The 72,089-nt window shown below is 35.3% G+C and overlaps 1 protein-coding gene across 4 annotated transcripts; it reads right to left on the bottom strand.

Moving 5' to 3' along the window:
- Positions 1–42,218: 42,218 nt before the first annotated feature.
- On the bottom strand, positions 42,219–67,434 carry LOC149549499 (ferritin-3, chloroplastic-like). Of its 4 annotated transcripts, none has more exons than XM_089792874.1 (9): positions 67,299–67,434; positions 65,171–65,483; positions 64,986–65,069; positions 43,666–43,726; positions 43,449–43,536; positions 43,150–43,211; positions 42,956–43,021; positions 42,772–42,835; positions 42,219–42,425 (listed from the first exon to the last, which is right to left on the bottom strand). In XM_089792874.1, the coding sequence occupies exons 2-9, from the start codon at positions 65,476–65,478 to the stop codon at positions 42,367–42,369; spliced, it is 792 nt and encodes a 263-aa protein (XP_089649000.1). In that variant the 5' UTR covers positions 65,479–65,483; positions 67,299–67,434; the 3' UTR covers positions 42,219–42,366. The 4 variants fall into 4 exon arrangements, with proteins under 4 accessions (XP_089649000.1, XP_089649002.1, XP_089649003.1 ...); XM_089792876.1 differs by lacking the exon at positions 67,299–67,434 and adding an exon at positions 65,679–65,877; XM_089792877.1 differs by lacking the exon at positions 67,299–67,434 and adding an exon at positions 65,688–65,877.
- Positions 67,435–72,089: the final 4,655 nt, after the last annotated feature.

The raw sequence follows: 72,089 nt of genomic DNA, 5'->3' as shown, positions 1-72,089 counted from the left end.
TTAATTGTTAATGATCATATTTATATTTCTAATATTAACTCCAATTTGATCAAAGACCAAATATATTTTTGGTATTTTTGTAAACGAACTTGCTTAACACTTCCCTATTTCAAAGTTAATAAAATATCATTTCTATTGTCTTAGATTTGAGAGTAAGTATATTAAATAAGTAATATTAAATGAACATTATGATTAATATATTTCTAAAATAAAAATATATTACTTAAAAACTTGTTTACTTTAAATGAATAAAGTACTCATTTACTTATAAATTTTAAAAATAGAAATTAATCTACATATATATAAAATATTTATTCTTTTTCCTATTTGCATACAAACTAATTAAAATCTAAACTTTAAACTACATAAATATTTTTAAAATATATATCCATCAATAAATAGTTTAGAATAAAGTAAAATCTAAAAATTAGACACATATAGAATCTTTTTAATTTCTATATAAATGTTTTTCTAATTTATTTCTACAAACATGCAACTGATATTTCTATTATCCATTTTTTTCCATTCTAAAAAAATCTAGATGTAAATAGAATTTTTTTAGATGCATGCAATCTTTCTAATTTTTTCTACATACATATATTAACATTTCTATTTTATATTTTGTTTTTACATTATGTTTATTTCAATCAAAATATCTAGATGTAAATAGAATTCTTTTCAAAAAATTTATTTAAATTTAAATAATATTATTGTTTTGAACTGAATTTAGCTTAATTGTTAATGATCATATTTATATTTCTAATATTAACTCCAATTTGATCAAAGACCAAATATATTTTTGGTATTTTTGTAAACGAACTTGCTTAACACTTTCCTATTTCAAAGTTAATAAAATATCATTTCTATTGTCTTAGATTTGAGAGTAAGTATATTAAATAAGTAATAATAAATGAAAATTATGATTAATATATTTCTAAAATAAAAATATATTACTTAAAAACTTGTTTACTTTAAATGAATAAAGTACTCATTTACTTGTAAATTTTAAAAATAGAAATTAATCTACATATATATAAAATATTTATTCTTTTTCCTATTTGCATACAAATTAATTAAAATATAAAATTTAAACTACATAAATATTTTAAAAATATATATCCATCAATAATTAGTTTAGAATAAAGTAAAATCTAAAAATTAGACACATATAGAATCTTTTTAATTTCTAGATACATTTTTTTCTAATTTATTTCTACAAACATGCAACTGATATTTCTATTATCCATTTTTTTCCATTCTAAAAAAATCTAGATGTAAATAGAATTTTTTTAGATGCATGCAATTTTTCTAATTTTTTCTACATACATATATTAACATTTCTATTTTATATTTTATTTTTACATTATGGTTATTTCAATCAAAATATCTAGATGTAAATAGAATTCTTTTCAAAAAATCTAGATGTATATAGAATTCTTTTAATTTTTTACATACATAAAATCTTTCTAATTTTTTTCTACATACATAAAAGAATAATTTCTATTTTCCCCATTTTATCTAAGGAACCGAGTAATGTCACCAGTTCCTTGCTCAATGACCTCTGAGCCTCCCTTACCAATAGCTCCGAACCCTACATCCCAAAAACAATTATTTCCACGAATGTGAGAACGATTACTCTCGGCGTAATATATAGACGTCTCTTCACATTCCACGAAATTCCATGAATATTTTCAGGAAACTGGAGATTGGCCATTAGGCTGATAATCTGCATTCCAATGCACCCATTAAATACACAATACACTGTTTGTTGTGGAGGAGAGCCAACCAAATTGAAATTAATTAAAATTGAAATCTAAATCAAAGTAGAATATTATAATTAATTTTGAATTTCAATTTACATCTACATCTAAATCTAAATGAAAATGTAAATAAAAAATAGAAATCTCACCTACAAAAATGTTACTCCAAAACTTCAATTTACTCCTATTCAAAAACTCCAATCTAATCCTCCAATAACCTCCACCTCTTCCTTCCTGCAAAAACATAAAATGAAAATGAAATGAGGAGCTTTGGTTTTATAACTTCTGAGAGGCTCCTCATATCCCCCAACAGACGTCTCTTCACATTCCACGAATTTGTTTCAAATTCCCCCACTCCCCACAAAAAATAAGCATAAATGTGCATGCAAAATTATATTTAACAAAAAAAAAATCATATTGAAATTATTTCGCCCCTATTTTTTCGGGCCCTATTTTTTCGGGTCCTACTTTTTCGGGCCCTACTTTTTCGGGCCTATTATTTCGGCCTCCATTTGGCTTCCTATTATTTTGGCCAGCTATTATTTTGAGAATTCTTTTTTAATATTTAATTTGGAAGTTTGTAACTGCTCCCAAATCTTTTTTATTGACAAGGAATCTTGGCATATTCCCGTGCTGCCATTGTATAGAACGCCTCTCGGCTTAATAAGGGAAAGAATGATATTGTGTACCCTTTTACACTATAGTGATAGTTTCTGCAATTGGGACTCTTCCTTTTGCCTAATAATTGTATGTGGATTTGTTTTTATAGATTGCATATCGATAAAAGGAGAATGGTGGTTCTATATGAAGTTTTTCTAGTGACTTAACTCTTGATATAGCCATAAAATTCAAACCTTGTCACGTTCTATGTTACCAATATCAATTGGCATTTTCTAATGTGTTAATCCTTGAGATTTATGTATGGTGAGTGCCCATGCCATGGATAGTGGTATTTTCCTACGATATCCCAAAGATATAGGTTTGATAGGTAAAAAATTTGGGTTATCTTGGTTTCAAGGTGGGTCTAAAAATATAATACTAGCACTTGCATCCGAAGGAGCAAGGGGTACGCCGATGGTGATAGAAGGTGAAAGTATATATAAGATAATTTCAGGCATTTAATATGGTATGAAAGGCATGTAAGAAAAAAAAAAAAACATTACTTACATTCATATTTTTAAATTCATATAACAAACATAGAAGAGGAACACAAAAATTGAAGATAGCTACATCCATACAATTATATTCTAATAAGAACCACTTAATACAAAATATGTAAAAAGTCAAGAAAGGAATTATTTATCTTATTTTAAAACTTTACATGTTCACAAGTGTTTGTTTAATAACATACAAATCATAACAAAATAGAATAGAAGTATATCTTTTTTTTTTTTTTTAATTATTAATATTGTACAAACCAAAATAAATTAGAATACAATTATTTTTATATATTTTTTATCAACTAAAAATTATGATGAATAATAACATGTGTATAGACATTGCATAAAGATCATTCTTTTTAGTTTGATATTCTTTTTTTTTTCCCATCAATTAGATTGTTAGACACGTGCATACCAAAAAATGTACATGTGAAGATAAAATACTAAAGTGTAACATTTTTTAAATCACATAAATAAACTACAATATTTGTAATTACAAAGTGAGTTATGATTAGGAGATACAAGTAAAAGAATGATACAAATAGTTTCTCCACAAAGAACACATATTTATTATTCAATTTCATCACAAAGAAACATAATAGATGTCGACAATGTAATACACATGAAGCTTATAGAATTGCGGTGTTCTTGCACTTATTGACAACAATGGGCTTCGAGGTGCATCTGCTAGAATAACATATGTGATCAATGATATATTCAACAAGGACACATTTTCCCAACCGTCACAGACAAAATCCCTCCTTGGTCTTCATGGTGCAATTGGAAACATGGACATTGTGCATCCTTTGGAGTTTGTAGGAAATCGCATAAATAAACTACAATATTTGAAATTACAAAGTGAGTTATGAGTAGAGGATTCAACTAACAATATATGGTATCTTTTCATCATAACTATAACAAAATAACTTGTTACATTAGCAAACAATGATATTTAAATGCATAAATGTAACCAATGTCAAGATTGATGAAGTATACATAAACATAGTCAATTAAATTAGAGGAAAGTACTACATTTGTTACCTGTCCACTCTATATGGAGAGTTGTTGCAATCGAGACTCTTCCTTTTTTTCGATAATGGTATATGGATTATCTTTCATTCTTGCATATCAATCAAAGGAGAATGGTGGCTCTATATGTAGGTTGTCACGTGTTTTAACTCTTGATATAGTTGTAAAAGTTAGACCTTGTCATTCTATTGTACCAATATCAATTATTGTTTTTTGAAGTGTCAATCCTTGGGATTTGTGTATGGTGAGTGCCCATGACATAGATAGTGGGACCTGTTTATAATTACCTAAGGTTATAGGTGTTATAGGTAAACTATTTGGATCACCTTGGTCCCAAGGTGGGCCATTATAATTATCAAATCAAACAACCACATATAGAGGTAGGTCAGGGGACTTACAAGCGGGTGTGTACACAATATCTACCACCTCCCCCAGTGATCCATTTACAAGGCACATCTAAATCCAAAAGTTTTTCATTAACATTGTTCATTGGCCTTTACATAACAATAGTTCTTTTGGAAGTCGATCGACATCGCTATCAAGGTTTGGTTGTAAGTGTGTTTTTACTACAATACTAAGTGCAACTGGAAGATTGAGTAATTTAAGAATTTTTCAATTGTGTAGCCCAACTAAATTGTTTGTAGAGTAAAGGTGCATTGACTGATCAAATGATCTTTGTTCAGAAATAGATATTGTTTTGTTTTTTACATTGCATATAACTAATTCTCAATCTTGTTCAGTTGGATCTCCATTTCGCATATTGTACAACACATGACGAAAGTCGATTTGAGTTTGAGTGTCACCTTGTTGGCGAAATATGGTTGTCAATGTGGCAACCTTTGTAAATTTATCCCAAAGGTATTTGGCATGTGAGTGGGTTGCATATATTGGTTTATCCATGACAAGGGGTAGTTGTGCTAAGTCACCAACAAGAATTATAGATGTACCACCAAAGAGTTTTTTTTTGTTGATGCGGGAAAGCCTCACGCAATCTACTATCTATTTTCAAAAGAAATTTCAGCCCTACAAAGCTAAATTCATCAATAAGGAGGTATTGCACATGTCTCATTTCTTCCTAAAAGACTAGCAGTGATTGTCCACACAGTGGGTACATTTCTCTTATTGGTATTCTAAGAGTAGCATGTATAGTTGAGGCGCGTATGTTGAATGTCGCAACTCCTATAGGGGCAATAGTAAGAAATGGACTATTATCTTTAGATGCGAAAACCTAAAGTGCATGTCAGATGCAATGTATCAACTATGATTTGCCTGTGCTTGTCATTCCTTGTATGATCATGCAGAGGGGTTGTTGTGAGGAACTATCATTATAATGTTCTTTTATAGTCGCAAATGCTAGTTCTTGTTTGGGAGTTAATGGATATAGTGGAGCATGCTCTTGTAATACTGAGTAGTCACCCATTTGGGATGTCTTGTTTGTACTGATGAAATGCTCTGCAGTATTTTGCAAGTGGGGAGGTAAAGAACATTCATCCCAATTGTTGATATTATCAAAGTCATGTCGACCAAGTATTTCAAGGGCATTCAAGTTCTCACCACTATTAAATCTCATCTGTGACAACAACTCTCATTCATTTAGGGCACTTGTATTTCTTGGATCCATCTCACTTGTATCATTTAAATCCTCTTCAGGGTTAGGCTCCATAATTATCAAGCAATCCACATGCCAGACATGGTATTTTTTTTATTGCAGTTGTTTCTAATTTGTAACAATGGCATCTTTAATGAGACCTATATTTATAGAGATGCTATCATAATGCTTGTACAAAAGTAGCTCACGCCAAAAAAAAGTTTCAAAGTATTCAGATTCCTCGTCAAGGGTACTATAGAAACGAGGAAAAATGTTGACAATTGCTTTTTTCTTTCTAACCTTCCACTTGCACCCTTCACGAGTAGATGAAAATGAGAATGATCTAGAAATTTCAATCAATGATACTAGCTCCATCTTAGTGGGTCATTCTATGTAAGAGTGTAGATAACTCACTAGTAAGGTATTATCACCTGGATTTTTGTTAATTCGATGTAAAACTTTACTTCCAACATTTAGTGTTATAAAAGAGTGACTACTAACAACAAGTGGTAGCTTTTGTAGCATATGGCATGTCTCTTGCACTCCAATATCATGATTTGCAATGATCTCAGACATAAATTTACGATATGTTGATAGTGCATGGTCTGCACCCACTTGTTGCTTGCATATGTGTGATAGCATATCAATACAACTCTCTAACTTCCTTTCTACCTTTGCTGCATATTTTGCTATATATTTAAGAACAAGAAACTTTGATACAACTGGCTGGCAATCCATACTGGCCCTCCATATTGAAATCATATCTCGATTGTGTATATTCAATCAATCATCATTACGAGCTAGAGCATATGTTTTTTTTCCAGACTCATCACAAGCCAACGATGAACTAGCACTTTCTAACCAAGGGGCTTTGTCATGACACTCTAAATTATTACCTCGTTTCTGTAGGCATGTTGCTTCAGTACATTGTGTATGTCATTGAACACGGTTGATTAATTCCTCATGGTCAATATGCATGTCTCTAGAGAAAATGGTATTTGTTTCCAACAAGCAAGGATCTTCTTGTAATGATCGATGTTGTGTGTTGTTTCTACAAGATGGAGTGCAAGGATTCCATGCACTCACATATTTGTCAAAGAATTTCCTTGCTTTCTCTGCTTCCCCATGATTATGTCAATCAAGTTTGTCCATGTTAGGTGCTCCAGGAATCCAAATGAATCCATGTATATGTCCCGATCCTCAATGTTGCCATTCATATCTATACTAGTAATTTATCACATGAAAGAGTTTTTCTATTACTTCTTCATGAAATATTGTGAACCTTTCATGCAAGAATAGAGAAGTTGTATGTGGGTTATTAATAATGTTGTTTGTACATTCTTTGTTGGTTCAAAACATCAATGGAACGCTAGTTGGAAAAAGTCGTTGGAATTCAGGCCATTTAGTATTTGTGGCACTAAATGTGAAGAAAAAAGTAGGGGTTCCTAACTGGTTGATCATATTCATAAATTCACCACGATGTTTACTCCAATATGCACGTGTTCCCATCAAGGAAGATCCAAAGTGCATCAATTCTTCAGCCAATTGAGTGTTGGGCATTTTTTGTATGTGCAAACAAAGGTTTTATATGGTTGTTGGGATGGAGTCCTCTAGATTTTTCTTGACAAAGAAAGAAGAGATTCCTTGATTTCAATGTCACATCATTAGATTTAGTACAAAATAACAGAACCTTGGATGGATGCCAAATCTATTATCATGGTATCTCATTAAGTGCAACACATATTCATGCATCTTAACTTGTATAGTGAGGTTGCATTGGTAATGCAACACCATTCGGGAAAAGTGTGGGAAAAGCCATATCCAAAAGTCCTTTAGTATTGTATTCATTTACTGGAGAAGGATCAAGCTTAAGCCAAGAAATAAGAGTGTCATTTGCATTTGGAATTTGCATTGTTTCTTTGATGATATCTAGCTCATGTCGTTTGTTTGGTCAGTTAGCCATGAATGATGATGAGTATGTTATGTCATGTTCATTTTCATCCTCACAACATGGAAATCCAAATTCAGTTGAGAGCTCATGTTCATTGCCTATATCAACAGTATGAAGCGTGCTTGAAATGTCTATACTTGTATTTGGGAGTTGTTGTAGACATCCATTAGATATTAAAACATCCTTATAGTATGGATCATAGTCAATCTTATATTTTAATGCAGCCCAAACATGACCCTTACTTACATAGCAATCATAGTAAGTTCCATGGGTTTGGAGTCTTTGAACTATTAACACATCCAAATCTAAAATTCTGCGTGGGAGGTATGTCGCTAGTGATCTAATGTCTTGTGGAAAGCTAATTGTATGACCATAATATTTGTACTGCCCACCACGAGCATGGGTTACTTGCACTATTGGATTTACCTGTGCTATGAGCATCTCTTCAACTTGGGTTAGTTTTTCTAATGCATCTGGTTGTTTTCCTAGACTCATATTATTAGATATTGCAAAGCGATGTCTCCCTTTTTCATGAGAACATCTAGTGCAAATTATGAAATAATTTTCTAAAGACATGTGCATGCCAACGTAACATTCATTGCATACTTCACATGTTTGCATGTTTTCCAATGCATCTATCCTAGTGTGGAAGTTTTTTGAAGATTTTTCAAAGTCTATATCACTTTGGGGTACAAGATTGACTAAGTTAATAGTTGGTATCTGATTATTCTGCCCTAGATCTACATCACATGTTTTCTTTTTGTGTTTGCATTGCATATGACGACGAATATTAATTTCTTCTTTGTGGTGAGCATAGTACTCGTGATCTCTTTTACAAAACTGATTCTTTTTATTTTCAATTGCTGATAGTAGTAGCTCACAATTTTGAGAGGAGGAGCTCATCATCTGAAAAAAACATTAGACACTTTACGATAAATATTATATTGAAAATAATTCTCAAAAAAAGATGTGAATAATATCAATGTCAAAAAAAAGAATTAATATTTTCAAGTATGTATTGTAAATAGTGGATGTTGCAATTTGGTGGAAGCATCATTTTTAGTTTCAAACACCAAACATTTAATTCATAAAGAGTATATATATCATTAAGAAACAAGTTGTTGCTAAAGTTATCATTAGATTGAACTAAATACAAGCACGAACTTTTGAAATCAACCACCAATATTCTCATTGGCTAAAGATACAAAAAGATTGCTAACTTTGAAAAATATTTGTGCGGAGGTAATCACTCATTAATATTTATTCCCTTATAATGAACTTAATGCAATCATAAGCAGTTAAATTTACCAAATATATGTCAGTTTCATATCTTGGTACATAGCATGAATGTTGGCAGTACTAAATACAATGAGAAACATTTAAATGCACCAAGATAATGTAGTTCTAATATGGATGGAAAAATAAAAAGCATTAATATTTTCAAGTATGTATTGTAAATAGTGGATGTTGCAAGTTAGTACAAGCATCATTTTTAGTTTCAAACACCAAATATTTAATTCAAAAAGAGTATATCATTAAGAAACAAGTTGTTGCTAAAGTTATCATTTGATTGAACTAAATACAAGCACAAACTTTTGAAATTGACCACCAATATTCTCATTGGCTAAATATACAAAAAGATTGCTAACTTTGAAAAATATTCTCAGGAGGATGACTTGAAACTATCCTTTGTCCCGAACTCCATGGAAGAACTAAAGGAGGGGGAACCCATGTCCCAGGACCCTAACCTGGTGTGTTGTCCCCCCCCCTTCAACAGTAAACAGAATCTTAGAGAGGCTGTTTGCATCGACAATGGAATATTTGGCGAGAATTGATGCTTGGCTGGACAAAGGACTAGAGGGAGAAGAGAATCCCTGGACAGAAGTCAGGAGTAGAAAGAAGAAGAATAGCAGGGACCCTTCTCCGGTATCTCCCCCTTCTACTAGAAGCATGGCCAAGGCTGATCTCGGCCACAAATCTAACCCAGTGGGAAGGAAAAACAAGAATGAAATCAGGAAAGAGGAAGCCAGAAGAAACATAAGGATGGTACGCAGCGCACCATCCAGGAAGCATGTTCAGTAGTTAAATCATGAAGATCTTATCTTGGAATATTCGTGGACTCAATGGAATCCACAAGCAAGAAGTTATTAGAAATATGATAAGGGACCAAAGGCCTGATGTGTTTCTAATCCAGGAAACTAAAATGAAGAAGGAAATGATGGAAAATATTAAGTTCAACAATAGCATGAAGGGCATAGCCTCTAACTCTGAAGGAGCGTCTGGAGGACTGCTGTTACTTTTCAATGATAAGTATTTCAATATAGTAGCTGAGTATGATGAAGATAACATTCTTTTCTGCAGAGTTCAACATTTGCACACCAATGATTCCTGGTTTTTAGTGAATATTTACGCCCCCAATAATAAGAGAGATAGAAAAAACTTTTGGACCAAAGTTGGTAATATGGTGCAAGATTGTGACATTAAGAAAGGTATAATCATGGGAGACTTTAACACACCACTAGAAGATAAAGAGAAAAAGGGAGGTATGCCCCCGGATTGGGAAAGTAAATAGGATCTTTCTAACTTCATAAATAATCTGGCCCTTATGGACGTAGAGCTTAAGGGCAGATCCTTTACCTGGTCAAACAAGAGAAAAGGCCATGATTGCATTCAGGTTAGGCTGGATAGAGCTCTTATATCTTCGGACTGGCTTCAATCCTTCAGCTGCAGACTATCTCTGCTTCCCAGAATTGGTTCGGACCACTCTTCCATTTCTCTTTTAGTTTCCCCTTTGGTACATAGGAGATACCATCCTTTTAGGTTTGAGAAAATGTGGACCTCTCACCCTGACCTCCTGGATAATATCAAGAAATGGTGGGGGATAGAGGTGGAGGGCTCAGCCATGTTCAGAGTCACCAGAAAACTTAGCAATGTGAAGAGGATGATTAAAATTTGGAACAAGTCTAATTTTGGTCATATCTTCCATGAAAAGAAAGAGTTATTTGATAATCTAACTATTATCCAAGATTGCATTCAGAAGGAAGGTTACACTGAGACCAACAGGGTTTCGGAGCTCAAGACCCTGTCTGAAATTCATAACATTATTAATAAGGAAGAAATATTTTGGAGGCAAAGATCAAGGATCACCTGGCTAAAGGAAGGAGATCGGAACACTAAGTTTTTTCACCTAACCACCCTCAAGCACCGTGCTAGTAACAGGATCTATGGTATCAGAAAGGGGCAGGAGCTGTTAACTGAAGAATCTGCCATCTCGAAAGAAGTTGTTTCCTTTTTCTCTAGCCTTCTCTCTGAGGACCCATTGCTTTCCAATTTGGACCAGGAGGATTTGTTACACTGTATCCCTCAGCTCATTCAACCTATCCATAATAAATAGCTCTGTGCTATTCCTAATGCTTTGGAAGTTAGAGAGGCTCTCTTTTCTCTGCCTGCTGACAAGGCTCCAGGCCCGGACGGTTTTCCCACTTTTTTCTTCCAAAGGTTCTGGCCGGTGATCACGGGAGAGGTTGTTCAGGCTGTCCAGGAATTCTTTGGAGCCAAATCTATTCTCAAGGAGCTAAACTCGTCTTTTGTGATTCTCACTCTTAAATCCCCTGGGGCGGACTCGTTGGACAACTTTAGACCTATTAGTCTGTGCAACTCACTCTACAAGATCATCTCTAAAGTTCTCACTTTAAGAATGCTCAAGATCTTGCCCATGATAATCTCGCAGCATCAATCGGGTTTTGTTCCAGGGAGACAAATTTTGGATTCTGTCCAGATGGTGCACAAAGTCATCCACTCTCTTGAGGCATCCAAACGGGAAGGTATGTTTCTCAAACTGGATCTTTCTAAAGCTTATGACAGGGTGGACTGGTCTCTCCTTGGGAAGGTCCTCTCGACTTTTGGCTTTGACAGTAAAGTTTGCAAAATTATCTCTCAATTGGTGTCCACCTCCTCCTTGGCTGTTCTGGTTAATGGAGTCCCTTCTAACTTTTTCAAACCTTCCAGAGGCCTCAGACAAGGAGACCCCCTTTCGCCCATTTTGTTCATCATTTTAGCTGAATGCTTAGGAAGGATTATAGACTGTAGAAAGCGTGAGGCTTGTATCAAAGGGATCCTTCCCTCCTCTAATTGTGTTCCCTTCACTCATCAGCAATTTGTTGACGATACTATCTTGGGGGGGGAAGCTTCTGTCAAAGAGGCCAGAGCCCTGAAGAAGATTCTTGATACTTACTCCAGTGGGACGGGTCAGCTGATTAATTGGAACAAAAGCTCGCTCTTTTTCATCAACACCTCTGAGGTTAGACAAAGAAAAATCGCCAGGATTCTGGGTTGTGGGGTAGGCTCTTTCCCCTCTACCTATCTTGGTCTCCCTTTGGGATCCTCACCCCCGGAGTCTTTTTGGAATGGTATTTTGGACAGATTCAACAGGAAGATGGCTGGTTGGAAAGGGGTCTCTCTTAGTCAAGCGAGGAAATGCCTCTTAGTCAAATCTTCTCTTCAAAATCTGCCAATCTATGCCTTGAGCCTCTTTGGAATTCTGGGGAAAATAGCTGAAAGAATGGAGAAAATCCAGAGAGACTTCCTTTGGAATGGTAATGAAGGGAAGAAAAGATACCCTCTTGTTGCTTGGGAGAAGGTTTGCCTCCCTAAGAGGTACGGAGGTCTGGGCATTAGAAAGATCACCCACCTCAATAAGGCTCTCCTAGCTAAACAAATATGGCGGATCTTCAGTAGCACCGGTGAATGGAGGGACACCCTGGTAAACAAGTACCTTAGAAGACCCACTCTTCTTTTCACCCTTTTTAATGAAGATATCCCAAAAGGATCGAACATTTGGAATGGGATCATGAAAGCCAGGGACCTGGCTAAGGCCAGGATATCATGGAAATTGGGAAGGCTAAGGCCAGGATATCATGGAAATTGGGAAATGGGAAGGACATCCAGTTCTGGTCGGATAGATGGCTTTCCTAAGATCCACTTATCAATAACCCTATTTTTGAGAGATGGATGCAAGCTTGTACTGATCAAATTGGGTCCAAAGTTTGTGATTATTGGAATGGCCAGGAATGGAGTGACCTATCCCTCATCTCTGAGGACTTGACTCCTATAATGCTTATGCTCAATTCCATGATTCCTATCAATTTGGGGGATGAGCTGGTCTGGAGGGATAATCCCAATGGAAGATACTCTGTTGCCTTAGGCTATAATTCCCTTTGGAGCTTAAAAGAGAAGGCCCCTTGGGTGGAGGCTTGGATTCCGGGTCTCACTCCAAAGATCAACATTTTTTACTGGCTGGCTCTTCAGAACAAAATCCTTACTCATGACAATCTCATGAAGCGAGGACATGTTATGCCCAGTAGATGTCCCTTGTGTAAGAATCAGGCTAAGACCGGAAATCACATTTTCATCTTATGTGACTATGCCAGGGAGGTGTGGAATGTCATCACACATGATAATGAAACCCTCTGGTGCAAACTGGATAATCTCATGGATTTTTTCCATCAGTGGAAAGGTCTTTGTAAGATTGCTGGTCGGCAGGATCACTCGGACTGGATTTTACCCCATTTTTGCTGGGGAATTTGGAAGGAAAGGAATAATAGAATATTTAGAGACAGAGAGGAGCCGGCTATAATCCTTGGCAGGAAGGTCTCGAAGAATATAAAGGAAAATCTCCAAGTGTTGAAGGAGGAAGAAGAAGAAGAAGGGGACATAAAGATAGCTAAAGAAAAAGACAGGAACCTCAAAAGGCAAGATGCTAGCTGGATTCTCCCCCCAGATGGTTGGTCAAAAGCCAACTTTGATGGGGCTTCTAAGGGTAACCCAGGCCCTTCAGGTTGCGATGGAATCATAAGAAATAGCTATGGGGAGGGAATAGCTGCCTTTGCTTCCCCGCTGGGAATCCAGACTATTCATCTGGCTGAAGCAAGAGCTGCGAGTAAGGTGGTCAAGTTGGCTTTTGAAGCCGAGATTACTAAACTCTGGCTTAAGGGGGACTCCAAAAACATTATTAATACCATTAATGGTATTTCCCCTCCCTTGTGGACGATTGCGAACATAATTGCTGAGACTTGTGCCACTCTCACAAAGTTCAATAAGGTCCACGTCACTCATGTTTACAGAGAGGCAAACCCAGTCGCTGATTGGTTTGCTAATAAAGGGGTTAACGCCACCAATAATCTGACCTGGCATGCCGGAAAAGATTTTTCGACGGAGGCAAAGTTGCTTATCGACCAAGATAAAATCTTGGGAAGGACAGCTCAAATCCAATGCAATTATGGATAATAAAGATTGCTATACATCCTCAGCCTCCTTTGGAGGAAAATGACAACTCTGGATAGATTGAGGGGGAAGTGCAAGTTAATAACAGAAGGAAGGCTTGGAAGAACTCCAATGTGAGAACGACCACTATGGGAATCTACAGAGAGGCGATGAACCCCCAACTCCTGGTGGACGACCTCGAGAAGCCTAGACTCAATGAACTAATTAACCCGACTATGGTGGCTATTTCTGATAATGCAAGAGAAACGGGCATGAATCTGTTGAACAATGCCCGTAATAGCATGATCGACAACTTCAGATCAATTTGGCTTTTCCATGAGCTTGAGGATGTTAGAGATAGGGTTTCCCAAATGGAAAAAATCAAGAGCAAGACAGGTGCAGAAAGCCAAGGCGACCGGAACAACTGGGAGACTCTGATGAAGAGGAGAGTAAAAAATATTGAGAACTACAATCACAACCTGGCTAGTCAAATGATCTCCCTCCTCGCTTCGATCAACGACAACATCCTCTCTCTCTTGGAAAATCTCAAAGACAGGAACCAGATGGAGGAAGATGATAAACAGAACAGAGACAAAGATAGGCTGGATGTGGATAAAGCCAAGGACAGCACTATGGAGCAAGATTTGACGAACGCCCAGGATCATAAGGCAGAAGAGCAACAAGAGTGCGCTGAAGCTGCCTAGACCATGCTCGAGATGGAGAAGTAGTCTGCTAGGTTGGGTCTCTGTCCTTTGGTTTTTGTTTCTCCTGGCTTTGGCTTTTTGTCTGGTCTCTGTTTTTCTGGTTGGTTCTCTGACCTTTTTAGTGGGCAGTTGTTTCGGGCTGGGCCTTTGGGCTTATTTTCAGCCGTAAGGCTTATGTTTTGGCTGGGCATTTTTTCGCTTATTTTCAGCCTTTCTTGTTGTTAAACTTATGGGTTTCAGGACCCCTTAAAACCTGTTTACCTTATCAAAAACATTTGTGCGGAGGTAATCACTCATTAACATTTATTACCTTATACTGGACTTAACTTAATGCAATCATAAGTAGTTAAATTTACCAAATATGTGTCAGTTTCATATCTTGGTACGTAGCATGAATGTTGGGAGTACTAAATACAATCAGAAACATTTAAATTCACCGAAATAGTGTAGGTCTAATACGTTGCTATATAATATCAATATTGGGAGTACAAATATGTACTTGTTTTATTGAAGAAGAAGAAAAACAGATATAGTCAAGAACTCGTGTCTTCCATATCATCAATTTTATTGATCATGGAAGCATTTTCTTCTTCAAGTTGTAGAGTGTCAACTTTGGTGATTGTCGACTTTAAATGACTATGACCAGCACTTGAGTCATATAGAACTAAGATAGTGAAGAGGAACTCTTTGAAATATCCTTGTTTGATTATCGTATCTACATCAGTCTTTGCGTCATGATCGAACTGGAGCATGTATAAGTCATCCACTGACATACCCAGAAGGTAGGTTGCAAGTTCATCAAAAGCAACAACCCAGAGTGTGTCTGTATGATCTGTTAGCTTTAGCTGAAGTATGTACCTATAAATACAATCCGCAAATGTCTCTATGCACTTTGCACAAGTCCATGTTTCATCAGCATTTCTAACGAATTTTTTCTTGCATTGTTTTCCATTCAAGCGAAGGGGGAAAGATGGATAGTAAACCGAACTCATTTTAATGAGTTGAATTGTTGCCTTTACAATGTATTGAAAAGGTTGGGAGACATTCATGGTTTTTTCCTCAATCTCAACAATTGTTTTCCTTGGAATTCGTAGAGGCACATCTATAGCTTGTGTTGTCAATGTTAAGATATCCTTCCCATTATCATTAAACCATAACGTTAGTTTTGTTGTTTTTGCTATGTTTGGGTTCATGAAGAGCTGAGTACTAGCCAAAGTGCTTATGACCTTTCCATTATATTCAGTGGCTTTTCTAGATTAATTGCAAGAACAACAACATCATGTAAATGGTACATTTCTTGGAGTCATGTCCCCTCATTGTGAGCGGTTGGTCCCCATAAAGTTACATTTATAATAGACAAAGATATATCCATCAATTGGACACTTCTTCTTAGAACTTCTGTCTCATCAAACCTTCTTATCGTGGTACATGGATCCACACAAACAACTATGGCGATAACATCAACAAGGCAGTCTTTGGTGACGTGAACAATTTCATCAAAAGGGGTGAAAGTAAAATGTTGTTTTGGAATTGACAAGTCATCGTCTAAGAGAGAAACCCTCGAGTTGTCTTCCAAACAAATTTCAAGCTAGCTATTAAGTTTTTTGTAGAGCCTATTTGATGTCTTGACGGTACCACCTGCTATTGTATATATAGAACCTACTTGGATATTTATGTAATGAAAATCTACAATTTTGTTGAAGCAAGTGATACGTACCTCAATTTTGTCACAATCTATAATATCAAAGGAGAAGACTTTACCTTCTTCATATTGGGTCTTGAATGGGTGGATATCTTTTTTGGCTATAATGTGACCCCTTATTAGCCACCTTGTTTGATATGGGTTCAAGTTTTTAATCAGAGTAATAGTAGGGATGATTTCTTTATTCTTTAATGGAGATGATATCCCAAGCACCACTCTATGGGTACATTATTGTGAATCATGACTATTTTTAGGCACATCTATTGATGTAGAACCCAAGGCCGGTGCATGTAATTCTAGGCCTTGGTCCTTGCATATGTAGATGGGTTGACCAATGATATTATGATTCAAACAAATGATGTCTATTTTAGAAACAACAATCCACTTGCATGAGCACATTGAGTTTAACTATTATGCATCGAAACATATCATGAAAGGTTGATTTAAAACATGTTGTTGTATTCATATCTAGAAATTATTGGATAAGTTTTAAAAAGTACATACCTAGATTTGTAAATAGTAGGGTAACTAAACCCTTTAAGTAACACTATAGACCCCTTTACAATTTCTCCCGCAACAACGCAATCATTATATTTCTTTGGAATGGTTTCTTTTGTTTGGAAACACCATCAGAGAGGTCCATTCTATATTTTGGTATCGCCTTCCAATTCTCATCCAACTCAACAATTTCTACGACTTGGAGGTGTGGTTGCAATTGTAGGTTCCCATCATCAATCATTGTAATTGTAGATTCAATTAAGGGAGCCATTTAATATAGTGGAAGGAGGTAATTTAGATCTATATATGAGAAACCACATTGATTAAAGTTTCCTTCTTGCAAATATATGACATTCCTTTGTACCATACAAATTAAATATTAGAGATGATACTGTATTTATTAAACATCAATTACCTATTTATCCATGACAAAATCAATCCAAAAGAGTACCAAAAAATTACATAAATATCTATCAATAAATGTCTTAATTATATGGATGTTATTTAGAATAATAGTAGCAATGTCCCCCAGTGTTATCGGATTAGTCACTGCCCTCAATCAACCAGACGGGTTTCACTATTAACAATATTCCTGAGTTTTCAACTAGAGTTGTGCTTAGTTGCATTAACATATTAGAACATGCCAAGGCATCATGCTCAACACTCCAGACTGTGCAATACACCAATGTAATGTAGATGGAGGCAAGAGTTTAAAGGTATATTGACTAATCGAATGAGCTATATTCATGCAAATTGCCATTTTGTTTGCATAGGAAAGAAGATGGGTTCATCCTGGTTTAAGCTTACAAGTTTGTGGAGTCCTTGGATGAACATGGCCACATTAAGGTGGATAGCTCTTTGTTGATAACTCTCTTATTTACACAATATTTGGATTGAATATTGCAAAATATAATTAATGTAACAAATTACATCTTGATATGTTTTTAAGCTTTCTTAAGTTTATCTTAAATTACATAGATATAATCAAAACTATGAATTTAAAATATTATTATATGATATTTTGATTACTGTAATATGTAAAAATCTAGTATTATATTTATCAAAAAATCATTTATATCTAGAAAATAAATAATTTTAAATATGAATGTGAGTATTAATTTTAAAAATAAACAAATGAAAATGCTAAATAAATTATATTTTATATTTGATTATTTTTCTAATAAGTAATAGAATTGTACTATATACAAAATAAAAATCAATTTTATAAGTCAATAGAAGTATAATGAGTCATAGTATTACATCTAATTGGTTGAGAACATAATAATACTAATATAATATGAGCTAGCCATTAAATGCTAATATACAAATTTTAGTTTGTTAAACGGAATTGCCTCTACAACTGGCCTATACCTTTCATTCATTAATAAAAATGATAAGATGAATAACAAAGACCATGTAATTGTTCCCATTTTGTGTGGTTGTTGACTATTTGACAATTTTTTAATTATTGTTTTCAAATGTTGTAATGTACTGATCACTTTTAGTTCACAGTCTTCATGCATATTAATTTGAGTTTTGGTCTTTTTTAATATTATCAAATTAGATTGCAGCCATTGCTTGACATCCACCTCATGTAATGGTTTTTATTGCTCAAGCATCATTATGCCAACAAAAGTCTAGTGATTATATTAAGTTCAAAGAAGTAGAGTATAGTTGTATTATCCAATGCAAAAGCAAAGTATTTTGCATTAACGATATGGACACAAACAGTCTCTTTAAAAAGAGATTTGGAAAATTGAAAAGAAAAAATAAATAAATTGTATTTTAATATATTGTAACAAAGGTGTAGGTATACAATTGAATACAAAACTAGTATTTCATTCAACTTTTCAAGTAAAAAATTGATGGAATCGATGCACAGTTATGCAAGAGGCTATAAGTCAAGAAAGTAGAAGTTCAGTTTTGTAGGGAAGAAGAACATTTGGCAATACCCTTAGAATTGAGGACAAAGACATAGATACAACGCTTCAACATCAAGGGAAAAAATATTAGAAAATTTGATGTCAAAAAGACAACCAAAACAACTACAAGAATGCCACAATAGAGTACTGAATTGAATAGCAAAATGCAAAATTAGTTGGACACCAAAAGAAGCTATTAAAAATAGGAGCAAGAATTTAAAAATATGGATATAAAACAAGGAAGATAAAAAGAGTACCTTTTTGTTGTTTATGAGCAAGATTATGTTTAGAAGCTTGTAAGGGTTGGCACATTGAGAATTGGTTTGGGTTTATGGTTTGGTGTCTCTTGCAAGGGAAATAAATTGATGTGAGATTCCAATGGTTAAGTAAAAAAATCTAGCAAATCAGAAAATGATGTTGGGAATATTTTAATTTTAAAATCAGATTTCCACAACCAATTTAGTTTCTATTTGGGTGTGTTTAAAATTAGGTCTATGCCAACAAATATTTATGTAGATGTGTGTGATAATCAATAGTACAAGTCTACATTTTGGTTCCATGGAGTTACACAGAAAAGAATTTGAGGACTTGAGCAAATGAAAAGCTATGCAAATCAGATCATAAGTGACAAATCCTTCGATGCATAAGCAACCCAAAAGAGGGGGAAAAGGAATCAATAGGAAGTGATGTAATAGAACCTTCACTATCACAAAATTAGTTTCCAAAAATCCAATAAAAAACTTCCAAATTGTTTACCTTGGTTTCAAAAAATAGGCGAAAGATGCGTAAAAAATCTGACGCTCTTATACTTTGTCACAACAATAAGAATAATATTACACGGGAAAATAATATCTCAAGAATTTCCAATGCAACAAAGTCACTTTTTTCTGTATTAAACAATATACAAGTACAACTGTTTGGTATACATGTAATGTAATTTGAAGTTGTATACAAAATATGCTTCATGGTCACACTCTTGTCTAATCGGATATATCTGTCCATGTCCAGTTACTCCAAGAAACACCAAAAGGTGTACACTCAATCATAGTTTCAAAGTTGTTTACAAAATAGGGTTCATGTCAACAACCTTCGTTTGCCTAGCAACATGTATAGGCAGCCATTTCAGCACAAAAGTACAAAAAGCCCAACACTCAATCAACACTATGTGTAGGTGGCCACTTAATCACAAAAGTACAAAAAAAGTGAATGCGCAATCACGCATACTAGTGTACGATATCAGTTAAGCTATATTCGTAGGTACAAATTCTATACATTGCACATTATTGAGGTAATTTTGAAATGCAATTTTGATACTAGGAGCACAACCAAGAGCATAGTAATCATCTGTATGCATGTCACATAGGAAGTTACAATAACCAATTAACATGCCACACGTCGCATGGAACTCAAGAACTCTTGCCTCCATCATAGTTACATTGGTATCTTGCATGGACTAGATCCTTGAGCACGTTGCCTTGGCATGTTCTAGTATATTAATGCAACTAAGCGCAACTCCAATTGAAAAATCTAAAATATTGTTTGTAGGAAAACATGTGTGGTTGATTGAGGGCGGTGACTGATTTGGTAACATAGGGGGTTGGGGGTGGGGGGGCATTGCTACTATTAATCTCAATAACATCCACGAAAGTGAGTGCATTTTCCATAACTGACTGAAAACATTCAATAAAATATTAGAGTTCATGAATGTGTATTTAACATGATGCAAAAAAGAGAGTAAAAACATTCACTGATGATAGCATAATCAACAGAGACCTAATTTAATTGAATGTTTTCTCATGGTAGGCAATTATATGATAACCATTACTCATGGCAGACCACCCAAGCTTTGAATTCATGACCAAGACAAGAATTCCTTGGTTCTTTGGAGATTTGGTAGGAAAAATACCCTCATTTCCTTCAAGAGTGTCCTCACACAAGGGTTGCATTGGAGTTAATTTCAAGAGCTCACATCAAGCTTTCCAGTTGTTATAGATGTAATGCTAGTTGCCTAGTTTTTGAATTATCCCTAATTTTGATGTAATGAAGTTTAGATCAAAACAAAGAGACTCTTTGAAATTTGTTGAAAATTTGGGGAGCTTGATTTTCAGTTTACAGTTGTTTTCTTTCTTATTTCCAAATAGCTAGAAAAATTACAATATAATTGTATATTTCCACCCATTCTAGTTCTATGACATTATAGAGGGAGATGTAAATGCACCTAAGGACGATTAACAACTCAAGTTACCACAATTAGAATTGTGGAAGTAGCAAACAAGGTAGTTTTCCAAATTTTTGGATTCAAATTTTTGAAATAGACACACTTTTGCATGTCTTGATCTACATTGTCTTATTTATGTATGAAGTTTGCAGGGGTTCCCAAGAAGTCATTTCCTAGACTCCTAAATTAGCCAACCAATTGGCAAGCTTCATGAAATCTATTTTTACCAACACTGCATGGTGCCAATAAAGTTGTGTGTGTGTATATATATATATATCAAAGAACTGTGAAATTCTCTACGCAATCAACTAAATAAATGAAGTTCAAAAGATCCACCCCAAACCCAGAAGATGTTGAAATAGTTAAACTCTTTAATGCGTCATTATCATGTGGGAATGTTCTATTTTATCTACCGTTAATATCAAATAGTAACAAAACCACATTGTTTGAAATTGGATATCCCAAGCAACATTATGTCATTTTCATTTATCCAGCTATACCTACAATTTAAACAGCTGCATTTTATAATGTATTAATTTAAAATAATTGTTTTAACAAATGTATTTATTCAAATAATGGAAAAGAAAGCATTGCTAGGAAAACAAAAAGCACTTTTGAAATTGAAACTAAAATTCAATTTCATTCCAAGGAATGTAATTGGCAGAAGGAGACAAAAACCTATAACCATGTTCATACAATTACTATGGAGACAGAAACCCTCAGGGAGCAAATTCTTGTACAGAGAGTGAGCAATATCCTACAGATCCTTATCAAAATCATCAAGACGTTCAGATTTGCAGTGACAATGGAATATTAAAAGAAGTTTTGTAGGTTGTGTAAGGAAAGGGCAACAGGTAGAATATGTAATTCGGACCCACAAAAAATAAAGAGGATAAGCCAAAGAAAGGATCTTTAAGAATAATGTTCATATAGGCATATTCTTGTTAAAATCTTATATGTTCAGTTTGGGATATTTATAGGCTGACTCAGAAATTTAGTGGGTCTACTTCTTTGAATTTTGTAGTAGTCCTTGCTAGCCTATGGGAACCCAGCTCTATAGAGTGTATGAAGGCTATAAATTTGATGGTTGACCCTAGCTGCTAAGCAAAAACAATTCCGATGCCTTTCATTCAAAGTTAGTTTTCAAATGACAAGGTCTTTGTTTTCCTAAGTATCATATAGTCTGGATACATGTACAACTATAATGTTTTAGAATTTTTCAAAGATCTTTTTAAGGTAAATACCTAATTCTTAATTTTGGGACTCATCTACAGTAATTTTGAGGGAATTAAAATTTACATAAAATCTCTCCTCAGTCAAATTTTAACAAGTGCAACTATGCAAGCCACACAGAACAAATCTTAAATAATTGAATTCATTCCAACCTTTGTACTCTGCATATTTAGCAATTTCTTAAAATGAATTCAACTTCCAAATCGTTCAAACAAGCACAACATGTTGAGAAAAAACATATTTAAGAGCTAAAAACTTTCAAAACCATGCAAAACAAACATCTATTATGTTTGAACTTAGAAATTTGAAGTTACCTAGATGACAAAGATAGCTCACAAACTGCTCTAATTCACAAGATTCCAGCTCCTATTTAAATTGTTCATAGATACTTCCACCACCGTTCTTGGAGGTTATTTATAGAAGGGTTAAACAGTCGATGAAGTGCATAGATTCTACAGATCATCAAAAGATAAGTTAAGATATTTAAATATTTACAGATATCAAATCTCCAAATTAATATGGTCGGTAAACAAGATTTAGCAAGAGATGTGCAGTTATTGATTACCAACCAGACTGCTAGCTACGCTGGTTTACACAAACCACTAATGGTATCTCTGAACGGACAGGCTTTCCTTGAGATGTCCGCTTATAATAGCCTATCGGCTAATAATGTTACATAAATTATTTGTGAGATTCATTTTTGTAGTTGGAGAATCCCTAGACACAATCACACACTTCATTGGGATAACACCCTCATAAGCCCCATAGATATCATATAATCAATTAAATAACTTTTCAAAAAATCACCCTTTGGACATGATATTATGAAAATTTTCAAGTTAATCATTTGTTCCTAATTATTTTTTAACAAGTATTTTACATAAGGAAAAAAATAACTTTGAACGTGTTAATTCAATACTTATGCTTAGTGTTAGTCCAATTTGGAATCAAGGTTAACTCTAATGGTTGTAATATTCACCAAATCAATAAAATTGTGATATTTTGCCTTGAAAGAATATTCAACATATTTATTTATTACTTTTAATTTTAAATTTTTTTAAATTACTCTCTTTTAGTATTGTTCTAAATTATTCATTTTCCTTGATTTCATTCTCCTTCAGCTACTCTTCCTCTCCTTTGTCCCTTGATCTCAAAGTCTTACATGTTGCTTCTTTCTAGACCATGTCTACAATCTGATTCTTCACTCACTTCCTATTGATGGATTGTTTGTGATAGAATATATGGTTGGTTCAGTGATCATGGTGGAAAAGATATGTACTCCCCTGTGTGTAGACAAATAAAGTCTACTTAGATATGATCTACAACACAATCTAGTTGATCAAGTCAATACCTGTCAATGGGTCACTCAAACCTGAATTGTATAAATTTACAGTAGTTTGTTATGGTATTCAAAAGGGGGTGATTAGACTATGAAACATGTGCTCTTTTACACACACACACACACACAAATAATATAATAATTAGGGGACATATCACATATTGTAAGGTTTGCCCATCTCATGCTTGGAAAAACTCCAAGAAGCTTGGGTGGGCCCCACTAAGGTGAGTGAAACATGATTGGTCCGTGCCCTTTTGGTGGGTCCCAGAGTATATTAACAATATTATTTGCATGTACGATGGAGCAATAACACATTTATTAAATTTGACCTCCTTACCAAGATGTTGTCCTTTTGGGGTGCATATCTCCTCCTTGTTCATTTCACCTTCCCCCTAAAGTTGAGTACTAAAGTTGTAGAAGTGTCTACCTCATATTTGTAGGTTTTGTTTTGAGTACCTATGGATGAAACTAGGTAGAATGTTTATATCATATTTTATTTACTTCACAAGAATCTTTTAATATAATATAATAATATGTATGTTTTTTAATAAGTATAGTTTGAATTTCACTTTTTACTTTGTTTGTATTAAGTTTTACATTGCTAATTCAATTTTAAACTACTTTTATTGATATTGTTACAAAGTATCTAAATTATTGTATCAAATTTGATAGTGAGTTCACTACAACATGATCATATTAGTCAAAATTTGGTGCTCATGTTCATTACAATATCATAATGTTAGTCTTGATGTATACTTAATGTTATATTTTGTTTCATCCCCTAATGTAAGTTCCATGAGTATGTGTTCTCTTTTATTCATTTTGTGACAATATCTTGTGAGCTTGCCTCACAAAGAATGGAGAAATACACTACTGAAAATAATATTTCAATACAAGAATTGTCATCACAAGTTATAGCATTGTACAAACAGAAAGGATAAGTGCAGCCTAGGTATCCTAAAATTTCTACTAGGAAGGTGACCAACCATCTAGAAAATCTATTCCAAAAGCCCTAGTAGATCGATGTAGATGTGGTAATTGGACTTGTACCAAAAATTTTGATTTCTAGGAAATGAGGAAGAATCTGGCAAGTCAAAGACCTCTACAGATCTTTATGAAATGGATGCAGATGAAATATTTATCAAAATGTGCAATAAAGAGCATCTCATTGAAGAATATCAAAGTGATGATGACCGTGAAGATAATGAGTATGAGAGTGCTGCTGTGGATCCCACGTCCATTGATTCCACTCCCAAAACTAACATAGTCTATTAAGATTTTAGTGGAGTTGATCAGTGCATGAAGGAAAAATATAGCAAAGGGGCAGATATTATATAAAAAATGGGTTACTCGGAAGAAGGTGGCTTGGGACCAACAGGGGATCAAGGATAACTTTAAGAAACACCCCCCCAAAAAAATATATAAATTTGTGGCGAATCTAACACTTGTTTCAGGGGGGAATGCTCTACAAGTCTTTTTGAAATCTATTTAATAACAATTTTACACGGTGCCTTGGGGAAGACAAAACTAAAAGAATATCTCACTTTATTACAAAAGATTGCAATCCGATCAGAAATTTGATTTTATTTGATATTATGTTGACTGGGAGAAAGCCAAAGCGTGTGCGCGCTTTTGAAAATCTTAACTTTTTATATATGGGCTACAAGCCCGTGACCCATTTCATTTTATTTTGTTGTTGCATTCTTTCTTCTCAATAGCACGCATGCAGGTTGCAAAACTTAATTTAACAAATTCATTTTGTCTGTCATGTTTTTGGCACAACTTGGTGCACTTACTCTACAAGTGGTATAGGGTGGAAGGAAACGTGTCACCATTCTGGAGACTTGAACAAGGTCAAGGATTCATTCGAAATGTTTGGCTTGAATAAAACATTTAACAATTGATATATTATCATCGGACGATAGCATGTAGATGGATGTTACCAGTAACACACGTATGTTGGAGATATGACATGTTATTAGAAATATTTCCCAAAAAGCCATTACTTCAAACATCAATTCCTGCTCACATGCGACATGTGTAGTATATATTGTGTTCTACTACTAACTAGTAAGTACTTACTAGAAAATAAAATTGTGATTTTCACACAAATTTGGAGAGTAATAATTATATACATCATCTAATTACTGTAAAATAACTAGACCCCAAAAGAAAACACTAAGCCACATAAACATCATATATCAAGAAAAAGGGGTTTACGTTGCATTATATTCTCTATATCTTCTTTTCATTTCATCTTCATATATATGTATATAGTATACCAAAAATGGTTGTGTTTTCCCTCGAAAAGGGAAGCGACAAGCTTAAAACCATTACATTTCAAATTCATACAACATCAGTGATTTCTTAAGATGTATCACAATGAATACTCCTTTGAGAGATAACCTTTTTTTAATTTGTTTTAGAAATCAAATAGATACATAGATATTAACATCTTTGCTCTCTAAGATTGCAGCACAAGGTAAAACCATTTTTTATTCTAAAAATCAAAATATGTGACATCAAAACACACATAATGTGCTATGTGATGACTCAATCTTTCATGTAGCCTATTTGAGTGTTTTAATAAAGATTAGTGAGCAACTTCTACCTGGGAAAAAAATATATACCAAGTGGAAGAAATTGCATACAAATATTACTTCTATCATCCATATTTAAACTCATGTTAGACATATCTTGTTCTTTTATGCTAAAATATTAAATTTGATTCAAACTCATATAATTTATATGGACAATTTAGGGACCAAGCAGCCTCCTTATCATTTAATAGTGTGTGATCTGAGTGTAGAAGGCCCTTCTGTTCCATTAGATCTTTGAAGTACTTATTGTCAAATACATCAGGGCTAACAACACCGAAAGGGGAAAGGTTCGAATCCCCAATGCCCTCGTTTCTAGGACACATTGTCTGGAGAGTCTGGGCAAACACAGGATTGATTATTGTAGGGAATCTGACACGGGTTTTAAATCGCAACAACAACACAACCATCAACCTAAATCAATCAGATAAAGAGAATAAAACTGAAACGGCATGCATAGGAAGAATTTAGGAGTTCATATCTGAAGATAAATGCCGGTTTATGGGTTTCAAAAACATTAACAATCTTAAACCCCCATTCTCTGCAGAGCACGTTTCTATATTCTGATGAATGATCATGTCAGAACAAACATAAACATTTTCAATTATTTGAAAGCGCTGTTCGGGGAAAAATAATTGGTTTTAGAGAGCAAAAACCAGACAAAGACACGAAGCAGACTGAATCCTTTTGAAACCAATAAACTTTAGATCCTGAATTTGGAATTCGTTTCATTTTTTAAATTGATAAACGATAGTATAGAGAACTAAAAATGCCCTGTCGCAGCAATCTCTAGTATCAAATCTGCCTAAATTTGCTATGAGTTACTCACATGCATCTGAATCAGGACACCTAAATTCGACAAAAGCAGCCCCCGGGTCTGGATACACAAAATTGAAACAAATTTATCTTTTGAGGGTCCATCTCAAGGGCTTTTGGTTGGAACAGGAGGTCTCCCTCTTTGTTAAATATATTCCTAAAATGCAATCCATCACAAGATTTCAGTGATCATGCATAGATTTATTGATATCTTTAGCTTTAGTGTGGTCGGTTTTATATGAGATTGCAAAAGATCTTCAATATGTTTGATAAGTTGTTTTAGCTGAGACTAAAACAATCAATGGTATCTATTTGAATAGACAAGTTTTCCTGAAATGCTCATCTATAATAGGCTATCGGCTAATTAATGGCTTAATATTAATGAGTTAGACTTAATTGACAATTATGGCGGGGTGGATAAGGGTACAAAATCGTTTCATTAGTACCATATGCTCCTTCATTAGCTTATTTGTCCACATAACTATTCCATTCCCTATTAATATGATTGCTAGATATTTTTTAAGATTTTGTGGATGTCTCCAAATCTTAAGTTAGCAAGGTAGTCAACTTCAATTAGGCATCATTTGGTTTTTAAGAGCATTAATCACTATGCTTGAGTCACCCTCAATTTCTACTTGACCAAGGTTTAATTTTGAGTAAATTCATAGACCCTCGATAAGGTCCCTAAGTACAACCTCATTGCTTGTAGCCATACCTATTGATTTTGAGCATTTTTCCAGAAGTTCCCCAAGATGATTACTAATACAAAAACCAATACCATTCATCCATGGGTTGCCCTTGGAGGCCCCATCAAAGTTTAATTTGACCTAATTCTTAGCATGAGGGAACCAAACACACTCCACCCTTTTCTCTTTGCTTCCCTTTCCCCCTCTTTCGTAAAATGGGGGGAGTTTTAATCCTAGCCCCCTGATTCTTGTCTTACCATCCCACTAATTCTTAATTCATTCTTATCATAAGTCACTCTTAAGTTCTTAAAGATTCTTCTATTTCTTTCCTTCCATAGTTCCTAGAGAATAATGGATGAGGATATAATCCATAAACCATAAAAAATGCTTCTTGAGTTCAGGTTATGCCATGACTGGAGAAAAGACAAAATTGAGTTAGGCAGAGCCATCTTGTAATTCATCTAATTAGAAAACCAATACTATATAGATGAAGCAAAAGAACAATTCAAAAGGATGTGATCCACATCTTTCTCATCCATTTCACATAAGGGTCATCAAGAAGGTCCCTCATAGCCAATTTTCTTAGTTTTATCCATAGTCAAAATTATGCTTTGCATAGCTAGCCAAGAGGAGGGTCCAACTTTAGGAAGACATAATAAATTCTAACACAAGTATTGAGACATCACCATCTCGGGGTGATGCCTCTGGCTATAAATGTAGTTGTGACCATCTTTGTAATTATATTCTCCATCTTTAGACCCATCCCAAACCAAAATATCCTCCTATTGAGTGAGGTGATTTTTCTATCTTTCGGTATATCATTAAGATAGTTTATATCATTTGGAGGAATATTGAAAGAAGAAAATGATTTATTTTTCCAACCTTTCGAAGTATTGTTATCTTGTTCCACATAATTGATTAGATAAGGACCAAGAATGCCTTCTAGAATCTGTCTAGCTTTCTAAAGATTTTCCATAGTAATTATTTGATATCCACCCCTAGAGTCCATCCAGAACCTCACTTGATTACCCTTGCCAATTTTCCATGTAACTTTATTAAGGATAGTGGATTGACAACCGAGCATGAAGTTCCACAAGTTGGAGCCCCTTGGTGGGTTCCTAATTTTGAGGATGCTAGGTGGATCATTTAGATTTAGATATTTACTAAAACAAATTCTAGCCCATTTTAAATGGGGGAATCTTATCATTCTCCAAATTATCTCTGCACCAAGAGCCATGACTTGAGCTTTGAGATTCATGATCCCAAAGCCTCCCTCAGCCATAGGCCTACAGACCTTGTCCCAAGCTAGTAGGGAAATTTTTTTCTTTCTTTCTGAACCTTGCTAAATGAAATCCTTTAGTGATTTATTAATGATATCCCTATTTTGAGTAGTTAAATCTAGAACTAACAATTGATAGATCGACGTACTAGATAATATTTCCTTTAGTAAAGTAATCTTGTCTGCTAAAGACACCCATTTTCTCTTCCAAGACTGAAGGCTTGCAAACATTTGCAAAGGAATATCTATGCAGCTGTTTTTCTGGGTTAGATTGTGTAGAAAGCTTTTAAACATCAACGTTTTGGATCATACTCCATGATCCATCATGGAGTGTGGAAATCTCCTAACTACAAGGAATATCTAATCGACCTTGTCATAAGCCTTACTAATACCCAATTTGATTAACATACTCAGAGAACCATTGTACTGAAGAGAGTGAATAACTTCATGAGTAATTATAATCCTATCATAGATGGATCTACTTGGAACAAAACTTGTTTGTTCCTCGCTAATGAGATGAGGAAGAAGCTTAAGCATTTGATTGGATGATGTTTTGGATAGCAATTTATACAGAGTATTACACAGGGCAATTTTTTGGTAGTCCTTGAAGCTTTCCACAAAATTCTACTTAGGAATAAGTACTAGAAAGGTGTGAACTTCTTTGAGTAGACTTCCAAAATCTCTCACACCCTCCACAGCTTCTATGATCTCATCTCCCAAAAAAATGCTAACATTTTTGAAAATAAATAGGCTAGGAAACCATCAGGCCCTGGAGATCTGTTAGGATTCATTTGGGAGAGGGCAACTGTGACCTCCGCCTTATATTTTTTTCTTAATAAGGATTTGTTATGTGCTTCTAATATCAACTTTGGAATATTATTAAGGAAGGATGATTGGAATACTAGAGATGGTCCTTCTAGTCAACCATAGTATTTTCACCATCTTTTATCTTTGAAATTTTGTTATTATCCCTTTTTAATTTGGTACTATTGTGGAAAATTTTGGTGTTTTCATCACCTTCCTTTAACCAAGTCTCGCTAGATTCTTGTTTCCAAAATATTTCCTCTTCAGCTAGGATGTCCTCCAGTGTCAAGCTGAGGTCCTTTTCCTTGAGATTACATGCTTTCATTTGTTCTTCTCTTCATGATTTCTAAGTTGGCTCTTTCTTAGTCCAACTCAATCTCAGCTTTGAGAAAAAAGATGTTCCCAAATTTAATTTTATTCCATTAGATAATGTTTTGTTTAATTAGTTTGAGTTTTTGAGCTACCTTATACATTTTGGAACCTGAAACTTCAAAGATTATTGACCATTGTTTTAGTAATTTAATCAGAGATTCATCTTTGAACCACATATGTTCAAATTTAAACAAGTTTCTAGCTGGAGTATCCCTTAAGTCTAGTTTCAAAAGAACTGAGTAGTGATCTAACCCAAAGAAGGGGAGGGTTTCAAATTTGATATGAAAAAAATTGTGGGAATATTTCCTTATATGAACAACCTATCTAGTTTCTCTGCTATTTGACTAAAACCCTGCCTCCTATTATTCCAGGTGTAAGAATTGTCCTTGGATTTTATTTCTAGAAGGGCAGATCAAGCAATCCAATTATTGAAATCCATTTATGATTGAGATAATTTAGCCAGAGCCCATCATTTTTCTATTGTCAATGAAATTGCATTGAAATCCCCTCCCAAAATATAAAGGGATTGTAGGGACTGAAGATGACAATCAATGTCTAACCAAAGGCTTCTCTTATCTATTGTGGGAGTAATCCCATAAAGGTTAATTAACAAGAATTGAAGATTAAAGTTAAGAAAAAATATATGATCACTCTTCCAGTATCTTTCAATCCTGAAAGGAGTAATGCTGACTATATGGGGGATCTAGATGATAGACAAACCCCCCAAAACCCTTATTGTTGGGTTACTAATGATATCTCTAAAACCCAACCTCTTTTTGAAAGCAATTGTCTCTTCCTAATTCATTTTAGTTTCTTGAAAAATAATAATGTCTAGTTTATATTGACGTAGACAACATTTAAGCAAGCATTGTTTGTTAGGAGCATTAAGACCCCTAACATTCCACGTAAGGACCTTTATTTCCCCTTCGGAAGAACCTTCCCCTTCCCTGCATCAAATAAGTCAGTCAATTTGGTTTGGCCTTCTACCTCTGCATCTTGAGATCTAAGCTCATTTAATGATTTCCTACCTCTCTTTTTAAGAATCCCTAACAAGTTAGAAGAAGCAAGAGCTTCCTAAGACTATTCTAATCCAATGAGATTATCAGTTTCCTCTATACTTAGAAAATCATTTCTAAGGTCCTCATGAGTACATCCTTCACCCCCAAGCTCCAAGACCTTCGCAATTAACTTTTTATTCTCAATAGTCAAATCATCTTTGACAAAATCCCCAATGAAGGCATTAATTAGATCTTTTGTGAGTTTCTCACAGAAATGTTATTTTTCCTCCTTGTTCATCCCATAAATGGAGGCCTTATCATTACTAGAAGATAGGGAGTCCTCTTCTAAAGGAGGGTTTTGAAGGGCCATATTAATGTGAATAGTGGGTTCCAGTTAATTACAATCCCGAGGAGGGGTAAATATGGCATTAATATCCCTGCCAATATCATCATCTTTTGTCGGAGCATGCTCTAAAATAGTATATGAATTGTTAACTACCAGAGATAGCCCCGAGTCAGCAATAGTCATAGAGCGGGGAGTCATGGGAGCCACTTCCACTAACTCCTAATCCTCAACAATTTCACCTTCCTCCACGATAGGATCTAAAGGAAGGACCTCATTTTCTTCTACATGAGAGGATACTATTCTAGTAATAATAAACCCTCCACCCTCAAGATTGAAGGATATGTTAATATTTGAGTTAGGTTTAGAGACCCCAAAAGTATCTAGTGTTTTTAGGTCTTTAATTTTATTGTGTTTTTTGCATGGAGGGGCTGGCCTAGTAATTTATCAGAGGTTTTCCCCCTAAAATTTTTTGATTTTAGATAATACAAGGAATTGTTAGTCATGACTCTAATATATTTAAGATTTAATTTTGAAATTTCCATTTCAATTAATAAATTAATATTACTAGAGGAGATAGAGCCATATTCTAGACTTTGAATATGCCTACAGAATTTCCAACACACCTCAGAATATTGCTCTACAATAGTAAGTTCAACCAAAATATCTCTAAATAGAACCCATTTCAAAACTTTCACATTATTAAAGGAGCTCAGATCAAAATTTGGTTCCCACTTAATAAATTTAAAGTGATAGCCCTTTAAACAAATTGGATCTCCATATAATAACATTTTTCTTAGTTCTAGAGAAGAGAAATCTAGGAAAGAATATTGTTACTGAGAGAAGACATTCTTACCTAGTCACCGTAGGTCAATTCCAACCAATCCCTAGCTAAGGTTCCTGATGGATCCTCTCCACACCATCTTGCTAAAAAAAATGACAATAATCTTAGAGCCCATTAGTGTAGATGTCTTTAATAATAAGGGTTTGGGGCTCATCTAAGGGAAGAGCAGGATTCTTAAAAATCCTAAGGAGGGCAAGGGGACTGGTTACCCACCATTGGCATTGAGGTTTGAGAAGAAGCACTTTGAAACTTTCCAGGGATGATTTTCTCAAGAACTCAATGCATTGGAAAAGGGCCCTTGGGCCTTGTAGAGGGGCCAAAAAGAATGGCATTAGTCCATGTTGCCTTGTTTGAAGAGCTAATGTGTAGAACACATATGTGGTCATATGTGATTTATCCTCAAACAACCCTCAGGGTTTACATCTTTGCCCTTTTGGAACCCATCCTTCTCCAATCTTCTCCTTTTAGTCTCAAACTCGATTGGACATTTAATTGTGTTGGCATAATTGAGCCCTAGGGCATCTTTCTTCTTCGTTGAAGTTAGGTGATCTTCCATCTAAGAAGAAAAATAATGTCTTTTTGAAATCGAAGCCAACAACTTGGTATAAATGGAGCCAAACTGGTTAGATGAGACAATCAAACTCAGAGGAGCTAAAGAAGAAGTGTTGTAATCGAAAGGTAGTCGCCGAGGCCGAAAAACATACCATTTTCACTCTCGAGCCATCCCACATGCACACATTTTTATTAAAGTACACAAAACATTAAGTTTTATATAGAACACTTTCACAAATTATACATGTGTAGATATGTACGCACACACACACACATATACATGTGTGTGTGTGTGTGTGTGTGTGTGTGTGTGTGTGTGTGTGTGTGTGTGTGTGTGTGTCTAGTAGAGAGTTGTAGAATATTTTAAGAGTTAGAGAATCTAACAAGAACCAAAGTTACTAAAAGAAAACTACAAAGTTCAAAATTTGTTGAAAAGGTAAGAAGGTTGGCCAAACGAAGGAGCTATATAACATAGAGATTAGAATGTGTTTACTCATTTATAAATTAAAAAGACAACAATATTTACATGATTCCCTTAATGTTAAATCTTGATGTTAAATGTCGCATAAAAGTTAACAATATAATAAGTATTGCTTGACCTTAAGCTTAGTGTTCCTTACAACAAACTAGGTTAATAGACACCAAATTACTATTTTATTCATTACATATTTATATTAATTTGGAATCTTTTTCAAAATAGAATATATAAATCTTAAAACTTTACTAATTTAATAATTATATATTATTTATTATGTATTAATATTAATTAATAATACATTTAATATAATTATTGTCATTCAATCATGGATCTTGTGTAATTGGCATGTCCTTTAAAAAAAAAAAAAAAATTAATATTAAAACTAGCAAACTTATTATTCCAAAATGGTAAATCAAGATCACATGCCAATTTAGACAAAATATTGATTAATATTTTTTTGTAGATGGTTCAAATTTCTCACAACAAACAATCTCAAATTAATAACTTCTTTTGGACAACACCTTATTGGTTTTGATAAATTGGCTAATAGCATATCAACTTTTATAAATTTTCTTTAGCAACTTTGGGCATCTTTAGTGCCTACTGACTTTATGACAATTGTCATAAACTATTATTCATTACAAGCTAGTTTATTCCATTTTGATTTGTGAATATTTAACACTCAATTTAATTTTTAAAATTGGTTTTGCATGTTTAATTTTGGTTCCAACTTTAGTCACTCTTGTTGCAAGAGTACAACGTCATAATTGTTTATCATTAAGTCAACCTTATTTTATGACAATGTTGTATTATGGCTATGTATTCTATAAGTTTTTTATCGTTGTTAAAGTTGGTGTAAAAATTGATACCTAGTGGAGAAGGTTTCCATGTAATCTAAGGATGCAAGTCAAATGATGTAGGATGAGAGTCAAGGGTTACAAGAGCATACTTTCATTATTATTGTAAGTTTGGAAAGTTTTCTTTAAAAAAATTGTGAACTTTCTTTGTACGATGTTTAGATAATTTATTAGTTATCGTTTTATATTTTTTTCTATGGTCACAAGTGTAACCAAAGGAGAAATTTAGTAACAAATGCTATAACTAAACTAATAAAAAAATCAGACATATTATAGATAATTTGTAACATATTTTGTTGTTTATAACATATTATAAAATATGATGTACTTCAATAATGAAAACCAATAAGATTTCATAATACATCCATTTTAAGAAGTTGGCACATTTCACTATGATCTCTTTTTTTGCTTAGTACATTGTTATAATTCTTTGAACCCCATTTTCCTATAAATGTTGCTTAAAACACCAATATGTATCTCTTTTGATCATTTGCATACACTAGTCAACCTCTCATATATTCCCCTTTTTCAATCCACAGTACATCAATTTTCTATCTTATTATTTGCCTAAATCTATGTAAGCCCTACCTTATCTAAACATTATATATTTAATACCTTACCAAAAATCTAGATTTTTTTAATTATACATGGAAAAGTTATGCTTCAATTTGAGCTTAACGAGCTTAAATCAACAGTACATAGTTATTTAATGCCCAAGTTCACCCTCACTCTACACTTGCAATCATAAGGGCATCAAGTATGGGACACCTACAAACATAAGAAATGATTCACCTTATAGAAAATGGAAGAAGAAAGAATTCAAAATGAAAATATATTTAATAAGGTTTGCACCAAAGAAAATATTTTGTTCATTTTGAGTTATATAAAAAATACAAACTTTCATTTGCATCAAGTTATAAACACCTAACTCAATAGTGACAAGGTAGAACCATAACAATAAAAATAAGATAACAATGAAAGGTTCTCACTGAGCCCATCAAGGATCAAGTCTTGATGAATGCAAGGTTCCAACATCATAAGGGATGAGGTCAGGATCATGGCCCGAATGATTTTGGTGATGTAGATGCTCCTTAGTCCTAGGCTTTAAGTAGAAGAGGTTTTATGGTACAAGTGGGCTTGTATTGGGTTTCTTAAAAGATTTGTATGGCAACCTTAGCTAGTTCATAGCTAGCAAGATTTGTGCCTTTGCTGGGTTGCCTCGCAGGTCTGAACCATCCACAGAGAGAGAGAGAGAGAGAGAGAGAGAGAGAGAGAGAGAGAGAGAGAGAGAGAGAGAGAGAGAGAGAGAGAGAGAGAGAGGTCCTGATTTGACAAGATTTCAACTACCTTAAGAGAATGGGAAAACCTAGGAATTAGATAAAAACCATTATAGGTGATTCATTACAAGCCAATAGGGCCAACTAACAAGACATTTGGTCTTTTCCCCTTTGAACTCTATACAATTTAGGTGGGTATACCTTGGACTTTATCCTCAATATTCCTTACAATGTTGTTTATCATAAATTCTAGTATAACAAATATTTGCCTTTTCTTCTTCTAATCTAGAGAAGAAAAAAAGGACACGGGATAGCTAATCCTCCATACCCTAAAGCTCTCTAGACCAAGTACAAGCTAGCTTTTCATATTCATAAAACAAAACACAAGACATAGTAGATTTTTTATTTAAAATTCAGATACTTCATAGCATTATCTCAACTTGTTCAACACTCATTCCTGACCAATGATTTATCTGGATTTTTATTCACAGAAATGACACATAGAGTGTTGACCTTATGGCTAGACTATTTGTCAATTAGTGCCAAAACACTTAGTCATTTGGTTGGTTACATTTTCATTGAGCACCATCGAGTTAACCTTGCAAGCAATGTCAACTGAGCATGAAGTGTTAACTGAGCAGAGCAACTAGCCATGTTAACGAAGAAGAGTAGATAGTAGTGTTGACCGAGCTGCAATAGTAACCGAGTTGTTGCAGTGTCAACTGAGCTCTTCAATGTTTTCCCAGTCATCAGTGTTAACCGAGTTCACACCTGCTCCTAGGTGATCAATGTGGACCGAGCACCGGTGTCAACTAAGTGCCAGAGATTGCAGTATTCACTATGTTGTCAAGTATTAGTATATCGCCTAAGTGGACTTCTGAACCTGAGTGTCAACATTGAGCCGACTATGTGAAGATTATTTAATATGATATAGTAGCCGACTTTAGAAGGTAATTAGTCGGATTGGTATAAACATGAGATATCTTGTCATATCCAATTATGAATGAAATGTATGGAATATGAAGAACATGTGAGTTTTAAGATTGATTAAAGGCTACAAGCAGTATAAAGAAAAGTCTCATCCATCACATTAAGGTGATCATTTTACATCAAAGGAATCTCATTCAGAAAACCAAGTTGTAGAGTAGAGATCAACTACTGGTTCATCCTAACAGATGCATCAGTCAAATCCTCTAACAAGGTGAACTTAACAGTCTTATGCAGAATCTCCTAACCGAGTGCATACTTCATTGTGTTGTATAAATCTTTTTGCAAGGTGGACTTAATAGTCCTTGTTGCTCCTAACAAGGCAGATCACCAGAAGTAATCAATTGTAACCCTTAACAGGCCAACTTTATACTGTAGTACTAAAGCTTGTGGGTATCATCCCCACCCCAGTTTTACTTTCTATTTGGAAGGTTTCTAGGTTACCAAATATTGTGTCAAGTGTTATGAATGTTTTATTACTTTGTCTTTCATGCATGCAATTAGATCAGATTAGTCTATGAAAGGATTAATTGATTAATTGAAGTAGAACCTTTATTGGTTCTTGATTCATCTCCCCCCCCCAAGTCACCTAGCCTTCTCTACATTTGCAACATATAGTAGATCTATTCCCTCACTTTGTGAAAAGAAAAGTAAGTACTCAAGATCTTATTCTTATCAAAATATCCCTATGAAAACTTTAATTCTCTTAACTCATATCAAGCACTTACATAATCCATTTGATTATAAGCAAAATATGAAATAGGATATTAATTCGAGATGAATTACAACTGAAAATCAACAGACTTTGTTATCAAATCTCAGAAAAATAAAATAATGCAAGCAGAGACAAGATCCAAATTTGTGCAACTAACTCATAATATTCCTTCATTTGTATTAATTGACTCGAAATAATACAATGAGATGTTAGATCTTATAAACAAGGAACAGAGAATAGAGAACAATCTTATATAACAAGGAACAAAGAACAATCCTATACAACATTCTTGGACCGAGTCAAAAGATGATAATACCCTTTCATTCTATCAAAAATCGGATCCATCTCTAGCCTTGGGAACTCACTTATATAGATGAGTTGCAACAAGCTTCAAGCATAAAGATCATGACACATGTCATCATCTCATGCGAACTTCAATTTGTTACAAACTATCAACAAAAGTTAATCATCTAACAAGTTGATGTGATAGTTTGTAATCACGTAACCATATATCTTCTTTCACTTCTCTGCATTTTTTCTTATCCAAAATATTCCTTTATTATTTATTTTGTGGTGGGCAATCCTCGTGATTTGAATCATCGGCTGGGATGTATCTTCTAACCCACTCAAACTCATCATCAGTTGGCCATGTATGTTTCAAGATATGATCTACCACCTACCTATATGGAAAATAATTAACTATGGTATGAGTGACTTCTTTCTCAAAATTTTCATAAAATATACCAGAGTTAACCAACTTGGAGATTCATTCTTGAAAAAGTCTCATGTCCATATTATCCGCTATTTTTCTCACCATGTTATTTACCATCATAATAGCCTATGTTCTCCAAGTGGAAAAATCTTTGATTATGTCTTTATCCAAAATGGGTGGCACCAAAGTATCTTGAAAACCTTGCATTAGGCCCTTTAATTCCACCATCTTGCTCTCAATGTAATTTGGTACGGCAAAGAAGTTTCTAAGTGATTTAACAATTTTTACTGTGGCCATCACACTTGGGGGAGGATTAGGGTCTATTCTTACGCATAACTCAATTTGTCTAATTTTCTTATTCCACTCTACCCATTTATGACATGTTGGCTTAACCAACCCCCTATCATCCTCCCTTTTGCTAATGGCCAAATAAAGAATTTTGAGTACTTCATGAATCCTAAACAATTCAGAATTAATCTTTTCAAACAAAAACATCAATGCCGTCCTAACCATAACTTCTTTGTTGTAGTCAAATCATTATGTATGTTCTCTAACTGCATTTATAAATCTACAACCTCTTTTATCATAGCATCATCACTCTTCTTTGAAGAGGTTTCCTTGGGATGTGCTGACACAAATGATGGGACAAAAGGTACTATGCTCAATTACCTTCATGAGGTAGCTTCTTCTCTACTAGGTCGTTGATCCATGCCAGAGTTCTTAGATGTCTCAAGCTCGACTATCTTTTTTCTAACACATTTATCTAGTTTTGCAAATTGGCATTTTCTTTATTTTCTATTCATAGGCTGCATACAATGGTTATACCTTTCCTGTAGTTGTTCATAGTTCTTCTATGTCCCTTTTGCAACATTATGAGCATAGGCTAAAATAGGGTAGGAAAGACCAAGTAGCTAAAATAGCTAAATCTTCACTATACTACATTCCAGAGATAGACCCCTCAGCCTCTCTCTTTGGCCTTTTTAGCCTCATGTTTTTCATAATTGAATCAGATGCAATTGCATTAGCAATATTAAGATTTGGCAGTAACTGAATTCCTGAATCTTTAACGATTTTTCTTCCTTCCTTTGGGATAATAGCATCAAATCTTATCATCATTCCATGTTCAACCTCTTTGGCAAGATCATCAAGATCATCATGTGGCCTTCATATCCTTTTCTCCTCTTCCATTTTGAGGCAATCCTCCCTATAATATTGTCATATAATTGCTTGAAGGGGACTAATTTAACAAATCCATCATCAACTACATCCACCTTAGAAGACTTTGTTTTCAATTCTCTTTGGAATAGTCATTTTAATTCTTGTGTAGTAATATCAAAGATTGGTGCTCTAGGGACTTGAAGATCTTTTCTTGCTACATATTCTTTAGGAACATAGATGTATGCTTCTTCTTCAACATCATCATCTCCATAAGGTAGATTCAATTCCCCAAATTACTCTATACCTTGAATGCTCTCTACATCCCTTATAGTCTCTTTTTTATCAGTCTCCTTTTCTTCAAGTATATCATCGCCATGCCTTTCATGTTGTGAGACTATTGGAGGTGGTCTTGGAGATTCTAGAGATGGAGAACTTCTTGCTGGATCTTTTGGTGCTATTACTTCCATACTTGGTATTTTAACTATTCTCGGATCAGTGGCCTCTCTCCCATTCTCCTCCTTTAACACAATCTTGAACCCTCATGGGTTTGTGATTCATCTCTTATCCTTTTGTGTCCCCTTCTTTCTTTAGGAATTATATCAGCAGATTGCAATAAAACATTCAAGCTTTCTGCATCCCAAATTGTTCCTCCCATCCTTGATGATTGCAAAATGGTAAAAAACTATAAGGTCAGGAAAGAAAGTTCATTTTCAAGCCTTGTTTTGGAGGGAAATCAATATCTTGGAGCATGGCAATCTGCCTCATGACTTAAAGAAAACCAATCCTCAGTGGAACATACTTGGGTAGCACAAAAAGCCTTCCTAGAAATTCATATATTCTGATGATTGTGGTATAAGGGTAGAAATAAATATCTCCCCACTGGTCACACATCTTTGGTTTTGTGTTAAAATCAATAAGCCTCAAGAAAATTTTCGAAGGACGACAAAAATCATCAACCATTGACACAATTCTTCTTCTCAGAGCAATTCCAAATTGATTTTCAAATATCACAAAGCTAGAACCCTCCTAGTCCATAGAAAAAATAGTTGACCACAACTGGACAGGCAACATTTCATTATTCTTTTCAAGCTCAAGATCCATGTACTGTGCAAAGTAGTTTTTGTTATGAAAAAGAATCATATGAACAAGTAATGAGTACCATTTGAAACCTACGAGTCCCAAGTAATTGTAGCATGTGGATGTCTACAATTCAAAATGACGTGACAACTTTTAAATCCATTGTAAAGCCATGAATTTGTGTGAAATAACTATCACTTTGCCAGGTTGAAGAAAGCTTCTCTTCTCGACTATATACCGAGTTTAAACATCGATCATTGATCATCACCTAACTTACATCAAACGGCTGAGAACTCCCTTTAACATTCACTGACCACCCAACTCATCATCTGGGACCTATCACCAGCCAATAAGAGATCAAAAGAATGATTACATAGGCTCCTTTGAAAATTCCACATACTGAAGCAGACAGTACACATGGAAGCATCGCATTGCATTGCCATACATCTGCCAAACCCTCATGCTAGAACACACATCATTGATTGAACTATACCTAAGCACATGGACAACTGAACTTCATCATGCAATTAAGTCCCCGCCATCGATTTATCCCTCGTGCACAATTCTCTGTTTTAAGTGGCAATGTAATACCTTGGTGCAAGGTAGACACGTGGAAGCATCACGCTTCATCGCCATGAGAAAACAAATTCCTTGCAAGACAACGTGGGTTGTCCAATCTTCTTTAGAATTAAAAAACGTAAGTGCTTACGTGATTGAACTTGCTAACACTATCCACGCGGCCCAATCATGTGTCAAGTCCCACTGGAAACCCTTCCTGTCGATCAAGACACGTGTCAAGTTCTTGCTTCCTCGAGTTTGAGAGAACATTATAGTCATTGATTTAAACAAGAGGACCCACATGTTATGAAAGGCAAATTGGACCCACACATCCAAGTGGCAACATTTCAATGTCTCTATTGCACAACTCATACTTCTAACCCATTTATATTGGTTGACATGGACACGTGTGGACCAATCAATAAGTAGTAAGCTCTCGTTGGAATTGGTCCACTGAATAGCTTAAGCTTGAGTCTTACTCCATGTGGCAACATCTCGATTTATCGCTATAGCTGCAATCACAATTTGTGAGTTAACAAGGACCGTCGATGCCCATATTCATATTTGAAAACATACCAGCCCATCTCTTGGACATGCATCACCATTGCGTTATATTGCCATTAAGGGAGGGATATCTAGTGAACATGAGATGGTCGTTGATTTGTTTCGGCTACTAGCTCAAAAAGAAAGGTATCCAGCCCAACATCGACCACATGGATACATCGTGTGTTCTCGCTAAAAGAGATGTCAGAACTTGTGAAGAAACACGTGCCATTGATCATATGCCCCATCGTTTTCATGTGCACTTAAGACCAAAGTTTATTCATTAGTTAAAATGTTGACCACGGGTGACAAAAAGATTAATACCTAGGGTATACGCAACAGGGGCCCTACCATGAAAGAACAACCCTTGTCTTTAAGTCATTGTCATATTTAAAAGGGAAGTCACGGTGTCATAACTTAAAAGAATAACGCCGAGGTTTAAAACACAACACGATGGTGGGTACCCCTCTTTTAAGTGAGGCAAAAAGTACTGAAGGAATAGGACTTGCGAAATTTTCAAATTCGACCAAGGGTTTCGAACAAAAAACTCCTACAATTAGGATTTTTTCAATAGAGGGACAACAAAATGATGAGAAACACAAACAAAACAAAACTCAAAAAAAAATTGTTAAATAATCAATATATTCATGACTCATACACCCACACCAACATCTCTGTACATACATATCACTAACCAAACAACCATATCACACTTCTCTTCTACAATTCCCTATTTATTTATTATTATTATTATTTGCTAGAATATTGCATACACCAAAAAAAAACAATAATTAGTTTAAAGATTAAATAAAAATTTCTTCAATCAAGAATGCTACAAAATGACAACCAAATAAGTGCTATAAGTTTTTTTTTTTCTTAGGACAAACATACTCATCACTAATACATTCGTTTTTTGTGTATTTTCAACGAATCATTGCAGGAAAATTTTCATCTTGATAGATTTGACTATTTTGTTTATTGATAAGTAGGAGATGATTTCCACAGCTAGTCAAATTTTGATGTGAATATCAGGATTTTGTTTATTCATTACCAAGCATTTAAATTTATCACAAGGTCTAATGATTTATTTTAATTGTCCTGTGTCCTAGGGAATATTACGGTACCGAGGGCATAGATTTGAGGATGATGAGGGAAACGACTTAGTAGTAGCTTCACGTGTCATTTTAAAGCAGAACCAGATTAACAAATACGCTTGAATAATATAACTTCTGGAATTGTCCCATGTCAGAACAAAGTTAAGCAGACATAACTCTCATAACTATTAATCTCCCTGCATGAAAAGCTGAGGTATACAAAGTCCAGGTATCTCAAATCAAAATTATCCTTCTTACGCAGCTGCAACACCACCTTCACCATTGAGAAGCATTTTGTTGAAGTGCCATACACCTGTTAAGAAAACGATACACTTTAGCATTGACATTCTAAACCATTGAAAACATAATATTTTCATAGTTTTCATTAGGATGCCAAATTGAACAAAATAGGAACACAAGGCATCTTAAGACTGTTTGCAGTTTCTTTCTGTGGTTAACATTCCACTCATTGTTAGTGAAGTGTGTTTTTGTAAGGCTCTCATAAACCACTTCTCAAAAAAAAAAGGGGTTTTTGTAAGGCTCTCATAAAGCAACATAACTATCAAGGAATTAACTTTAACAGATGATATACAAAATGGATGAACCATAGGTTAGGAATTGAATCATAATGGTAATGGGCTCATGAGTTACTGCCTTACCATGTCCTTGTCCAATTCTCCTCAATTGAGCAACATATTCAGAAACCTTTTTTATATCCTCCACCTACAAAGCAAACAGGCTAAAAGACTATTAAATACCTAAGAAACCAAGAAAGACAACCACTGGAACAAACTATAAAACAATTCTTGAATTATACGTCAAACTCAAGACAGAGTAGATTACCTGCTTTGCAAGGAAGTTACCCTCTATGAAATCTGTCATTTGTGCATCGTTACACTGTGCAGCAACCTGCAACACAAACCATTCAATTCGATGTAGAAAATGGTAGATAAATAAATAATTAAAAAGGCAAATGCCAAGAATCGAAGTCAATGTGAAATTAAAATCAGCTCGTTTAATCTTAAAATTCCTCTTACATTATGTAATTTGAGAAGCTTTTCATTATTGAGTTTTTCCAAAGCCAATGCAAGCTCCATGGCTGTCAACATAACAGAAAGTTTTATGAATGCAATCAAGTGTGAATATCACCAAAAAATCACTTGGGATGAAGGAATAGGAAATGTAGTTAATGATATGCAATTGTACAAAGCTTAATGTGTGATTCTGCAATGAATAAAATAAACAGCTCAGGCTGTAAATCAAATAATTGTAAGCATATAAAAATTTCTATACAGGGAATATAGTTTATTATAACTTCTTCAAGAAAATAACTCACAATACAAGGCATCCCCTTTCTCTGGATGACCAAATTCCATCACAGGCATCAATATGGATTGAAGTTTTACTTTACCACCTCGTATATTCTGGTCTCCAATAAATCCTCAAAACAGGTTATTTACATTGAGGGCATAAGCCAATATAAATGATTAAAACTAAAACAGAATAAAGCAATCAAGTTTTAGCTTAGAGATATGTTAAGAAAAAATTTCTACCAGGTACTGCATTAGCTTTACTGCATGGTCACGTTCCTCATCACTTGCATCTTTGAAATATCTGCCAAAAAAGAACACGAAAATATGCTTTTAGAAGCTGTGCTAACATAGCAAATCCAAACCAACAATTAACAATACATTCTCTGACAGCACACAAGGAGTATAAAGAAGAAAGTGTGTGCAGGGTCTGGTCTCAACATTTATAGTGAGACTGAACCAAAATTATAGGTCTGTATAGTCCGAAGAGGCCAAAGGTTTGAATTAAGAGAAGTGCAGAATATGTATGCCTTGTATGGTGGCAGCCCAGTTCACCACCTCTTTGTCTATGCCTGGGAGTCTCAAAGGGAGCAAAAATTAGCTTATATAACATGCACATAATGAAACTTCAAAGTTAATAATTTTCTAGTGCAATTCTGCTTGAATTCAATACATATGAGATCCAAATTAGTTTGAACTCCCTAACTTATGCCCTGGGAAAGGAAGTGCTTGTTAAGAGAGTGAGAACCTATTTCCTAGGGATCAATGTCAATAAAACTAACAATTGCCACAAAAACTGAAACGCATAACTTATGGTGCCCTGGCTTTGGTATCTTAATCTATGGATAGAAAAGATGGATAAAAACTGAGCTATGTTATTCTTAATTCCTTTTTGTTAGCTGCAACCAACCCCCCATGTTAGGCATTTTGACCTCATTCGTATGTAGTCATATAGTCCCTTTATGCCTGTGCATTTGGTGGTTTATTCTAGGGCTAGTCTTACTGCATGCCCATTCCGTTTACAGTATCGTAAAGTATTATAGATACATTGGCTAAATGGCTGTGAAACAATAGTTTACAAGGCATTAATACGTTTCAATTTTGATGATAAAAAATGATTAAATTAGTGTCAGCTTTTGTTAAATCAGTAACTCTGATCAACGTACTGATCTGACTGTGCAGATCGCACAGACCTTAGCATTCTCGAAATGCCTTATGAAGGCCTAGATTTATATTACTCCTTTGATAGGCATGATCAGCGTCTCCCTTGGGTTTTATTTGTTTGTGTTAAACCTTAACTAATCCTAGTTAATATTGTTTACATGTCATTACATCCTTTAGGCGCCGATTATGAGGAGTTTATGGGCCGACCTAGATAGGGTCATGTCCCTTCAAGGGACATGCCCTTTGGGTAAGGTATTTATGTAGGGTGTGGTTGTAGTTAAAGGGCACACAAAGAACATAAAGTCTGCTCCTTTAAGCAAGTCTGCCCTATTTGAATACTTTCAAAAATAGAACATTTCAAGATAATTAATATATTATTGACATCTCTTTATACAAGTCAGACTTAGGGAAGATCATCTTCAGCAAGCACAATAGAAGGTATAATCTAAAGTTTGATCACACAGGATTTGCAGAAACTTTACATGGTATCAGAGCTCTGGTAGTCGAACCTAGGCTCTGCAAATTAAACAATCAGACTTGATATATATCTAGCATCATTATTCTATCTTCAATGGCATACACAATCAAACCCGAGGGCAGGTTTGATGGGAAAGAACATTTTGATGCTTGGAAATCCAAAATCACGATGATTCTTGAAAAAAAATGATGTAAAACAGTTTGTTGATTTAGCATCCAAACAACCTTCTGTTGAACCCAATAAAACTATTTGGAGTAAAGGAAACACGAAAGCCATGCAGATCATATTAGATGGAGTGAAAAATGAAATAGTACCCATGCTAACAAAACATCAAATAGCATTTAATATGATGAATGCATTATTAAATGTATATGAGGTCAACGATGCAACTAGAGTCCTCGCACTAAAAAGACAACTAAATCATATACAGATAAAGAAGGGAGAATCGATGAATTTTTACGTCTAAGGGTTGCCTCTCTAAGAGAAGAACTTGCAAGTATAGGAACCATAATTGATGACAAGGAACTAACACCGATGGCTATAGATGGGTTACCAGATTCATGGAAAATGTTCACACGAGTAAGTGTTAGAGACAATCTTCTTGACTTCGGGAGATTGTCTTCAGGAAGAATCTAGAAAACTTAAGAAAGGAGGAAAGTTGAAAACTGAAGATGAAGAACTTCATGTTCTTAACACAAATTCCTATAAAGGTAAGAAGAAGCACTTCAAGAAGAAAAAGGTAATCAAAAGAATGACAAATTTAAGAAAGATCTATCCAAAATAAAATGCGAAAAATGCAAAAAATTTGGACACTATAGATCTAGTTGCCTTGAGAATTCTAAGCAACAAGTAAATTGTACGAACATTACTAGGAAAGAAGATAAGTATAATCCTGAGAATCGTGTATTGTATTCGACACTATCAAATGAAGTATCAAGCAAGGCATGGGTGATTGATAGTGGATCATCTCGACATATTACAGGATACAAAGAAGCACTAGACTCTATATCAGAAGAAATTGATGGCAAAGTCACCATCACTGATAATTCAACACATTATGTCAAAGGAATTGGGAATTGCACCTTGAAACTGAGGACGAGTAGTGCTCTACAACTCAAAGTAGTACTCTATGTACCAAGAATAAAAAGGAATCTAATCTCGGTTACAACCCTTAAAGATGATGGACATGATGTTGCATTCATAGACGGTAGAGTAATGACTTGGTCTAAGAACTCCTCATTTAAGAAAGCAAAGTTGACTGGTAAAAGAAAGCAATACTTGTACGAGCTAAATACAAAATCTTGTCAACCTATTCAAGCCTTAATTCATGAAGCTGCTGATATAAACGAAATATGGCACAGAAGGTTAGGACATCTAAATTTCAAAACCTTATCAACTATGGAGAAGATGGTTATTGGTTTACCTAAGCTGAATAAAGATCACTCGAGCATATGCAAAGGATGCGCTCTGTGTAAGAACAAGTCCATTTCATGATAGCACTAGGAAAACTAACAATGTTTTGGAATCAATCCACTCAGATTTATGTGAACCTATGTCTATTCCTTCTCGTGGAGGATTTTGGTACTGTATACTTTTTATAGATGACTTCTCTAAAAAACTTGGATTTACTTCTTAAAGTGTAAAGAATCAGAAGAAATCCTTAAAAGATTTAAAGAATTCAAAACCTTAACTGAAAACTTATCAAGACACAAAATTAAAACTCTTAGGACTAATAATGGAAGGGAATATACCTTAGATTTGTTTAAAGAGTTTTGTAAAGAAACGGAAATTAAGAGGGAGTATACCATTCCTTATGATCCACGCAAGAGCTATGATATTTGATCAAAATCTAGAATATTATCTTTGGGCAAAAGCCTCTTGTATTGTTGTCTATATTCAAAACAGAAGTCCTCACTCCTACCTTAGAGATAAAATTCTTGAAGAAGTCTTTACTAAGATTAAACCTAATATAAGTCACCTTAAGATTTTTGGGTGCCCAATATACATACATGTCCCAAAAGAAAAAAGAACTAAGTTAGAACCCTCCTGGAGGAAAGGTATTTTTGTTGGGTATAGTGAAACATCTAAAGCATATAGGATTTTCATACTTGGTCAGAAAAATACTGAGCTTAGTAGGGATGAATATTTGAAGAAAATTTAGCATTCAAAAGAGCCCTAAGTTCTGGAGATCCATCTCCCTTACCTAGTTTTGAAGAGAATATTGAATCTGAGTTTCAAAGGGAGAACATTGAAGAAATTGAAAATGAAATTCAAGATTTTAATCTTGAGGAAACTCAAAATCCAAAAAAAAGACCACTTTGGGCCATTAAGACAGTAGAGGAAGCACAAGAGTTCGCTATACCATCCAGAACCTTCAGAGCATGCAAAAGACCCAAAAGATTTTCTAGTTATGCAGAAAACATGAGTGATTTATCTAAATCAGAACCAACTAATGTTTCAGATGCTATTAAACATACAACTTGGAAGGATGCCATGACGGAAGAATACCAATCCATTATGAAGAATGATGTTTGAGAAATTGTTCCAAGACTTGAAGGAAAATCGGTTGTTTCTTCTAAGTGGATATTTAAAATCAAGCATGCTACTGACGGTAGCATTGAAAAATATAAAGCTAGATTCATAGCCTAGGGATTCTCTCAAAAAGAAGGGACTGATTATGAAGAAACCTTTGCTCCTATTTGCAGATACACCTCTATAAGAGCAGTCCTAGCTATTTCAGCATCGAAGGGATGGAAAGTACATCAAATGGATGTAAAAACAATATTTCTAAATGGAAAGATTACAGAGGTGTATTTGGAGCAACCTAAAGGATTTGAAACTCATAAACCTAAAGTTTTTGTTTGCAGGCTCAAGAAAACTCTCTATGGACTTAAACAAGCTCCAAGAGCGTGGTATGAAAAAATTGATAAGTATCTCACCAACTTAGGATTCTCCAAAAATGAAGCTGATCCAAATCTATATTATAAAAGAGATAAAGATGATATGATTATTTTGATATTGTATGTTGATGATTTACTAATAACAAGTGATGATCATCTTGTAGATCAATGCCAGAAAGATCTAATTAGAGAATTTGAGATGAAAGATTTGGGACTCCTTCATTACTTTCTAGGATTAGAATTATATCAGAATTCTGACAGCATTATACTTAATCAAGGAAAGTATACATTAGATATCTTGAAGAGATTTGGAATGTGGAACTGCAAGTCTGTGCCTTCTCCAATGGAGACTATTCTACATAAACTTAAGGAAGCAACAACAGAATCATCCACAATAGATTCTACTCTCTAAAGATAGATGATTGAGTCCCTTATGTACTTGGTAAATACAAGACCTAATATTTGCTATGCTGTTAACGCTTTAAGTCAGTTTATGTGTGAGCCAAAGGAGATTCACCTAGTTGCAGTCAAACACATTATGAGATACTTACAAGGCACTCTTAACCTTGGGCTCAAATATGAGAAAGTTGACTTGGATTTACATGGATTCAAAAACTCAGATTGGGGTGGAAGTGTTAGGATAGAAAAAATACTTCAGGATGTTGTTTCAGTTTAGTATTAGCAATGATACCATGGATATGCAGAAAGCAGACATCAATAGCACAAAGTTCCACAAAAGCCGAATACATTGCAGCAACGAGCAATGGCCTCTCGGGAAGCAGTTTGACTTAGAAAGTTACTTGTGGGATTATTTGGTCAAGCCATGAGTCCTACGATTATTTTTCGTGAATCCAATTTTTCATGACAGGTCCAAGCATATTGAAATTCCTTACCATTATGTTAGAGATATGGTAGACAGGAATACTGTAAAATTAGAATACATTTGTACTGCAGATCAGATAGCAGATATTCTTACCAAACCTCTATCTTGAGTGAAGATAGATCACTTCAGGAAAAGACATTTTGTAATATGGTTGAATTATGAAACATTTTGTATTCTTTAAATTATTATTAATAATTTTTATTGTCAGGCTATTGACTATTATGGGCTTCACCATTTGTATTCATTATGTAAAAGGTGACAATCTCTGAGATAATAAGTATAAAAGACATTATGAGAGATGAAAATCTCTTAGATAATGTGCTGAATGATATAGATCTACTATCAGATCTAGATGAGTTCAAGATCATGTTGTGATGTAGACATTACTATGCCTATGAGTCACAATTTGGATAAAGGAAGAATTATATTATTCTCTGGAGTTTATCCAGTGTTCTAGTAGATCTTAACTCTGGATCATGTTGTAATATAGGAATGTAGGTACCTATGAGTCACAACTTGGATAAATGAAGAATTTAATTATTCTTTGGATTTTATCTTGTATACTGTATTCTTTGCAATACTGTTATCACTAGTATCATTGATAAGTCATATTACAGATATAGTAATGTGACATAAGTATCATGTGCTCAATGATACCACATGCTAAGAAGATTCAGATAGATATAGGGTATCAATCTATGCTTATTCATTTGAATTTATGTTGCTAGATATGTTATCTCTCAATATGATTATCAAGTTAAGAGGGAGTGTTAAATCAGCAACTCTGATCAACATACTGATCTGACTGTGTAGATTGCACACACCTTAGCATTCTCGAAATGCCTTATGAAGGCCTAGATTTATATTACTCCTTTGATAGGCATGATCGGTGTCTCCCTTGGGTTTTATTTGTTTTAGTGTTAAACCTTAACTAATCCTAGTTAATATTGTTTACATGTCATTACATCCTTTAGGCGCTGATTATGAGGAGTTTGTGGGCCAACCTAGATAGGGTCATGTCCCTTCAAGGGACATGCCCTTTGGGTAAGGTATTTATGTAAAGTGTGGTTGTAGTTAAAGGGTACAACAAGTCTGCCCTCTTCAAATACTTTCAGAAATAGAACATTTGAGAATAATTAATATATTATTGACATCTCTTTATACAAGTCAGACTTAAGGAAGATCATCTTCAGCAAGCACAATAGAAGGTATAATCTAAAGTTTTATCACACAGAATTTGCAGAAACTTTACAGCTTTGATTAGAAAGGTATGACCGATTTTCGCCCTTATTTAAAATTTTACCATGTTTTGACAAAAGTAAACACTTTGGAATGAATCTATGAACTAGAGTACATGAGAAGGGCCTGGACCCAAATACACATCAGCCAAAAAGGTGAACAAAACATGTCTCGCAAGAAGTGAAAGAAAAGTCAACAAAAAAAGGGGAAACTAAAGCCTCACAAATGCTTTTGACTGGAGCATGGAACAGAGGCCGGTTTCGGAAAGAACCTAAAACCAACAACAAAACCGAGTTCAAGGTGGGTTGAAATCAAAACTTCAACGAAGGCATCAAAAGTGAGGAAGAACAAGAATGGAAAGACCTTCCATTCTTCAAATGAGAAAACTCAATTAAAGGATTCTTGCTTTTAACCTTGCACAAGAATCTTTTGCCATCATCAACATGGTTCTCAAAAGGCCTTTCAAAAACGTGTTCCTTAACTGAGGAATCTAGAACCTTGCCAATGTGATCACACATTGTAGTATCCAACACCATCCCATTAAAATATGACTGAGCACATCCTGCAGCACACATGACCTCATTGGAGTTCACACTACAAAAGTAAACACTTTTGACTGAATCTATGAGCTAGAGTACATGAGAAGGGCCTGGACCCAAATACAAATCAGCCAGAAAGGTGAACAAAACATGTCTCACAAGAAGTTAAATAAAAGTAAACAAAAAAAGGGGAAACCAAAGACTCGCAAATGCTTTTGAATAGAGTAAGGACACAAAACCCACCTCATTTTGAGCAGGAGAAAAACAACCACTTGGGTATCACTAAAAGTTCCAATGCAACTTGTTTGAGAGCTCACAGCATTGCGGGTGTAATTCTTAAAAACCCTAGAAGTGCAAACAAAAGCAACAACAAGGGCCTCAACAGAAAAAGGAAAGCATTTTCACCCAACACCGTAGTATTTTAGGAGGAATTTGAAACCCCTTCCTAAGAGAGCCCTAAATCACATGGCCATTTCCCAAGAAAAATAGGCCTATTTGAGGACTCACACACTTGAAATATCCTCATTTGCACATCTAGCCATAAATCTATGTGCAACTCCTCTTCATCATCAAAACTGAACAAACCCAAAAAAAACCTTTGGTGGGTATTCTCCCACAAAGCCATAAGAGGGATGTCCACCTTGTCCTCCAAAGAGCTGAAGAAACTTGCTACATCTCCAACCTCATTGCCAACATCCCCTTTGTCATCTCCATCCTTGCTCCAGCTTTGTACAAAAAAGGAAATCCCTTTCCTACATCCAACTTCATTCTCATGCTCCTTCCTAATTCCTCGTCCGCTTCAACTTCCTCGACATGTACCTCAATCCAAATGCCCCATTCCACATAGGGCCTCTCTATTACTTCCAACAAGGTTTGAACCTTGGTTATTGGCACTAGAGGCAAGAAGCCCCAGCATTTAACAGTAGGATTTTCAAAAAGTTGATTCTATGATTTCTTCTTATTTTGAAGAGATTTTACAACAACATTTCAGGTGCTTAAATGAAAAGTCCTAATATGTCATTTCTTGCATATTGACTTAACAAAACTTAAAATCAAATCATGAATCATGAGAAACTAAAAACTTAAAAAGATTTAGATGTGAAGATTATTTTCAGCAGTTATTTTCTAATACCACTCAACATCGAAGTAGACCGAATTTTCAGGGATGGACAAAACAGAACTTGGCCAATAAGCAAACAATTAGTTTTAATCTATAAAGTCCCCATCTCAAAGCAATACAATTAACAGCAAATAGCTGTCCTTTCTTTTGATTATCCAAGAGGAAGAGGACATAGAGCATCATTGGGTCAGAAACAAAGTCCTTGGCTTGTTCTAAATTCCAATTTTTAGTTGAGTGCACATCTTTTCATGTAATTCAAGTGAACTTAAGTTATTTCTAGGTGAAACTATTTTAAGTTGGGCATGTCTTTTTAGGCAACTTAAGTGATGCCTAGCCAAGGAAGTTAAGTTAGTCTCTCTTTAATGTACTTAAGTGACTTTATGACAAAACGCCAAGGAGGGCCCCGACTTCAAAGAGTTTCATTGGTGCACACTTTTGGTTTTTATTTTGAAGGGATTGAGTATCCTGGTTTTTGGTGAGACATATAAGCTCTCCCTAGTCAGAAGTGTGTTTGAATGGAAGAACTCTGATTTGTGAAACCCTAGAAAATTGCCAATTCTGGGCTGCCAGTATTCATCAGGTTTAGAGGCCAAATTAAGGACAATATTAGTGCTGCAGACTCATATTTGGGAACTCAGTCACAGGGTTCGCTTAACTTTGTGTATGAAGTTCGAAGTTAAAGAAAATTGTTCAAGTTTGCTCTTAAATTCGTACAACAAAAAGTCTGAGCTTTTCTGTTCAGAAATCACGAAAAAATTCATTGCTCATTGTGTCAATAAACCATATGAGCCCATTTGAGATCCAGAAACAACAACAGATATGAACAGGAACAATTTTAAGCAAGTTACAGGAGAGTCAGTTTCTGGGGGAGCCAATATTTGGACAGCAGGAGAATAGTGAGGGCAAAAATGAAGTCCACAAAAAATTCCATCAAGCACAGCGAGAACTTTCACTGTACCGTGGACCCAGACAGAAACTCCGTTGCATGGAACTGAAAATCCATCTAAAAATAGTGGCAGCTTTTATGAAAAACTTTAAGATATCACTGAAATATTTTATAAAAGCTTTAACATATCATTGATATATTATTTTTGACAATGTTTTTAAATTTATTGTTACATATCCAAATTTAATAATCTTATTTTTTTTTTAATAGTTTTAATTTTATTTATTTTTGGATCCATATGAGGCCGAAGCCAAGATTAATTATTAGCTGTCATGATTAGTTATTATTATCTATTAAGCACGAGTAGACTCGAACCCAACCTCCCAGATAAGAGGCTCACAATTTACCGTTGTGTTGTAGGCTCTTGCCTTTTAATAGTTTTAATTGAATAAGTGAAAATATTTATATTTCTATTCTATACTTAATATAGTATTATTTTGCTTTAATAAATAATACATTTGACTACTTAATTTTATAACATAATATAATTTCAAATTAATATTTTTAAATTATTTTGACAATTTAAAGGATTCATTATCTATATTTAAAAATAAATAAAATTCATTCATATATATATCGCAAATTTAATGTCAAATTGTATGAACTTAATCCAAATTTCATTTTTGCCATACTCAAACTCATCCTCGAACCTAGTGACAGTTTGGGAACATTCACTACTGCAAAACATCTATTTCTAAGTTTTCTGTGGACAGCTGTTAAAGAGCACCAATTTCAGACTTAATGTCGGTCAATTTGGGAACCTATCACCACTTTTCGAAGGTCGGCTTGGGCTAGACCCAAATCTAGAATATTTTAGTATGTTATCTGCACATTGTTTGATTAAAATGTCTAATTCATGGTTCTGAAGATTCTGGGCAGAATTAAGTGTTTTGGTTGAATTCTCCTAAGTTCAGAAATAATCTGAAATCCATATTTTGCTTAGCCACAAAAATCAATATTGAAATTAGACCAGAATTTTGGGTTTGACATCAAGATATTTATATGCAAATGAATTTCCAAATCTATGCCCTAGTTTGTAGAAATTTTTGTTATCAAATTCACCCTAGTATGTATAAATTATGTTGTGCTTTTAATATCTTGTTTGGGGATATTGCAGTGGTATCGAAGCTGCAAGACTTGGCACCCTACTGGGTTTTATTGCATACAAGGAAAAGGTAGTCACAGTGTAGAGAAATTTAAAGGAACAATTGCAAGTTCAGATCAGCCCCATCATCAACTAAAAAAGAAGCAAAACAGATGTTTTCAGACATGATAAGTCTGTTGAATGATAACAATATCTATTTGAGTCAGTTGACTCATAACACGTTGAATAGTAGGACATTGATGCATAGAGAAGAAGAAGGCAGCAAAACTGCAGACAATAAGGCACAGCCAGATCCTCACAGTCCAGACCATTTAAGCACATTTTTATACAAGAAGATGAACATGCACAAGCAGAACCGGTGAACAAAAATGAGCACGCTGAAATATTAGCTAAATATCAAGCTCTGTGACCAAAATACCAGTCAACCATCTCTTTCAAGGACTACTTAGAAGTCACCAAACACACAAGGCCTAGACAAAATCAGAACAATCAAGAGAAACAAAACTATGGGCTACAGAAAAAGTTGGGAAGTTTGTCAATACCTAATTTTGATGGATCAACTAGGTATACAACGAGAGCTTGAGTTCAAGAATTGGACATCTAATTTGCCTTGAACCAAATGAAGGACAATGATGCCATAAAATTTGCTACACTCCAGCTTGAACAAAAATGAGCACGCTGAAATATTAGCTAAATATCAAGCTCTGTGACCAAAATACCAGTCAACCATCTCTTTCAAGGACTACTTGGAAGTCACCAAACACACAAGGCCTAGACAAAATCAGAACAATCAAGAGAAACAAAACTATGGGCTACAGAAAAAGTTAGGAAGTTTGTCAATACCTAATTTTGATGGATCAACTAGGTATACAACGAGAGCTTGAGTTCAAGAATTGGACATCTAATTTGCCTTGAACCAAATGAAGGACAATGATGCCATAAAATTTGCTACACTCCAGCTTGAAGGGGCTTTACATGAATGGCCATATCATGGTTTAGTAACACAAGAACATGGTGCCATAGTCTCTAATGACCAGTTTTGCACTACATCAATTTGACTCAAAAGGTTCAGAGGCACATTTTAGAGAGTCAGCTCAATTGGAACAAGTAGACACACTTGATGCATATATTTTAGAATTTTAGTGATTATCCATTATGGTTACTATGTGTCTGAAAGGAGAAAGGAGATTGATTTTTTGGTTCATGGAGGGTTTGGCTGAGCCTTTAAAAGGTTGGGTCAAAGCTTTTGACCCACCATCCTTGCAAGATGTTATCAAGGGCACAAGGAATATGGACTTATACACACCAAAGGCTAAATTTCCCAACAAGTTTCCACAGAGATCTTCACCATAGAATTGGCCACAGAAAAAGGACAAGAAACCTCAATATACCAAACCAGCAAGAAAGATATCTAAACCAACCGATAGGACGACTCATGATACAAGGGATGAGTTGAGACAAAAGAGGCTTTGTTTTGGTTCTCATGAACCTTGGACACATGGACATAGGTGTAAGAGTGGGGGCAAAGCGCACTACAGTTAGGTCTTTGAGGAGCGCAGAGATAACGAGTTGGAGAAGACACAATTTCAGGATACGCAGCAAGAACAAACAGATTGAGATTCAGACACAAATGAACAAAAGGACGATATGATGCAAATGGAGGGTGCAATAGCACGATAGCAACTCTCTTTACTACTCATTATAATGATTTCAAAGTTAAGGGTGTTGTGCAGGGACAGCAAGTTGTTCTATTGAGCTAACCACAACTTCATTAATGCATCCTATATGAAGAAGAGGGGTTTGAAAGTTGAGGAGCATGAAGGCTTCTGTGTAAGGACAACAAATGGCACAGTGCATTATGCAACTCTTGTTTACACACCCTCACAGGTGACTTTTATGTGATTGACTTTGAGGAGACCAATTATGCTTTAGGTGTTCAGTGGTTGCATACTGTAAGTTCACATCTGCAAAGCAATTGAGTTTTACAGCACATGGTAAAAGGGTGGTATTACAGAGCTTTTCTTTGGATACACCTAGAGTTGTTTCAGCTAGGAGAATGGAGAGAGTTTTTCAACATTCAGAGAATGAGTGTACAATGTAGTGTTTTAGTTTTATTACAGATAAATCTACAGATACAGGAGAACAAGAATGTCATGTTCACATACAAGGCTTGTTGGAAAAGAATAGCTTCGTGTTTTCAGATTTACCCCATGGTTTACCTCCAGGTCGTAGTTTTAAGAAAGTCATTGAGCTTGTCAAAAGCAAGACAATTGTCACAGATCCTTACCATCATCCCAAGCAATTCAAGGATGAGATTAAAAGGACAATTCAAGAGTTATTGGATACAAGAGACATACGACCCAGTTCTAGCCCACTTGCTTTTTTTGTTCTCTTGGTGAAGAAGGATGGAACTATGAGGATGTGCATTGATTATCGAGCACTTAATAAGAAGCCCATCAAGAACAAGTATCCTCTTCCACATATTGATGAGTTTTTGGACAAGCTACATGGAGCAATCTATTTTCTTCGATCATGATACCACCAGAATCAAGTTCGGGAGCAAGATGTGCAGAATCAAGTTCGGGAGCAGGATGTGCACAAAACTGCTTTCAAGTGTCACTATGGACATTTTGCATATTTCGTGTGCCTTTGGATTATCTAATGCTCCCGCCACATTTCAGTCTTGTATCAACGCAAAAATTTGTATTGGTGCTCTTTGATGACATCCTAGTGTATAGCAAGACATGAGAGGAGCATCTATGTTGCCTTGATGAGGCACTGAATATTTTGGAAGCTAATTCCCTTTTTGCAAAGATTACTTGCCAACAATGAAGTCGTAGCAGAAGTAGTGGGAGTCTCCATGAGACTTTCCACTTTACCAATTACCATCTCTATCTTAAGCTTCTAAATGTGATTTTGTTATGACTTAACTATTGTATCTTGGAAATGGCGGAGTTAAGGTACACAGTGAAAGATTCAAGTTATACTTGATTTGATAAGTAGGAGATAATTTCCACAGCAAGTAAAATTGTGGTATTGCTATCAGGATTTAACTGTGTAGTATTCGAATCAAACTCATTGACCCATGTTTCATGAGTAGTGATTCAACGTGAATCCATCTCTCATGAGAACAAATGGAGCACTTAGCACTCATTGGATCTAGGTGATGCTAAAAGAGGTGGATATACTTGATTTGCTCCCACTAAAGAATGTGTCATAAGTGAGGGGCTTCATTGGATTATGCACATACTATAGAAGGTTTGTCAAAGATTTTCTTCATTAACTACTTCATTGGTAGAATTGACCAAGAAGGATGCCTTTGTTTGGACAAATGAGTCTCAAGGGATCATGGATCATCTTAAGAAGGTAATGGGTCCTATTTTGGCTTTACCATATCTCTCTAAGCTTGAATCATGGCCCCCATCTTGAAAGAGTTTCATTGGTGCACACTTTAAGTTTTTATTTTGGAGTGTGGGATTAAAAGGTGGAATATCAAGGGTGGAGATTAATTCATCTTTTAGAGGGTGCTATAAAACATTTTAAGGTCTCATTTAGAGCTCATTGTGTGATGAATATTTCTACTTATTGCTGCTGCGACTTGGCTTGGGGATTCAAACCCTTGAGTATCCCTGATTTTAGTGAGTCATATGGGCTCTTCGTAGTCAGAAGTGTGTGTTTTAGTAGAAGAACTCTGGTTTGTGAAACCTGTAGAATGGAAATACAACTAAAGTTCACAAAATAATGCAATTGATATACGCATAAAGCAAAACATAGAGTGTACCTTAATACCACAATACCAATTGGCAAGGAAATGGTTTATTTAGTTATACCAAAAACGTTGTGCGTACACTGACAATATTCCAAGTACTTATAAAAGGGTCTGTTGGTTGGAAAAACCAACCGAGGCATTCCCTCAGCTCCTAACTACCTAGCTCGATTAAGCTTTAACAAGTACTAAGTACAATAGTTACTTTATTCTGGAAGACGATTGCTAAACATGAAACAAAAAAATTTTGATTTTAAGAAGAGGGATGGGAAGACATCTTTGTAATCGGAGCTCCTTGTAGCCGTTGCAGGTCGCATTCAACTGTCTTCTATTTTGTCTGAACACCTTGTAGTACCCTTAGGGCATCCATCTTCTTTGCTTCTATTGTGGCTATCTTGCTTTCAATTCCAGTTTCCTCTATCCTCCAGCCCTCCTCCATGGCAAGTTTCTCTACTTTCTCTTGAAGAGTTTGTCTTTTTAGCTCCCACTCCTTAGCCAAGTTTTTCCCCTCTTGGAGTTCCAAGAAGATCCTCCGAAGGGCAACTTCCATAGCTGCGAGGGTCTCCATGAGAGGCGGTGGTTGTTCCTGACCACCGGGAATAATAAATCAGTTTGTCCACATAGCCGTTGTGTCCTCTTGCAAAGATCCAATGTGTTTTTATCTCTCCAAATAACACCTTTGCCGATACCGCAACACTGTGTCTGTCCCCTAGAGATGCCCGTCTAAGTACAACCTCGTACCTTCAGGAAGCTACTGTAATAAGCATACAATTGTGCTCGTACAGCAATGAGACTTTCCATACAGTGGGCTGAAGTCTGGCCACACATACAACAATCTCTCCAATGCTCTTGTGCCCAACTACCTGCCCTTGTACGGTCGTCGTTACTTTTTGCGTGCTCCTTCATACTTCCTTTCTTGCCTCTCCTAAGGTACTCCCTTGTGCCCGTATGGCTGATTGTGTTGTACGGCCCTTGTTACTCCCGTATGGCTAACTGTAGCCATACAGCCTTGTTGCCTTCTATACGACTGACTATGCCTCACGTACGGCCCTTGTTCCCTCCTGTACGGCTCCCTTGGTCTCTCGTATGTTGTCCCTTTGTTTGGCGTCTACTTCCCTGTCTCATATGGCCTTTAGTACCCTACTGTTGGCTTCGTCCATACTTATTTCCCTTGTACATTTGTTGGCCTCCCTTCATATGACTGTAATTGCTCCATCCGTACTTATTCCCCTTGTACAGTTGTTGGCCTCCCTCCATACGTTGTGATTCCAATATGTGTTGATATGGCTTTATAAGACTTAGACTTAGGGTGGATATTTATTTCTTCTCTGTTACTTTCTCCTTCCGTACTTGTGAAATAACTAGGGACCCACTTTTTTCTTCTTCGTATGTTTTTAATTTAGACTTGTTGATGAGGTCTTTTACCGATTTATTATCTAGAGTAGATAACTTTATTGCCCCATTTTCTTTATACTCTGTGTACCCCTCCTTGTATCTTTCTTCTGACTCGGATTCTTGTATTTGCAACATATTACATTTTGTGTGGAAAACTTCAGTCTCCCATTTGCCAGTGAAATAATCCATTAAGGGAACTTGTTTCATCGTCTGAGCATTCCCCCAACCTGAGCACTCCTTCCTCGTTTGGTTCCATCCCTTCATAGTCTTCCCCCTCCGAGTCTGATGTCATGTCCTGACTTATTGATTGGTTCTTTAGGTCTACAATGTACTTTCTTCCTTCTAATTCAATAGATAGAGTGTTCCGTTTCCAATTATGGGTGGCTTTTGCTATAACTAGCCATCCTCTTCCTAATAAAGCATCATACCCTTTCTTCTCTAAAGTAATAACCACAAAATCAAAGAAAACTTGTTGAGTACCGACTATGACTTTTTGTCCCATCAAGGTCCCTATAATCTTAATTCCATGTTGGTCCACTCCCACTAGTTGAAATGTAGGTGGCCAGAGTGTGGGTTTTCCTATTGCCTTCCACGTTTCTTCAGATAAAACATTTACGTCAGAACCTCCAACAATAGTATTTGAAAGCTTGCACCCCTAATATCTCCATTTCTACTACGGTCGGTGTTCTCCCCATTCCTATAGTGAATAGGGTATTGTTTTCTGTCTATGCTTCTCCTTCCTTCTCTTTCTTAGAAGTTGCCCCTCTTAGGCTTGCCCCTTGTGTTAATGCTACTTGTAACTGGTGTAACGTTTCCAATAAATCAGCGATTTTAACAGGGATGGTGGTTTCCAATACTTGTCTCACAATATTCGGTACACCCCTACCTGAAGTAGGTTTTTTTGGCCTTGTCTTCCCTTCGTCTTCCATGCTATCTTGAATGTCCTTCTTTGCTTCTTGAAATCTTTTCGTCTTCGTAGTAACATTTGGATAGGCTAATTTTCTGGCTTGCATCCTCATGACTGCAAAAAATTTGCCTTTTGAATCTCCAATGTCATCCTCATGAGTAGTAAAAGGGGCCTCTAACATATTTACCCCCTTTTGTCTCAGGCAATTCACATCCTCATGATTGCCTAGCCCACACCATTTACATAGCATTCCTCCATTCTGTTCTCCTCCGCCCTGGTAATCTTGGGCAAAATGTCCCCATTCATTGCACCTTCTACATTGGATCATAGGTCTCCCCTTAGAATCATACTGGATTGCTCACCACGGTGTGTTGTTATTGCTATTATTATCACTTCCTCTTCTATTATTTTTGTATCCTCCTGGTGAGGCTTTTGTATTTGTATTCTTTGGAGGGGTGGAGGGTGGTGTAGATTTCTCTCCTTGGGTAAAGAATACATGAGCGCTTTGTGTTTTCAAATTGTAGGGACAATCTTTAATTGTGTGCCCCAATACTTGACAAATCTCACAAAATGATTTCTTTGGACATGCTCCTTTTGTATGGCCTTCTTTTTCACAGTCAGTGCACCAAAGCTCCCTCCCTTCTTTTGTTTCTTCCTTACTCCCTGCCACTTTATTCATTAGTCACCTCAAGTCTTTTCTCAAGGCTTGGATGGTTTTAGATTCATCTTCACTTTCTTCTGAACTTTCACTTGTACTTCCATGTCTTCTTGCCTTGGAAGTTTTGCTCTCACTTTCTATGTCCATTGCACGAGTATATGCATCCCCAAAGGTTGATGGTGGGACTATTTTAATCTTTTTCCTAAGGGACGATGTTAATCCTTCAATGAACCATCTTTTATATAGTCCATCCGTAGGTTTGTTGTCAAGTTTTCCTATCAGCTCTTTTAGTCTTTTACTGTAGGCTTTAATGGGTTCACTCTTCCCTTGCCTTTTGTTATAAATCTCCGTTACTATTTCATCATCGTCTCTCAGGAGTCTAAATTCTTCCTCAAAGGCTATGCGGATATTATTCCATGTGTTTTTCTTTCCTGCCTCCAAATCAATATACCAATCGATGGCAATACCCCTTAGTGTGGCAGGGAAAGCTTTTAGCCATTCCACTTCATCATTTTCTCTGTTCATTTTCCATATGGGTATGCATGTCTTACAATGGCGTGCGGGGTCCTCCGAGCCATCCCATGTGAACCTCAATAATTTTTGTTTGTCTATTGCCATTATGTTGGCCTTGTTACCTCCTGGTGGAATACTTCCTCCTAGGAGAACACTTCATCTTGATGGAATAGTTCCTCCTAATGGAACACTTCCTCCCAACGGAACACTTCCTCCTGATGGAACACTCTCTCCTAGCTGGAAGTTCCCTCTCAACAAGGAGCCTAATTCTTGATTACTGGAAGTATCCTCTTCTCTGGGACTTTGGTCCTGTCAGAGATCTCTTCATGCAAGTGTCTTTGGATTTTTGTACCCTAACTTCCTTCCGAGTGTCTTCGAGATGACCAAATTGGCTATACCTTCAATAGTGTGTTCAATCAACCCTTCTTGGATTCTGGTGGAATCCCCTTGTCCTCCCTTCAAGTTACGACGTCTCTCCTCGTGTTGCTGGAGACATAGTGTCCTCAAGGCAACTTCCTCCACAGTTTCTTCTCCTAGTACCCGCCTCAAATATATGTTTGGAATCAGGGGCATGAATCAGTTTAATGTTTGTTTCCCTTTTCAGAATTTTCACGCTCCTCCAAGTTGCATTCCCTGGTCCTCCTTTCAGCAAACTATTGGAGTACTTGTCTCCTCTGTTCCCTTTGTGTCTCAACTCTTTCCTCTTCCACCCCTAACAAATTGCATGCCCAAATTGCATGCCAACAAGCAAGGAATTTGTCCTAGGAGGTTGTACACAGTTGGTGGCGCTAAAAGTTTGTCGCATGTCGTACCTTCAATAACCACTCTCTTACGGGCTTCCCTTTGTACATACTGATCAACTGCAATTTCTCAAGCCGACACCAAATCACATGTCAACTGATCTTCCCTGGTTATTTCCTCTTCTTCTCTGTCACTATTTGTTACTAGTATGAGTAGTAAAAGGGACCTTGTCGACCTCCAAGTTCGGACTTAGGCAACGGCACCAAAAATGTAAAATGGAAATACAAATGATACAGAATAATGTAATTAATATATAGATAAAGCAAAACATAGAGTGCACCTTAATACCACAATACCAATTGGCGAGGTAATGGTTTATTTATTCATACCAAAAACATCATGTGTACATTGACAATATTCCAAGTACCATTCCCTCACCTCCTAACTACCCAGCCCGATTAAGCTTTAACAAGTACTAAGTACAATAGTTACTTTATTCCAACTACAAAACCCTAGCACATTGCTAATTTTGGGCTGCAAGTATTCATCAAATTTAGAGGCCAAATTTTGGACAATATTAGTGCTGGAGACTCAGATTTGGGAAAATTCACTACTGCAAATCATCTATTTCTGAGTTTTTTGTGGATGGCTGTTAAGAATGCTAGTCCATTTCCAAGACTACCAGCACTTTTGGAAGGTACCCAAATGTGGAATATTTTGGTATGTTATCTGCAGAGTCTAAAGAAAATGTCTAATTCATGGTTTTGAAAATTCTGGGGAGACATAAGGGTTTTGGTTGAATCCTCCTAAGTTCAGAAACAATCTGAAATCCATATATATTTTGCTGCAAAAATCAGAAATGAAATTTAACCAGAATTCTGGGTTTGTCATGAAGATATTTAAATGCAAGTAAACTTCCAGATTTATGGCCTAGTTTGTAGAAGTTTTTGTTATCAGATTGGCCCTACTTTGAATCCTATAGGCTATAACAATGATATAAAGTTATAAACAACATATAATATATAATTCATCTCTACATTCAGTCAATGATTATGATTATCACATTATAATCATAAACATTATCCAAGCATATTAAAGATTGGAGGAGAGACAAGATAAATCTGCTTGAAGTCATTTGTACACTAAGCCTGAGCGGATATATACTGGAGCCCTCCTCTTGCTTGCTTAGTATTTTGCTTGTACCTACTCTCCCTATCAATGTCTCTTCCCCCTAAGAATTCTGTGCAACCTTACAGAATTTAGGTTGTGGTTGTCAGAGAGGTTTCTCAATCCTATGTAGTTGCTCTCTTGCCCTCCTTCCATGATGTAAGTCCTTCAATGTTGAAGATGGTAACTGCGATAGAGATCTTTATCTCTGGAAATATGAGCATTATTACCGTTATTGTTACATTCAGCTGAAAAAGACACTTAAGTTTTAAATTGTAATATTAAATGTAAATGACATGTGTCATTCTCATGCATTGAGGCATGAACATTCGAAGAGTCATATTTAATTATAGGAGTTATAAGAATCTCAAGAGACTTTCGGTTATAATGTGAAGAGTCTCTTCTTTTGTTATATATATCGCATTAAGCGATAGGCATTGTACACTTGAACATTTCATTATCAATAAAGATATTTTGTGTTGTGTGGCTGGATTTTTCCCTTCATTCTCGAAGGGTTTTCCCAGGATATTTCTGGTGTTCTTTGTTTCAGTTTTATCTCTTTCTTATTGCTGGTTATTTCATTGTTTTCTGGGCTCTAGTTTCAACATTCAAGCCTTCATAATGTAGGTACCTTCTTGGCTTCCTTACATAGGGTGTAGGTGCTTCTTCCAGCTTCCCTACATGATGCAAGTGCCCTTATTTACCCTCCTTACACAATGCAAGGGCTCCTTGCATGTGCAAGCACTGTCACATGATCATCATATCCTCTTCTCACACCTCACACCCTGCCTACAAGGTGGATTGTAAATCATTAAGGGAATTATTTTCTAATATGAATATTTATCAGCATATTCATGAACATATATATACATACATACATACATATATATATATGTATATATGAGCAGATTTAATGCATAAACCTAGTCTACCAATCTGTAGATATATTCTCACATATAGATAATGTGAATTGCGTCAGACCTTAGTGGGTGGTCTGGTCTCTAAATTTGTTCAATTAACTTTGCAATCTGTTGAATGTCTTCAGTCTTCTTAATGACTGCCGTTATCTAGTGCTGTACATCTCTGTTTGCTGAATGATAAGACTCCTGATTGTGTTCTGTTCTCTTGGATGATGTCCTTCTCCATCGCAGCCCTCCTTTTATATCCTACTTACTTCTTGGAAGAGTGCAATCCCTTGAGAGAAATACCTCCAAGCAAATTAATTATTTGTTTCTTTGTTTCTCCTTCCATAATCACACTGCTTCATTATTTATTAACAACTTGATGATTGGTTATCTTGATTGGAACTTTGATTAGTCACTATCTAGATCACTGATAGATATTGCTTCATTGTTTGCTGTTTATATACCTTTGACTGATTGCTGCTTATATGCCTTTGACTGATTGCTGCCTCTATGAAAATCATTACATTCACTGCTCTTTGCTGTTTTTTTCCACTTCTGACCGGGAGTGTGACAAAATAACATTTTCAAGTAATGATCCTATTTTGAATATGTTTGACTGGAATGGGCTTATACCAGGAAGCAAAGAAGTAATAGGAAGATAGTTCAATCCAATAACAATCAGACCAACAAGAATAGGGACCAACTATGGAAGAAGAAGAAGAATCTTCTGAAAAGCTTCAAGAGGTCAATAAAAATCTTCTGATGGCATAAGCTGATGTAGGCATGTAACACCCAGATTTACATTAGTCAAAACTCTCTTAATTGGAAACAAGTGAACAGAGACAGTGTGAGGAGATAAATCTTATGAGCAGCATACCAATTGGAAAGTCATATTTTCCCTGATTAAAAGTCTGCTACGAAAGATACCTGAGTTGAGCAGTTGGGCAAAACCTTAATGCTTACCTGTTATAATATTTTAATCACAGAAAAGGAAAACATTGGTAACAGTATGATTGAAAAACATTATTTATGGTTTGGATTCTCCAGAGAATTTAAATTTGAAACGAGGAAACAATCTAGTTAAAAATAAATAAAAACTGAAATTTAGTCTTATGATAAATGGATCACAATGCTCACTTTGCAAATCCTGGAAGACCAACGTTGTCTCGGTCAAAATAGGCAAACAGAGCATGATAAATATATGAAACGTTATATTCCACGCTGCAACAAAGCAAGCACTTCATGTAAGTTAAATATTTTTTTCATACACCTAAAAGAGCAATAGAACTCAAAGGAGAAACAGGGAAAACTAGAAAACATACTTAATTTGTTCGTTCAAAGCAGCCTCACATGCATCATCAAACCTTTGGCGTGCAAAGGATTGACTATAGTTTTCAGAAACTTGAACAAGCTCGTCCTGCACTTCAGCAAAAGGCTCAAAGATAACACCCGTGACAGGCTTACTATTGGTCTCTACATTCAAATTCATGGCACGCATGCTAAATAGATCCCCCTTTTGTCTCTGATATGACAGCTGGCCTAAAGAATGATTCCCCGCTACTTTATCCTTGAAAGCATGCTTCGGAGATGATACGGCAATAGAAGTAGCTGCAGGGACTCTAAGCAACATTTTTTCTGCAGGTAAGCATAGAAATCATGAATCAAACTGAACTCATTTTCAAAAATGGCAAAAAAAAATGTCGTTCCGGAAAAGTACTAAAATGTCCCAGTAAAAAGCATTCAATATTTAAACAACAATAGTAGCTTATCATAAAGTTTATCTCTAAACACACAAGATGTACTTATACAACATTATTTAGCATGGGTTACCCTCTTAACTTGAACTGCATATATCATCTTACGTCCTTTTTGGCTTAGGTGCCAACCTTAGATTCCTTTGGCTAAGATGCAGAATTCACGGGTAACCACTCTGCCCAAACTTGCAGCCAGACTCAAGATTTTTACTGCACTTGTAGATCCTTGCATTGTGGTTGAGTGGTATCCTGGTGAGCTGCATAGCAGCCAACGGCAACAAATTGATATGTACCCCCTAGGCATTTCGTATATATGAAACAAGATATTTTTGGGTTCCATATCAGTCAACGGTGCTGTCAAAATAACACTGTAGTTGCATCAAAAAATGGATATTCTAGCCAGGCTTAGCACTGCAATACCAATATGGGCTAATCCCATATAGCATCCCAGAAGGATGATTGGCATCAAGCCTCTCAAGATATGGTCGTTCCATAAAACATCCAAAACGGAGTAAACATTGCCCTAAAATCCAGGATGTTGATGTCTCAAGCTGCCACAGTGGAGGGTGAATTTTGAAGCGCGTGATAAGAGACTTCAAGAATTTTTTCGCTGGCCAAAAGAAAACCTAGCTGTGGTAGTTTTCACCTTTTTCTTGAGCTACTTTGTCCTAAGTTATTGGGTTGAATGTGCAGTTCCTTAAAAACTTTATCATAAGCGTTAAGTTCCACGTTACAGAAACTTTTGCCTGAGATGATGTTTAATTATAATCTTGGCTGCAGAACTCCTTTAACAATGCCGCATAGGCATCAAATTCCATATTAGCTTGAGCTATTTTTCACAATTCGCTTCAGAAAAAAAATAACTGCAACTGAGAAAATTACAGACGGGCACTTCATTCAACCACTGTCTGATTATGCAATCGTCTTGAAAACTTTGAAATACTATGCGGAGAGAGTTGAAAACACCAGGAACATGCGACAAGTTACCCATACAAAAGTGGAACGCAGGACACAAACCCAACAGAAATTCAAAACGAGCAGCGGAGAAGATAGCCATATAAAAACGAAACGCGACACCCACACACTCCCAAAAAATTTGATTAAAAAGAACAGGCATCTAGATACCCAGATAAGAGGAAATGCAGACCACATAACAAAACCGTAAACAACATACCACACAAAATTATCAAAAGGCAAAACGCAAGTCCTAGATGAATGGTACAAAGGCACACCCTTCTCTAAGAACATCAAAGACTATTAACTTTCCACAAAATAATACCCAATCAAGAAAACATCCCATACAAAAATGTTACCACCCACCCTACCCAAAACTGGTCAAGCGAGATGCAAATCCCATCCAACAAGAATACAAAATTGGCAAACCAAAGCGTACAAAAATAAAAGCATACCCAATAGAAAAGAATTGACACAAATTGACTTGTCCTGAACTTGAGAGATGAAATGACAGTTCAGCAGAGCTTTTCAGGGAATAAAATTTTTAAGTAGTATAATTGGACAAACATGGCTTCGCTTATTCAAACTTCACATTGACTGAGAAGGCAAAAGGTTAACCCCGTGTGACCATTTATAATGACAAGCAAGCCCAAGAACTCGAAGAGAGGTCAACAAACTTGAGATGAAAGATATACAACATTGGAACTAAAATGCTATGAAATGTATGAAGCAATGCCCTTACCAAGTAAGACCGAGAAGCAGGTGGTGCTAGATGTTAGTTTTCCCTATGCCTTCCCTCAATATCTTGCAGGATAATGGAGCCTGTATCTTAATGGTGTATGTGACTGTTGACACCATGCAAATGGGTTATGTTAGTTGTATAACTATATTAGAAGGCGAATCGACCCTGATATGGACACGTGGCATGTAAATCGTTGTCCTTGAGAAGCGCGCGAAACTTCCATATAATGATGGAGACTTCGTATGGCCGGGAAGGATTCGGCTTTCTCATTATTATTATTATTTCCTTTGGAAGTGGCAATTTTCAATTGGCTTCTCACTTATTATTATTATTTCCTACGATGCATCGGCTCGCATATGTATTTCTACCTATAGTTTATTAAATTATGAATTTTTTTATAATCTTAAAAAGGTTAGTTATATTTCTATTTGTATAGAAGAAAAAGTAAGGAGAAATTAATTTTTATTAACAATAAATTAAGAAATTTTCTATTTTATACATCTCTATCTAAACTAAAATTATAGTCCATGTCGACCTTGGAAGGTTCAAGAATGACAAAGAAAATGATCATTACATCAATGTGAACATATATATTGGCTCTAATGTTTGAGGCTTTTAATGGCGTGTGCCCTTTCTGAATCCTGGGACTACCCACGAGTAGAATGTTATAACACTGGATTTTCATACTCATTCTTTGAAAGGTCTTCAATGCTCATAACATCCTTTCATTTTTAGATAATCTGCTACAAATTTTAAAGCATAAAAAGTATTATTTACACATACATGGTAATATTTTATAGATTGTGATTACAATTAATTAACAAATTCTAGTGCTTGAGCGAAAATGGGAATTAGAGTCTAGGCCAAACATCTCGTGCACCTTGACCAAATAAAGGGAATTAAGTAGAGAAACATCTCATTGATCCCCTACAACTTGTTCTTGTACCAATTGTGTCATTAAATATTCAATTTGACATAACTTCAACATATGTTATTTTTAGAACATATGGACCAGATGCCTCACACACCTTGAGACAATTTGATAGAAGCGAATAACCAAAGTTCTTCCATATTTTCATATTGTTCTAAATTGTAATTGTTATGAACGCATGTATCACTTGAAGAATTGAAATCTGGTGCTATCATTGTTTCTCGTCCCTTAGTAGTTGCATGGGATTGCAATACTTGAACTTGACCAAAAACAAGTTGGGTGGATGAGTACCACAATCACTAGAACAACTTAGAAGCCTTGAGCTCATTGACTTATCCTTCGATAAACTATCAACGCTAGTCCCACCCTCTTTTCCAAAACCCAATATGCTCCACCTCTTCAATTTTTCGTACAACTTCAGTGGACCACTTCCCAACCAAGGAGCTTTCGAAAACTTTAGTGGAACATTTTTTTAGAAATCTTGGACTATGTGCAACCTTTGGCTAGTTGAATTTACCAAATTGTACAAGCTCTGTAGAGATTCGTTCAAATGGGTTTAACAAGAAAGTTAACATGTTTGTTTCAATTGGCACATTTTTTGCATTGTGTTGCATTTTGGGCTCATTTTACATCTTCTTCAGAAAGACCAAAAGACTTCCATTCACCAATAGTGAACTATATAGTGCTACCAAATGTAGAGGGCCATTTGTTGGAAATATAGATGGAGTAACTGAGAGGGGGGGTGAATCAGTTACCACAAAAACAAATCCACAGATCCCTTAGATGTCTTATAAACTAGTCATTGTTGTCACTCGGTAGCTATACAGAAAAATGTTGTAACTCGATAGATACAGTGTGTGTTATATTTAATAGAACTTTAAACATTCACAGTTATTAACATGCAACCTTAAAAGAAATAACATGAACACATGAGACACCAGATTTAATGTGGAAACCCAATATGGGAAAAACCACCAAGTAACTAGCTACCGATTTTCACTCTTCTAAAGTGAGCCCTATTAGGAGCCAACCCTGTTAAAGGTTACAAAACACACTGTTAGGTGTAACCTTGTTAGAGGATTTAATCACCCTATTAGGAGTGGCCTTGCTAGAGGACTTTAGAACAATTCAATAGAACTGTCACCTTGTTAGAGGATTTGCAAAATGGTTGTTAAACCAACTCTGTTAAGAGATTTAGAAATCACTGCTACAGTGGTGAGAAAGTAACAATGAATTGACCTGAATAAGATACAACTGAATTGCTAATACAAAACTCTTGTTCGGATTCACTAGATCCTCTCTAATCGAATAAATCTTTGCTACTCCTCAAGGATATCTAATTCTTCTTCAAAATTCGCTCACACTTTCCTCTTCACACAATCAACACACTTGCATGCTTGCTCATTACAATTTAGAATTCACAACTTGACCTTTTATTTATACCTTACAAATTGTCAAGTCAGCTCATTTACAAGTTACATTTATCAATAATCATTACCTCAGTCAGCTACAATTATTACATAAAACAATTAAGCTTAATTTTCCAAAATAATGAAATTCTTCATTGGCTGACCCTGCTCAGTAAACACTGCTCCATAAATGATTTCCAGTGTTAACCAACTAAAGCTCAGTGAACACTACAAACTCTGCAAAATCCTTTGGAGATAGAGTGAACTCGGTAAACACTGACTTTCCTTTGCTAACCTTGTGAGCTCGGTTACCATTGACTTCTGCCATAAAAACCTTTGATGCCCAAGTGAGCTCGGTAGACATAGTTTCTACAAAGTCATTTCTAGGAACACTCGGTAGACTCTGAAATTTGCTTTGCTAACGAACTGAGCTCGGTAGACTCTGTCTGCTGACTAATATGACATTTGTGTAACATCAAAGACAACACATAATTGAATAATTGTATCCAACCCCATTGTGTTGTTCCTGAAGCATAGAAATGAGGGGCCTTCCAACAAAATCACACCATATCACCTTTTTGTTATTTTACGTTGCAAACATTGAGCTATTGCTTCTAGAAATTGACCAGAAAGATAACGTGTTAACTTCAAGTTTGCAGACTTCATGATTTAATAGCCTGAACAATAATGTACCACAAGTATGCTCCTCCCTACTTTGGATTTCTTGCAAATGACTCTTTATTGTCATTTCCACTTCTAGATGTGGAGTTGAATGATTCTTCCACTACAAATTTGGCACAAATTGGGAGTAAGATAAAGGAATTTACATGTTTCTTAACAATTAGGAACAAAGACGCAAACCAAATAAGGGTTCCAACATGAAACATGTGAACAATGGAAGCAACAAATGTAAAAGGAAAGGAAAGGTGGTTTTATAGTTCACGACACTATGCCATAGTTTTTGGGTTTACATATGGTGACAGTGATATGGGACTACCTTGTACTCTTTTTCGAGAGGCGTTTGGCGCTACAAGCGAGGCATACATACCCTACCCCCCAGTGGGATTTGAACTTGTGACCTCTCTTTCAAGAGTACAAGTTCTCCACCACTAGGTCAACTCAGGCTGTACAAAGATTTGCCAAGTATACGACCCATAAAAAGGCAAGTTAGGTTAGCCATGTCATCCTTGGAAGGAGTTGTTAGCATGCAAGATTTGTATGAAATGGACAAAGATTTTCCAAGTATACGACCCATAAAAAGGCAAGTTAGGTTAGCCATGTCATCCTTGGAAGGAGCTGTTAGCATGCAAGATGACAAATTTTCGATGAGAAGGGAAACTTTTGGGAGGACAAGCTCCTGCTAAAGCCTATATTTCAATTTCATGATTTTAATTTTATTTATGGATATTAAATGACATTGCTTATTTTTTATTAGTATACTTGTGTTGTCACTTTTTCAATTTTTCTCTTAATTATTTTCTTATTCATTATGTCCTACAAATTGAGCATTAGCACATTTATAAATTTAATTATATGCATTGAAATGATATTTTCTATATAACATTTAAGTTTATTTTATATATATATAAATTGTATTGTTAAAAATATAATAATATATTATATTTTATATATTTAAATTATGAAAAATTGTTATTGAGCATTTCTTTATATATAATTAAAGATCTAATTTAATTAAATTATATAACTTAACCCTTTCCCTCTATTTTTATTTACTCTTAACTAAACATAGCAATGATTCTTTACATATGTTATACAATTGTTATTTTTTTCTACATAAGAAAGTCAAAGTTTTTCTCTATCACTATTAATGCAATTGGATTATTAAATATATAGCTCCCTTTCATACACCAATGACATCAAATATTTTAAATCTTGCACTATGAATAATATTGTAACAAGCATGTAAAAATTTTAAATCAAGAAAATCTTTTCCAATTTACCCATAGTCTACAAATTGAGGAATTTGCATGTTCAACATTGGTAACTTATCATCACCAATCTCAGTGTTTGAACATTATATTGAAATCGTTGCTACTCACAAACCCTCTTGAAGACTCCACAATTGAAAATAGTTCACTCACACACATAGTTTTTCTTTTCTACACAAAACTTTCCTTTTCTTACAAGTCAATTGCATTTCTGTGTTTTCAAACATGTGTGGAAAATCAGGAGCACAAATAGGCCACCTGGGCAGCTAAACAATATGCCTCAATGAATTGTGCTTTTCTCCAATCTCACAACATGCATTCATTCTATTAACATTTTCACTACATTTAGACATTCACATATGTACATTTCATCCATATTATACACTTCAATTAAAAAAATTGAAATAAATTTGGATATTTAAAAGACTTATTAGTACATTTTTTCCAAATCCATGTACAAAATATGAGTCCTCGATCTTAGTATTGTCAATAATTAGGTGAT

This window comes from Cupressus sempervirens, chromosome 7 (assembly GCF_028749045.1).
Source record: "Cupressus sempervirens isolate cs-2001-9-10 chromosome 7, ASM2874904v1, whole genome shotgun sequence".
Taxonomy (NCBI): Eukaryota; Viridiplantae; Streptophyta; class Pinopsida; order Cupressales; family Cupressaceae; genus Cupressus; species Cupressus sempervirens.
This window is presented reverse-complemented; position numbering and strand designations above follow the sequence as displayed.

Coding starts and splice junctions, on each gene's coding strand:
- LOC149549499 (XM_089792874.1), bottom strand. CDS start 65,478: ATGTTGCTTAGAGTCCCTGCAGCTACTTCTATTGCCGTATCATCTCCG. Junction 43,727..64,985: donor GGTCTTCCAGGATTTGCAAA/GTGAGCATTGTG, acceptor CTTTTTTGGCAG/ATATTTCAAAGATGCAAGTG. Junction 43,212..43,448: donor GAAAGGGGATGCCTTGTATT/GTGAGTTATTTT, acceptor TTATGTTGACAG/CCATGGAGCTTGCATTGGCT.